This window comes from Carassius auratus, unplaced genomic scaffold, assembly GCF_003368295.1.
Source record: "Carassius auratus strain Wakin unplaced genomic scaffold, ASM336829v1 scaf_tig00216181, whole genome shotgun sequence".
NCBI classification, from domain to species: Eukaryota; Metazoa; Chordata; class Actinopteri; order Cypriniformes; family Cyprinidae; genus Carassius; species Carassius auratus.
Genome location: NW_020528444.1, coordinates 395,399 through 467,487, shown reverse-complemented (window position 1 = coordinate 467,487; position 72,089 = coordinate 395,399). Strand labels below are relative to the sequence as shown.

Here is a 72,089-nt window from a genome sequence, read left to right as displayed (position 1 = left end):
ACTCAGTACTTTTATCTTTCACTGTAATATTTTCAGTCCGTCACACTTGCACTGCTAGCAGAGGCAGCCTTATGCTAATTTCTGCCATGTGAGTTGGAGGACACTGAAAGAAAAAAGGGGATTAGAAGTAAAAGGATGGAAATACTGGGATATGCGGGCCGGTGTTGCAAGTAGACCCAGCTTAAAAGGGTTAGTAACCTTAAAAGGGTTAGTAACATTTGACAGGACAAGCTAAATTCTTGGGTAACCTACTGTGTTTCCGGCTTAGCAATTGGTTGCCTGATTTGGCAATTCCTCAAGCCTTGTCCACATTAATACGTTCCTGTTGAAAATCATATTTTCCCCCTTTTTTGGCCTTACAGACTTTTTAAACGCTTTCCAGAGTAGATAAATTTGAAAATGCTTTTTTCACATTGTAGTAAGGACTGTGGAAACAAAGGCTTTTGAAAATTATGTGCTATTCACTTTCACGTGGTTTCTTAAGATAATCACTTTGCATGCTTTTCATATTACAATCCTAAAAAGACAACAGAAAATGTACTCACATGCTGTAGTTCAGCCTCTTCTCATAAAGCCAAATTTAGATCACAAGGTTTTGTCTAATTTCCATCCACTTTCTAAGTTGCCATTCTTAGCCAAGGTTCTTGAAAAGTCTGTTTTTAACCCAATACAGAGTTTTTTTGGGCCAAAATGTAACTCTTGAAGTGTTTCAGTCAGGTTTGAAAGCCAATCATAGTACAGAATCTGCACTTTTGAGAGTTTTAAATGATATTTTTTTATTTAGTGATACTGGTCATTCTTTTGTCATTTTGTTATTATATCTCACTGCAGCCTTTGACACTATAGATCATGAAGTTTTAATTACACGCCTTAGGAATGTGGTAGGCATCCATGGGATGCTCCAAACTGTTTTAGATAATTTTTGGCAAAAAAAGTTTTTCTGTTAACCTAGGCCAGACCTTCTCTTCATCTGCTCCATTGACTTGTGGAGTTCCACAGGGATCTATACTCGTTCCAATGTTATTTGCCCTATAAATACTACCATTAGGGTCTATCTTTCGCAAGTATGGGATTTATTTTCATTTCTTTGCAGATGACATGGATATTTATCTGCCTGTGAAAATTATTATTATTTTTTTATATGAATTCCCTTAGAGTCTGCTTATGGGAGGTTAAAGCCTGGTTATCAAATAACTTTTAAAACTTAAATTAAAGCAAAACTGAATTTGTGTGGTTTGGAGAACCTGATACAAGTGATCTCTCTAGTCTAGGAGAGTTGTCCTCCTTGTATAAAATGGTGGTTAGAGATCTTGGGGTAATGTTGGATTCCTCCTTAAAGTTTGATAAACAGACAAACTCTGTGGTGAGATGTGCATTTTTTTATTTAAGACTTCTGGCTAAGGTGAAATCATTTGTATCTTGTAATAGGGCTGGACGATTATGGTCTAAAATCAAAACCTTGATTAATTGAACATTTGACCTCAATTACAATGAATGAACTATTATTTTGTGTCTGTTTTTCTTTTTTTTGCCCTCATAGTTCACTGACAAGGTTTGTACTGTAAATATGATTGACTATTAAAGGTGAGACATTTATTCCTATTGAAAGCGCGATCTGACATCATAGCTTTCTATCAACAGTTATTTTATCTATGTTTGTAACATTTCTTACAGATTATTGCTCGGCGTAAGAGATTAATAAAGATCAGATAAAGATAAATTAGCACAGTACCAGTATGAGTGATGTGTGTGTGTATTACTCATACCCTCTATATAATTGTGAAGCTGTGGGTTGTAAATAGCCTAGTTTCTTCAAAAGTAGAAAAATATGATAAATAAGTTTTGAGATTCTAAGCTACTTTAGTGATAAATCACAGGACAGCGCTGACAACTAGTTTCTGCGTTCCTCTGTGCCCGCGATCTTCACAGCTACTGTTTATATGAGTGTTCGTGCCACAGTTCAGCTGTGCGAACTAGGGCTGTCAAAATGGGTTGAAAACTAAATTCGAATTTGCAATTACTTATTATCCAAATTCAAATTATATTCGAATTTAAAATGCATAATAATTTTAAATTTACTTAGAATGAAGAAAAGCTTTTGGCTTCTCTTCTGATGCCACAAAAGGGTACACTGCAAAATATTACTAATGCACGTTTATTCAAAGCATAAGAAAATATGACTGTGAAAAAAAGTGAATAATATTTAAAATAATGTTTATAAACCAAATATAATTAAGTAGCTTAAAGAACCATAAACAAAACAGCACCATGTGTGCATGCATAGTTTAAATCAAAGGGGTGAAAGCCAATAACACAGAGTACATTTTTCATTTAAACATGAGATGCAGTAGGATGGGGAAAACCCACCATAAAGTCTCAAGAAATGTTTTTGAAAAAAATCTGAACCCACCCTAATTTACATGGCTTTCTATACATGGCCTAATGGTTAGAGGGTTGGACTCCCAATCGAAGGGTTGTGGGTTCTAGTCTCTGGCCGGACGGAATTGTGGGTGGGGGGAGTGCATGAACAGCTCTCTCTCTCCACCTTCAATACCACGACTTAGGTGCCCTTGAGCAAGGCATTGAACCCCCAACTGCTCCCCGGGCGCCGCAGCATAAATGATGAACACTGCTCCGGGTGTGTGCTCACAGTGTGTGTGTGTGTGTGTGTGTGTGTTCACTGCTCTGTGTGTGTGCATTTCGGATGGGTTAAATGCAGAGCACAAATTCTGAGTATGGGTCACCATACTTGGCTGAATGTCACTTCACTTCACTTTCACTTCACTTCACTTTTCCGCAATATTTTGAATGAACAGAAGCGCTGCATCTAGTTGCTTCAACTGTATATGTTAACAAAAACATTATAATGCAATGACACGTTTATATTGTCATCGCATCTCATGCGCCACTGATAAAGGCCAAAGTATAATTTGTCCGTCTGCATCTGCACACCGTCCGCATTATGTAATTTTCGTCATCAGTAGGGCTCATGGACCGCCACGCATCCGTCCACGCGATCTCAAAAAGTGCCTGTATGAGGACGGGGTGCATGGCTGTCAACAGCGCATGCACGAGGTGAATGATGACAGAAGTGGTACTGCTCATCGAGCCTGTCCGCCTTCTGAAAGCTGTGCGGATTAAGCTGTGTGAGATGTAACAGAACCAAGTATAGGTCAAGATCAAGGTTTTTTTACTAGGGCTGTCAAATGATTAAAATTTGTAATCAAATTAATCAGAATTTTCAGTGGATTAATCAGGATTAATCACTATTTGCAATTACACCTGAATCCTAACCATTTTTTTTTTCTGAAATGCATACCAAAAGATAAATAACAGGACACAGATACATAATTTTCATGTATTGATTCATCATGTGGTTCTTTTTTTCTGAATTTCAAAAGTTTAACATTTACTTAATCAAATTTACCTGAGCACTATATCAAACCATGCCATTAAACTACAGATAGTGTAAGAGTTTTAGGTGAACCAGTGGTTAAATATAGCCACATATCTATGAAATTATGCATAGAGAAACTTGAAAGCATGAACTCAGAAACACAAACATGCGCCACAATCACATAAGCAGCACTCTGGGCACTCTTGTTTTTGGGAGGTGTTCATTTGCTCTGCCACAATACTTTAGGATCGATATTTTCACGTTCTGAAGGCTTCAAGTGCCAGTAAAACCAAGTAAAAATGCATATTCTTTCCCAAACAGCTGTAATGTTCGCTGCATTGCATGTATGCGTTATGCGCAGTGTGAAACACAGGACGCTATAACAGAAAGAAGTTCCAGCGTATCAACTACCAAAGTCGTCTCTGTTTAACGAGCTTGGCATGAATGTATTTGAAAGTTACTGGGGTAAAACTTTAAGCTTCTTCGCTGTTTTCGTCGCGAGGCTCGCCGCTGTTTTCGCTGAGATCGACTAGACTTTCCTGACCTGAATAATTTGTCACACTGCGCATGCGTGAAATGCGTTAAAAAATTTGACGTAATTAACGACAAACAACTAATTAACGTCGTTAACGCGCTATTTTTGACAGCCCTAGTTTCTATACCATGATACCTGATTGGTTGATGTAATAGTGACGTTAGGTTTAGGGGTGGGGTTGGGTAAGGGGTATCATTTAGATTGCATGATTCAGAAACACCCAGCAGTTTGAAAACACCCACATGGTGATAAACGCCCACTTTTGCTCTGCAGAGAACTAAGTCTCAACAGAACGCGGAGTGTGAAATATACCAGAGGCGGGCCTTAAAGCTGCCTTCTTAAAGGACACCTACAATTCGAATGTAACATTTTTGCATTCGAATGTGGATTTTTTTTCATTCTAGAAATATTCTTAATTCTATTTTTTTTTTGACAGCCCTAGCGCGACCATGGTAACGCGATATAATAATACACATCCGATCATCTAATCGCTTGAATGTCCAAACCATAAAACAAATACAGCTGACAAAGTTTAGTCAAGACCCATCATTGCAAGGCCATCATTATGTGTTGAACCGGTGTTCACCTCCTGTTTTGCTTTTATGCCACTGACTGGACGGGGCAGAGTCATGTGGCTACACACTCGGTAGTATGCTTTTAAGGGGGAAGTATTAACAGAATTTAAAAAACGAAATAACCGATATGGGAAAATTACGTCGGTTAGAGGTTCTGAATTTTGATTTCGATTACTTTTTGATTAATCGTCCAGCCCTATCTTGTAAATATCTGGAGATGTTAATCCATGCTTTTGTGTTCTCAAGACTCAACTAATGTAACTTGCTCTATATTGGCGTCTCCCAAACATTTTTGAGTCGGCTGCAAATAGTACAAAATGCTGCAGCCAAACTTTAGGTTTGAGGCCCCATTTTGACCTCTTTGGGTTGGTTACCCACCCATTTAAGCCAGAGTTGATTTTAATCAGTTTTAATATAAATTTTTGCTTAAAAGAGCCTAAATGGACTAGGTCCATCATATTTATCTGAGCTCCTTCAGGTCTATAAACCACTTAGTCAGGTCTGCATACAAAAGTGCTTTTCTTGTTCTGAGGACGAAATTAAAGAGAAGGGGGGAAAGGGCCTTTGCTGTAGCTGCCCCTAAATTGCTGTAGCTACCCATGGAACAACCAAACACTTCATATCTGCATTTTAGAAGGTTGAGTTTTATGATTTTATGGTTTTGTGTTGTTGTTTTATCATGTGATTTTTCCCTTACTTAAATGCTTTACTAATGTCTGAATAGCACTTTGGTGCAACTCATGTTTTTTACATAGTGGTTTAGAAATAAATGAACTGAACTGACTGAACTTGTTTTAATAGAAATATATAAAATTCAACTGATTAAACTTAAATTATTAATTGCACTTGTATTATCAAGTCCTGTCAACTTTATTCTTAAGACAATTTCACAATTTAAATTAACATAACTTAAAAAAGGAAGTGTTCGTGCAGCCTTAAACTTTTAAATTGAAACAACAATTAAAAAAAAAATGACAGTGTAAACCAGCTGCACTGTGCATTATGGGATGAGGAAGTGTTTGTTGATAGTTTGCACTTTAGCATGGCAGTTCGCGGAAAAACTTGGAGTAGTGAGGAGGTGCAGAGCCTCATAGAAAACTTGGTCTGATGCCAACATATGATGAGCAGCTGGATGTACACCTGGTCGTGAGACTAGGCTGGACGTAAAATCCACTTAGATTATGCACATCCTGGAATTTGCATTTTCTGAACATTCAGTTATCACTTCTCAAACACTCTTTTTGAATTAGGAGTTGACTGAAATACACTAAGTGTTGCTATCTGAGAACTTGGAGTCATGTATTGGTGATATGAAAATTAAAGTGATAATGATGTGACACATAGCCAAGTACACTGTGTTACAAGTCTGACTCTCCATCCATTAGGCCACGGCTGGCCCTATGACTGCTTTAATGATTGCTCTGACCTTGACATATGAAAGTAAATGTATGAAATTAACAGCTGAATCACCAATGTCATTTGTGTCATTTTTAGGATTTATGTTGGTTAGTTCATTATTACTGCAGATGTGAACTGTAATGTTTATGGTCTTTTTTGGCAGGATAAGCGATATCAATCACGAAGCTCGGTTTAAAATATAGCCTACCACATTTTCAACATTGAATACAAAATATATTTTTGTCAAGCATGTAGTAGTTAAGGAAAAAAAAATTACATATGAATTGGGATTATGAAAATAAACTGTCCTTCCAAGCAATATGTCAATCAATCAATCAATCACCTTTATTTATATAGTGCTTTAAACAAAATACATTGCGTCAAAGCACTGAACAACATTCATTAGGAAAACAGTGTCTCAATAATGCAAAATGATAGTTAAAGGCAGTTCATCATTGAATTCAGTTATATCATCTCTGTTCAGTGGAAATAGTGTCTGTTTTTACTTGCAATCAAGTCAATGATATTGCTGTAGATGAAGTGACCCAAATGGTTCAATATAAATACTTGCCAATATTTAATGTCTTTAATTCCATTCATTATTTGTAGCATGCCTGCCACCCAATATAGCAATACATTTGGTGCTTTGTTACTTTCAGAAATAATTTGTTACTTTGTGTCAGAAATAAATGATCAGCTTTCAAATTCTGTGAATTTGATCACAAAATACAAACTATAAACACACACACACATATTTTTTTTGGCACAGAAAGAGAGCAAAACACAGAATGTGTTTGCTAAAGAAATACATCAACTTTGCATTGTGGATCGCTGGATCCAGCCCAAGGTTGTCAGATGTGGTTGCCGCAAGCATTGAATCCACCAGCCGCGCTTTTCTCAAGCCACTCACTCACCCTTTTATTTTCTGTTTATACAAGTGGTATAAGAGTGCAGCATGAGAATTACAAACTATATAAATATGCAGATGATATGGCACTTGTGGCACTTTTATGGAAAGACTGTGTACATCTTGAGAACGAGGAGCAGGTTTTGAAACTAGAAAAATGGTGTGAAGAAAGTACTTTATTGATAAATGTAAGCAAAACCAAAGAGTTGATTTTAAATCATCCAGAGCCTCTAACAGAAATAATGTTATGTGATCAAACTGTTGAAATTTTGAAGACTTTTAAGTATTTAGTAATCATTATAGACTGTAAATTGAACTTCTCTGATAATGTGGCTCTTATTTGTAAGAAAGCAAATCAAAGGCTATTCTTGCTAAGGAAACTGAAAGAATTTTTTGTGAGCAAAGCTGTTGCAAAGAGTTTAAACAGAGGCTTAAAAAACAATAAATTATTTATATTTGAATATATTTCAAAATGTAATTCTTTTATTTTTAAACAGTTCTTATATATGTAAGAGTGTGTTTTATGTTGAATGTGAATGTATCTGCATGATTACCATCTGTTTGAGTGCAAATCAGCCAAAATCAGCTCACTATTACTGTATGATCATGGCTATAAAAGTGAACACATCTACATGAATAGAGAGAGTGGATTATTTACTTTATGGCACATTTGTGTTATTACCATCTGTATAAGTGGCCATCAGCACATCAGCACTTATTTCCATTGTAATTCATTGTAAATCCTGCATTTCTAGCAATCTCAGGATTTTCTTTAATTGGCAAAAAAGGTAGATCTTTTTTTATTTTTCTTATTCAAATTATTCTTATTGTATTTTTCTAGTGCTCAAATAAATCTCTTATATGATGTCTAAGTTTCTGTCTAGTGTTTTATAATTGAAAAAAAAATATGCAGTGGTATGTTTACTGACTAAATAGTTTGTAGAAGCCTTCAATACTATTGGGAAACATATTTTCTTATTTTTCATGATATCTTATTCAGATCTGAAATAGAAACTCATGAGACACATGGCTTTCAACCCATTACTTTTCTAGATTGCTCCAGGACTCATTTCATGTGTTTTTATATCAAATAAAAAATATTTAAGAGTGGCAAAAAAAAAAAAATTCAAGGCACTTCAGTGTCTATAACTTTTAATATTTTTGAGCATTATCAAATCTGGTTGATAAAAAGTAAAGCCCAAAGGGTTTTCTTTCTAAAGACACCAAAATGATGTTTGTAACACACTGAAGTAGGAAACAATAACAATTCTAAGTTAGGTAGAGCACTTTCAGCTGTGAGTCCTGGTGCTAAAGAGCTGGCTGTCTGGTGCAGTCTTAACAACCTGGAGCTGAACACGCTCAAAACAGTGGAGATGATGGTGGACTTCAGGAGAAGCTGAAGCTGCGCTGCTCACATCCGATGTAGACACCGTGTAACATTGGTTTTGCTTTGTTTCACAGAACCAATTGTTGTCTGGGTTGCCTATGTATGTGTGGGGCGGTGCTATCAAAATAGGTGCAAGACCCTTTTGGGGTAGGGGTGTGTTTGTTTTGTTGATTTCAATTATCAACATTGGCTACTGCTTATCCTGCTTTTAAACTTGATGAAATCTGTCACGGGAGTTTGCAGGGAGACTTCAGATATAAAAATGAAAACTTGTTAGTGTGGCAGTATACATTTACTACACAAGGGGTTAAACGGTAGTTAATTAGTAAATTGGAGAAAGCCTTTTTAGGAACGGGATAAAAGTGGTGAACGTGTGCCATCCAGATGTGTGCTTCATCTAAGCGTTTCCGTTGCCTGTGTATTGTGGACGGAGGTAAGTATGGTGTAAGTGCGCTTCCGTTAGTTACCGTTTGTTTCTCATATGTGTCTGTAGGTTTCTCTATTTTTTTTCCTTGACAACTTGGAGCGCATTGTGGTGGGCTGACGGATCAAGCTGCTGTGCGTGCTGAGACTTAAAGACAATCATGCAGTGATTTGCGCCTTGCTGGCTTCTTCAGCTGCCTGTGGTTTTGTACTGCGCGTTTAATCCGATGTTTCTGGACCAAAGCGCGACTGTGTTACGTATTGCGTCATTTGAATATTGTTCTACGCCGGGTTGAACTGTATTCCCTTTTAACCATGATTGATGGTTAGACATCTACTTTTCAGTGAACACTGTTTTTTACTTGTATTGTGTAGTTTATAAATTGTTTTATTATTTAACTGTATGCATGTATTTTCATTTACTTAATTGAGGCCTGTTGCCAGCTTGTAAGAGGTGCTGAGGTTCTTTTGGGACTTGATGTGGCATGCTTTTCTATATTGATGCCGCCTGTTAAGGGTGATGTCCAAATGTCTGTGTCATACTGAAGTACAGGCCCGTTTGTGAGTTGGTATATTACCCAGCTTGTAAGTGGTACATAGTTTCCTTTATAGCCTTGACTGTTTTTATAACGTTACAGCCTGACCGTGTCCAAGTGTATGGAGTATGTGTTTATTGATTTAGTTTGTGTATTCGTCCGGGATTGGGGCAGCAGAAGGATTAGGAGTGGTTTCCTATCACTCTCAGTGGTGGTAGTCTTCACTGATTGCCGTGCTCCATATTGGCTCCATTTTTGAAGAGGAACTGGATGCTGACCCCAATCTGTGTTTTTTGGTAATGTGTATTGTAATTTGTGAATCATTCTATTGTTTGTGATGTATTGTGTGGTTCCTCTGCTTTTGTATTAAATAAATCTTTTGTATAATTTGTCTCATACCTGACCTCACCGATCTGAACCTGTGAGCTTATTCTCATTTAGAGTAATTCCCCTATAATCAAACTTGGGGTGGCGTAGTCGGTCTTATTTGGGCTTTTAAGTTCGTTGCTTAATGAAATCATGATGCGTTGGCTTCACTTATTTTATGTCTTGAACAATTCAGCTCTGTATTAGTAGTTGTAGCTATTGTGGCGTGAACATTGTCTCAGCTATATCTATGACTGCAGGAGAATGTGTCGGGCATAGCTGCGCCTGTTCCTAATTTCAGTTGGTGCAACAGATGCAAATATTTATTTAGAAAGTGGGATGTAGCAAAGTCCAGCATTTTTTTTACGTGTAGCTGGTGCAACTGGCCCCAGAAGAATATATTTTAACATGAATGGCTACTTTCACAGAAATATGCTACCTCATTTTTTAAATGCTAAATTAATATTGCAGCCTGTTCATTATCAAAATAAAATCAAGTTAAATATATATATTTTTTTAATTTTTAAAGATACACTGCTTAATTTAAACATCTTGGCTGCCACCCCTGATAGCAGGCGTCCATCACGGAGACTCTATTTGAAGTCTGCATTTACATCTGCATTTGCTCATCTGCAATACGTCTATAGGATGTTTCCTATCAGATGTCAAATAGATGTTTGGAAGATGTGTTTAAGATGTTTATTATTAAGATGTTTATGGTTTAGAATGTATGTGAAACTGATGCCTGCAAGATGTCTATCAGATGTTTGTACACAGCAGATGCTTTCCAGATGAAGCGATCTTTAATAGACATCTTGCAGTGATCTGGGACTCAATAAGTGCTGTGATGTGAAGGATGATGTTTTACAATGAGAACACAAATGCAGTACATGGCCTATAGTTTACATAATAAATAATATATTAGAATGCAGATATCTTGCAAATATGGAAACATTTGGATTTGTGCCGAATTATAGTTTTAAATTAATTAGTTTAAGATTGACGTTTATATAGTCTAAATACGTTTATATAGTCTAACTTTAGAGGATGTGTTGTGGAGAGAACTAAAATAGCTTATAGCTGTGTTTGTAAACAGATTGCTTTATTTTCCAGTATATTAGTCTCATTATTTCTGAATAATAATAATAAAATGTGACGTACAGCCTACATGACTTATATTTTTTGTCTTAAAATGCAGTTTATACAAGTAGCCTTACATATTTTTTTAACCATGCAGTACACATTTTTAAATATTCTGAATAAGTACTATTTATTATGGCATTGTTTTTCTTCTATTACATTTGGCCAAAGCTAGCTATAAAAGATGATGCTGTGTTGGCTATGACTAGATGCAAGATACCAGAACAAGACTCTCTTTGTGTAGCTGTTCATGCAAGAGACATTTCAGGTCTAGAATAGGATAACCAATTTTTAGTTTTTGCAGGAGCTGCTGCTGCAAAAAAATCTTGTTCTCTATCTTTGGCCGTAGGGAATAAGGTTGTAGGATTAAGTACTGTAATTTTTTTGACATTCAGCATTTTAAGTGAAATGGGGTTGTATCTTAAGCTACATCTGGCAGTGGATGTGAGAGTGTAAGAGAGTGTGTTCATTTGTTTGAGGCTGCCCATGGTCGTATACTTAGACTACACACATCCTGCAATTTGCATTCTCTGAACATTCAGTTATCATTTCTCAAACACTCTTTTAAATTTTCTTGACCAAGGAAGCTCTTACAGCTGAAAAGTAAAAATTGAGCAGTTGGTGGTGCTTCAGTATTATACAACTTACAATACAGAGTGTTCTCTTCTTTGAAAGCAGTTATTTAAGGACAGTTTGCCAACAGGCAGAACATCTTTAGATTATTATTAACATCATTATTCACTCACATTAGGTGCTATTTATACTACACATGGATTCTTTTTAAACTAAATGAAAACGGCAGTATTTCCCATGCCAGATACTATTTACACTAAGTGCAATTAGTGATAGATCCTATTTATTCTGTGTAAAAACAGTGGTGGCCAAAATCCGCACAGACGTGTTAATCTGACCAACAAACGCAAGCAGACCAGAACAATGCCATCTGTTAGCTAGAAACGAAGCAAATAACCCATAACTGTAGCTGTTTTCCATATTTTATTTCTGATAGTGAAGCTCCTTTTCTCCACCAACCCAATAATGAAGAGTAAGCCAGTTGTTGAGAGGTGTGGCCATCGAGTTTCCTATAAAATCACTGATCCTGTGCTGCGAAGATCAGAGATCAGAACCTTCTTCTGAGACTCATCAGCCAACATCACAACCAGCTGCTGACCGACCTGACATCAAGCAGACTTTCCCTCGAGTCTCCAGCTCTCCAGCTTCAGGTCTGTCCAGGTTTGACTAGTTTACAGTATTCTGAAAGACACTGTTTACTAAGGTGCAATCATTTTTTTTTTATACCAGAACAGATAACTGATTTAACTAGATGCCAGTCTAACTATCTTAAACAGTAGTGCACCTAGGTAACAAAACTGACAATTAGAGAAATAAGAAGTCAAAGTAATCATTTATTTCGCTGAACCATGAACTAAAAAAAAAGACCCAACCAAATATTGTCAAATAGTATTTGTTGGGTAGTTTTTACTGGGTAAGTCTCAGTTATATCCTTTTTTTTTTTTCAGTAAAATAAAGTTTTGTATAAGTTCTATTTTAACTATAAAGTCATTATTGATCTATATATCAATTTATTTTATGCAACCCAACATACAGGGATATGATATAAGTCATCTAAAAGAGTGTTGCATAGGTTATTTATTTTATTTGTAAAGCTACTGAATATAAATACCGTATTTTTCTGTCTATAAGTAACTTCCAAAAATATGTCATGATGAGGAAAAAAACATATATAAGTCACACTGGGCTATTAGTCACATTTATTTAGAACCAAGAGAAAACATTACCATCTACAGCCACGAGAGGGCACTCTATGTCTTCAGTGTAGACTACAGGAGAACTGAGCAGCATAGAGCGCCCTCTCGTGGCTGGAGACGGTAATGTTTTCTATTGGTTAATTTAATTTAATTTCTCTTAGTTAATTTCTGACGGTTCATGTCAAATTAATTTTGATAAATAAGTCGCACCTGACTATAAGTCGCAGGACCAGCCAAACTATGAAAAAAAGTGTGACTTATAGTCCGGAAAATACGGTACTCTGGATGCTCAAATGTGTTCTCAGAGATTGAATAAGTTTTAAATGTTTGTTTTTACATTACATTTTTCAATGTGGAAAATATTGTATACATGAAAGATGATGTTTTAGTAACTGCACTCAAAATAAAGGAGGTAGCATGTAGACACAGTTGTGTGGTGTATTTTACAGAATTTCAGTTGATTTAAGTTAATCTGGAAATATTCTCGGTCTTTGAGGGACTGGTTAAAAACTACATTTGCTTTTCCATTCTGGATACTTTGGACCCTCTTCAGTTTGCCTATCACCCCATTAGATCCACTGATGATGCCATCTCTCACATCCTGCACTCTTCTCTTACACACATTGACAGCAATAACAGGAACTATGTAAGTCTGCTATTTATTGACTATAGCTCAGCTTTTAATACTATAGTCCCCATAAAGCTAGCTTCCAAACTCATAGACCTCGGACTGAATTCTTCACTCTGCAACTGGATTCTTGATTTCCTCACCGGCAGACCTCAAGTGGTGAAACTAGGCCAGTACACCTCCAGCTCCATCACCCTGAATGTAGGAGTCCCACAGGGCTGTGTCCTGAGTCCCCTGCTCTTCTCTCTTTACACACATGACTGCGTGTCTTCGCACAGCTCCACATCCATTATCAAATTTGCTGATGACACTGTGGTTCTGGGCCTCATTCACAACAATAATGAGACCGCATACTTGGATGAGATAGAGAGATGTACATCATGATACCAGGACAATTGTCTCTCTATGAATGTGAGTAAATCTAAATAGCTGATCGTGGACTTTAAAAAGAAAGAATCCATTATGGAATAACTTGTGCTCAGAAAACTGTGTCTTGGTAGTAAAACAGCATGGTTTTGTAGCATACAGTGTCACAAACAGAATGAGATAATCCACTAAAAAAAGTGAAAGATAGGTGTAAAGATTGTTTATTTGAATTCTGGTGCTCTCTCGTGATGGCTCGTGACGTGCACTGTAACACCTGTCATCTGATGGAGGCGTAACTTAGCGATATCCTTTTTCTTTTCATTTTTTTCTTTTTCTTTTATTTTTCATACATGTGTGAGTGCGTTTTATGTTGAATGTGCAGTAGTGGGTGTGCATCGGTGTGCAGCAGTGGGTCAGCAGAGTGAAGAGGAGGGGACTCAGCACACATCCTTGGGGGGCTCCAGTGTTTAGTGTGATGGTGCTGGATGTGTTGTTGCCGACCCCTACTGCCTGAGGTCTTCCAGTCAGAAAGTTTACCAGCCAGTTGCATAGCGAAGTGTCGAGCCCCAGCTGGACCAGTTTGTGAAAGAGCTGTTGAGGGATGATTGTATTGAATGCTGAACTGAAATCTATGAACAGCATTCTGACGTATGAGTCTTTTTTCTCTAAATGTGTGAGTGCTGAGTGGATGGCAGTGGCGATGGGATCATCGGTCAAACGGTTGGACCGGTGTGCAAACTGGAAGGGGTCCAGGTATGGGGGGGAGGATGACTTGATGACAAGTTTTATTTATATAGAGCTTTAAACAAAAAAGATTGTGTCAGAGCAACTGAACAACATTATTTAGGAAAACAGTGCATCAATAATGCAAAATGACAGTTAAAGGGAGTTCATCATTGGATTCATTGATGTCATCATCTCAGTTCAGTTTAAATAGTATCTGAGCAATCATTTGCAATCAAGTCAACAATATCCCTGTAAATGAAGTGACCCCAACTAAACAAGCCAGAGGCGACAGCGGACCAAAGGAACCAAAACTCCATCTGTGACAGATAACTGTCACGATAACTGCAATATAGTTATACGGCACTATTGACAAGCAAACCGCAGAGGAAAGATAGCAACCGCAGAAACCGCGGCAACCGCAGTGTTCATTTTTTTTTTTTTTTTTTTATGAGGGTGTGGCCTTATTGTTTTTTCAATTTGTCACTGTGCATTCAATGTTAAATAAATTAATGATACAATATGGTTATGACTGTAATTTTCATAACTGTAATTAATAGCTTTATGGTGCTTCGTTTGTTTTGAATAGGCCGGCTGAAACGATGGGAGGCGCTCAATCTCGTCCCAAAACCTAATGTCACGTCGCCAACTTGGGAACATTTTGGCTTTCAACCCAATGAAAAGGGTGAGCCAGCGAATTTAGATGAGCCGATATACAAAATTTGCTGCAAAAAGGTTCCTGTGATGCGGCAATACATCTAATTTGAGGTCGTCGGGACATTCTAAACGCTTAACGTGAAAAACGCTTAACGTGGTTTAATGTACTAATACAGTGATATTAACAGTCAATTAATCATATTAATAAAGTATACTATCTACAAAAAATCAGATGATCCCTGAATATGAATTCAACGTGTTTAATAACACGTTAAGCCTTTTCCTCCCATAGAAAATCATCATAAGCCTTAACGTATTAATAAACAACTTGCATTCATATTCAGGGCTCATCTGTTTTTTTTTGTTTTTTTTGTTTTTACATCGTATACTTTATTAGTATAATGTTTAGTGAGTTTGGTTTTTAAAAATCACTGTCTTAGTACATTAAGCCACATTAAGCGTTTTCTTATAATGTTTTTTTATGGGAGGGAAAGGCTTAACGTGTTATTAAACGAGTTGCATTCATATTCAGGGCTCATCTTATTTTTTGTTTTTATAGATAGTATACTTTATTAGTATGATTTTTAGTGAGTTTGGTCTGTTAATATCACTGTCTTAGTACATTAAGCCATGTTAAGTGTTTTCACGGTAAGTGTTTAAATTGTCCCCGTCATCCATGTAATACATCATGTTAGAACTCTTTGATTTCTTAAAAAAATGTATTGGAAAACGCATGTTCTTGTTGCTGTTTGGCATTTAACAATAAACAAAAATGTTTTAAAACGTGTCTCTCTGTCAGTTAAAAAAGCAACAATATATGCTACATAACTCAATGATAGAGCTTTGTATGCAGCAAAATCAGGATAAATTAGGTATGTAAAAAATAAAAAAATTAAATGGCGGTAATATCTCATATCGCCACCGTTCCTCGTTCCTTTGGTCCGCTATTGAGCCACCCATAATAACCGCAGGGGAGCACCGGGCATTCATTTATGCTGCAGTGCCCGGAGAGCAGTTGGGGGTTCGATAACTTGCTCAAGGGCACCTAAGTCGTGGTATTGAAGGTGGAGAGAGAACTGTACATGCACTCCCCCCACCCACAATTCCTGCCGGCCCGAGACTCGAACTCACAACCCTTCGATTGGGAGTCCAACTCTCTAACCATTAGGCCATGACTTCCCCTGATAGAAACAGATAGAAACAGACCGGTTATATAAACAGGTGAAAATGATGAAAGTGGAGACAGCTGAGTGCAATTAACAGGTGTTGTGATGAAGGGACAAGGCTTTTTGGGAAATGTAGCGCCTGCAGTGGGAGACTATGGGGATGTGAGACCACTAGTGGACACCCAGGGAAACACAGACTAGACATTGTGACAATTTCAAACTGTAGGATAAACTTGTGCCGCGTTTCCACCGAAATTACCCGGAACATTTTTAGCAGGAACTTTTTTTCCCAGGAACTTCCCCCCCCCCCCAGGCCTGTTGCTTTCTGTGTTTCCACCGCAGTGTAAAGTACCGGGAAGATTAGGCAAATGACTGGTGACATAGGTCTGCGCTCGTTTCTCAATACAAAGTACCGCTGATAAATTTTTTTTTTTTTTTAAAGTACGCTGATTTTGGACGTCCGCGACGACGCAAGTCCGGTAAATCTATAAACAGCAGCATACTTGATAACTTCAGTCTGCTCGTCTTGGCTACTGCAATTTTCCTTACTGTATATTTACAATAAAACGAAATAGTATATCAAATACCACTGCCTCCTTTGGTTTTCATTTAAGCATAATAACAGCTACAGAAATGTACTTAGTTCAGGGATATGTGTATATGCAGCCATTACAATGAAATGAAATATTATACAAATTTGCCTTTTTTATTTTCATTTTAACATATAGATAAATTGAATACAGACCAAAGAAAACCTGTTAGATTTACCCCGCGGCTGAATTATATGTTATGTTTAACCACTAAAGACACATCAGAGCCAGCGGCGCATATCAGAAGGTCTATCCCAGGAGAGGCTGCTCTCTGCGGATACATGAGGACTGAGCTCCCGCTGATCGAGTGGAGCTCACCGTCGCAGAGATCGGCGAAACACATTTTTAAATAGGCGCTGTCTTTATAAATAAACCACAGATTTGAGTTTTAAACAACTACATTCTCGCCTGAAATACTTTTAAAATTACATTTCATGACACAATAACAGTAATATTTTGAAAACGTTGATCTGAATAAATGGTGGTTGAACTCAACCAATGCTGCATGAACTCAACCAATCAGGATGTTTAGTGCTCCAAGCCCCGCCCCCGAAAGTTCCAGAACTTTGAAAAAGTACCACCTCGCCAGCAGGGACTTTCTGAGGGGCATTTTTTTACCCGGAACTTTATTTAGTTCCTGGTTCCTGCGGTGGAAACACACCAAGTACCAGGCCAAAGTGCCTAGTTCCTGGGTAAAGTTCCTGCGGTGGAAACGCGGCTTTAGGCTACAGTGTACTCATCAAAAATTAAAAGAAGACCTTTACACAAAGGATCATATGCATGCTATTTTTATTAAACAGTAAATAAATCTAAGACCTATATATATATATATATATATATATATATATATATATATATATATATATACACGGATAAAAAGCTATGTTCTTGGTTCCACCATTTAGCAATAATTATTATTAACTCAGTTATTATTCTTGATTTTTCAAACTGCTAACACTTTGCATTTTTTAATAATGCCTCATGTGTTACCAAAAATGTAGTATTTTCTGTTTCAGCTGTTAGATCGCGCTGGTGCCTCATGCACATATTCACTGGAAACAGCAGCTGTTCACTTTGGCATATTGCTAATTATGATTTTTTTCATCAATAATGAAACACGCATGAACTACAAAGCCTATGTTACCTCATGAATAATAGTTAAGCATCAAATGGGCAACATCAAGAATATGGAGACGTTTGGATTTCTCCCGGGTGAGAGAATGAGAAAGCCCAACCTTACCTTATGTTTCGCTTTAAATTATTATTATTATTATTTGTTTATAGCTAAGCCTATATTATAACATACTGCAATTATATTTATCCATTATAATTATATATTTTTAATTATTGTTTTGTTTTGATAAATTAATTTATATACATGGCTTATATATATTTTCCTCTCACAAACTTTATTTATTTTTTAGAGTTTAAAAAAAAAACATGCAGCAAATGAAAATTGGTTTTCATCCGTTAAAATTTGGGTTAACATTAATTATAATTCTTATATACTTAGGAACAGAGCCTGGGCATAATCTAGGCTATCCAGGTTATTATTATTTTTTATTTTCATTGCATCACATTCACTTCACGTGCTCTGGCGCAGATCCGCCTCCCACATTGCTCAGCTGTGGACAATGTAAAAATGTTTGATATAAATGTTGCTGCCCCATTTTATACGGGAATTGTTCATAAAAAAAAATTTATATTGTTAACACAAGTTCATTTAGGACATGCACTGTGAAATTTTACCCTTTTTAACTTATAAACTCCTTGAGACTTTAAAGTTAGTTTAATAGTATTTCAATTCAAGTTAAAAAAAGGTTTTAATTGCTTAAATTATTTCTATGAATTTTTTATATGTTATCATAAGTGTTTATTCTTTAAGAAAATAAGGGGAAAAATAAGGTTTGATCCAAATATTTGTTTTGCTTCACCTGTTTATGTAGGGTCATAATAATAATAAAATAATGTCATTAAAATATGCCATCGGCCTGAGTAAATTTGACCATTATAGAATTGTGACTATAAAAGGTTAGTGATTTAGGAGGTGAAAATACTGTGAAATTACAAATGACATTGGATTTTAGAGCATAACAACTGAAGGTCTATGAAACGTTAGCTAATAAAGCATTTTTTTAAACAATGGAACAAAGTTGTGAAATAAAATGAAATGTCATTTCAACCATACAGCATGTGAATAAATAAAATGCATACTTTTCATAATGTTTCTATATTTTCAAAATGCATAACGTTTCTGGTGTTTGGATTTGTACTTCAATATAATGAGCTCCAAGTTTAAGAATAGCCCTAGACTAGTTCTCTCTCTCTGTCTCTCTCTCTCTATCTATTTAACAGCATTAGCTCAATGAAATACGTCTTCCTTCAGACAGACTTAATGTTTTCCTGCCTTGCTACATGTTGGCCTCATGATCAATAAGTTGTATTCGCCTCAATCTGATTTAGTGAAGTCAAACCGCAGACGGTAAAGCTGCGTTAGTTAGCGGAGACCCGCACGCTGTGAGGCGGAGCAGCTGCAGAGGATTCTGCTTGGTCTTAAAGCCTTCCGCAAACACCCACGATCACAAATAACAATGGATTTCATAAAATTATGATTAATTATCAATTGATAATTTGTTATTATCTTTATGGTCTTGTGAAAATAATAATATGGGCTGCAAGAAACTAATGAATAACAAGAATAAGGCTGCTGTGAGTGCAGGAATGTTGCAACTCAGTAACATGAAAACACATCGTTCCTTCAGCCAAAAAAACAGGCCGAGTTCAGTTCAGCTGGAGGGGGTTGGGTTTTTGGGGGGAGGTTATGTATGGATTGTGGGGGTCGAGATAAATGTGTGAATCTCTTGCTCATTCATATGGACAGTGCCTTATGAGGGTTTCAAACTTGCTGAGCATGTTTAGGAATCGTTGTGGTCTGCCCCCACGTAAATTTTTTCTATTTCTGGTCGTTTATTTGTCATTATTCAACTAATCAGACATTTATATTAAATTAACATAATCAAGTCTTAGTATATTACGCGCTCAAGCACATGCATTAAGTTCCCCGCAAAGCACATGCAGAAGTATCCTAATAATTGTGAAAAATTAGACATTTTAATTATTTATTAATAAACAAATGTTTTCTTGTCGGCTGCAAGATGAAATTCACAGTGCTGTCTCTCTCCGACAGAGAAATGCAACATTCACAGATTACACAATGTATTCGTTTTTCAAGTTTTCTGTATTTATATTTTTAATGTATGTGAGACACCACAATTTCATGTAAAATAACTGCATATAACTGCATTACCAGGAAAAAATTAAAAGTCATCAAAGTGATGAGACTGCGCCTCCCTATCATTATTGCGCATTAATATTTTTTGCCCAAACACTTGAATATGAATATTAATTCACATTTTGCATATGCATTACAACACAAGTTATTTTTTACATGCAATTACCCAAAAAAACAAATCATATTTTTAATGAAGATAAAACAATTAAGAATAAATGCTGCACATCCAGCATCACATGCGCCGCGCAAACCTTGCGCATATTTTACACACCTGCATTTAAATGCAGCTGCAATTTTTTTTATATTATATTATATGAAAGCAAGTAGGGCTTGGAGAAAAATCAATTTTATCGATTAACTCAAATTTGTAATTTACATCAGTTTGTTTGAAGGAAAATTGGTTTTCTATTTAGCATCCACCAATGCTCCACTCCGGCTCACGCACTTCTGAGTGGCTCAACCCTCCCCGCGCGTCTGACACAGAGATGTGCTGCCGAGCAGAGTATAAGCGGAGCGGGGTAATTCTGACTGGAGCAAGGAGCTGATCTTTTTAAGAGTCTGAGCACCGTGGTTTCACCAAGAGCACTCCATCACGAGTACAATTCATGCCAACAGCCCTAATATAACTGCATATTCAGCAAGGATTCACGTTAAACATATTTAGCTATGGCTTGATCAGAAGGTTATAATAGTCGAGCTGGATGTTACAGGCTAGTTCTCAAGGAGTTTGTCTGTTTCTTTTACTGATTATTTTCAGGTTAAAGCATGATTTAAACAGATAAAGCACATTCACACACAATCACTTTTGCAATAATGCATTCAAACAAATGTAATTTTACAGTCGGGGCGGACTGACCATCGGGAGCACCGGGACATTTCCCGGTGGCCTGACGGTCATTCTGGCCTGCCGGCTGCCGCTGTGCAGTCGATCAGGCTGACGTGCAATTGGCTGTTATGTAACTGCGAATTAATTGACGGTCTTATGAATCTATGAATCAGGCAATCGCGGAGTGATATTATGAACCCACCACATGACCAAAAATCAGCGAAGCACTGCATAATTGGCTATATCCAGAGGCAGGCTTTATCTTAGAAAATTCCCCAGAGAGGGAAAGGAGGAAAGCCCTGGCCACAGACGCAGCAAGTTGCTGCAAAATCCCAGCCATTTCGCCAGTAAGGGAGCAGGTCGGTCAGAATTACATTTATATTTACTATGGTTCACTGAAAAACCCGAACTGTTCATCTTAGCACACACGGTTCGACACGCGCTGGGACCGCTGTTCAACTTAAATCTGACAAAGCATCTGTAATATGTTTTCAATAAATGACACGTAAAACAAACAGGGTTCAGATATATGTTTCTGTTGATGCATGCGCATTCTGGATTCCCAGACATTACAACAACAGCGATGAAAAAAACCTCGACAAATCATTCCCTCTTGTTCAATACTAATACGAACACTGGATCAGTGTATTCTCTTAAAGTGACAGTCTTTATATTAATCGAACAGCAACAACCGAGAAATCACTCCCTGCTCTTGATTAAAAAGCTTTTTTTTTACTTAAATAAAGAATAATCTTTAATTTATAATTCCAAAATGCAATGCTGTTTTACATTTGATTACTTTAATTTCTGTACCTAAAAACTAATGCAAGACCTACCAAAAAAACCTTAAAGCCAGTTTATTTTATTTGTATCTTTACTCCTTACTGGTATTTAGAATATTCTTAATAATATGATAATATATATTTTTTTGAAAGTATAGTTTTTCCATAAACATAGCATATACAACTATACCGAAACCATGACTCTAAAACCGTTCCACCCTAATATTTAAATAATCATTTGGCAGAAGGAAGCTTTCATTCAAAGCGACTTACAATAGATAAAATCAATTTAAAATAAATATATCTTACAAATGTATATAATGATAGATGTTTTAAAAGAGCATCTTAATGACAAACTAGCACACTGTTTTACATATGAAGATACAGTATTTTTTTAGTGCCAAAATTGACCAGAAACTGATTTTCTATTTCTAGACTACCATATGGATAGTGTACAATGCTTATTTATGTTGAAGGTGATGAAGGAAGCAACAGTAGCACTAGTGCTGTTAGTGCTCCTGCTGTTGAACAAGAGAGGGAGGACAGTTCAGCTTTTGAGTCCGAGCAGGAACCTTCAGATAAAGTTTAAGTTATAATTAAAACTAAACATGCTGGCTATACTCTTAGAAAAATATGTGCTTTTATGATTTATAAGGTCATCAGTAGTAGGACTGTGATCATTGAGACATACAATTGATGGCTGCATAATTAATATAGATTATTGAAAGTGCTTATTTGATATTACAGAGAAACTCAATGTGCAGAGTGAGAGGGGGATTCAGGGAAAGATGATAGAGACAGTGAATGCCTTGATACTTCTTGATACTTGATTTGATTATTTTGCCTGTCCACACTCTAAGGATTAAAGATTTAATGCTTACAACGTTTACACACAATAGCCTAAGCCACTTTGAAACTTTGAACATATTTCAAACATACTGAATTACTTAATCCACAGAGTGAAGGTGAAGCTGGTATCAGTGCGCACGGATTGGAGTGATTATTAAATGCTCTGAGCATGGAGGGGAAGTTGTTACAGCTCACAGACTCTGCTGAGAGTGAGAGAGATGTTTCACCCGACAACAGTGGCAACAGTGTCCGGTGTAGACACAGACAGTGACTGCTCTATTTACAAATAAGTTACATAAGAACAAAAAAACAAAAAACTAAACCATAGGCATAATGAGATGGAATATAGACTTTGCTCTGTCCTCCGTCCATGACACTGACTGACTGCGGAGCTGCCAGTTTTAGTCTGAACAGCTCTTAACACAGAGTGGATGGTTAGATAAATGATGGGCTAGTATTAACAAATAAAATAAAGGTAATAACATACTGTTTTTTATATTTTTTATCATCTTGTCTCAGGTATAATTTTGACTGGTAAATGAATGATAAAAAACTATATTAAAACTTGTTTTGAAAAATGTCTTTGTCACTTTGAATATTCATTTTATAATCTGGAATTTTTAGCCATATGCTATCGCCCAGCCCTAAAAGTGAGTAAAAGAGGACTCCCTTTAAAATCACTTAAGTTATCAATTAATAAAGCTATTTTTTTACATCGTGTGCATTTTGTTGATTATAATGAGTGAACTTGAGTTTAATCGTGAGGACGTTTTATTAATGGTAAATGGACTGCATTTATATAGCGCTTTCAACAGACCACATGGCCATCCAAAGTGCTTTACAAGTTGCCTCACATTCACCCATCCACTCACTCATTCACACACCGACCGCGGTGTCAACCATTCAAGGCGCCATCCAGCTCATCGGGAGCAGCTGGGGTTAGGTGTCTTGCTCAAGGACACCTCGGCACTTGGTCAGGTGGAGCCGGGGATTGAACCACCAACCTTCCGGTTTGTAGACAACCTACATGAACCACTGCCACCCCATTAATGCAGCCATTCTTTAGAGTTTCAAAGATTTAGCTAAATTGTGCAGGTTACAGACAAATGTCTTTTTCCCAGGAAGTTATCTGTCAAACTAAAGGACATGTAATGAATAACAAAAATGCATGTTGTTTTATAAAAGGAATTTTAAAATATAAATGAAAATATAGGCATAACATATGAAAATATTGACATTTTGCATATTAATCCATGTAGCCTACCCCCTAAAATAGGCTACTACTTTTAATGCTCCGATGCAAAGTAAACCACAATTTCTTTTGAATAATATAGCACATTATTCATATAATATAAATAATACTGCACACCTTTTAAAATGTGTCAAATCTAAAATATGGTATAATACCATGTATTTTAGAGAAAATATAAGCACAGGCTCAGGGACAGCTTGACATTTATCCTGCTTGAATTCATTCTAAGAAATGCACATTACTTCCTAATTACCAAACTTTCATTTCTGAATATTAAATATTAAATATATGAAATATTGAAACTATAGTGTTTTTCTTTCATTTTCCCTGACTGAAGCCATCAAATGTAACACATCAGGAGGCAAAACTGATGTCTATTTGCGAAAATGTGCTTTCATGCGCTTGTTTGATAACTTGTAGTTAAAGCTACACTCAGCGGTCAAAAACTGCCAATGCACTTTACAGACGCCGCAGCGGCGGTAAAAGGGGCGTTTTTGATGTCTGCCTACTGTTTGAAGTCCTACAGTCAGTTACAAGAATATTTAATTCAAGTTTATTTATATAGCGCTTTTTAGTTTGCCTTGGGACCAGAGAAGGATCTGGTGTGTCAGCTTGTACAAGGGGCGTGAACGCAGACCCCCCTGGTGATTGATATAAGAGACCACTGATGTGTTGTCGGTGCGCACCAACACATGGTGACCTCTCAGGTCTGGGAGGAAATATTTCAATGCTCGATAGACTGCTAGCATCTCTAGCCAATTGATGTGCCATGTCAGATGGCGACTACTCAACAGACCGCGGGCAGGTTGGCCACTCACGACCGCACCCCAACCGGTGAGAGACGCATCTGTCGCTAGCGTTAGACGGCGACAAAGAGCTCCCAGCAGCGGGCCCTGATTCAAAAACCAAGGTTTCTTCCACATGTCTAAGGCACGAAGGCATCGCCGCGTGACCTTGATAACTGGAAGTGGATTTCCCCTCGGGGAATAACCCTTGGACTTGAGCCACCACTGTAGGGGTCTCATGTTCAGCAGGCCAAAAGGTATCACGTTGCACGCAGCTGCCATCAGCCCTAACAATCTCTGGAATTGTTTGACAGTGAGTGACTGGCCTTCTTTGACTCTCTCGACCGATGTGAGGATCAACTTGATCTGAGTAGGAGACAAACGTGCCTGCATCGTGGTCGAATCCCACACCATGCCTAGATAGGTGGTTCTCTGAACTGGAGAAAGTACACTTTTCTTGGTGTTTAGTCTCAAGCCACGCTCCCCCATGTGTGCGAGAACGACATCTCGATGTCGAACCGCCATCTGCTCTGATTGAGCTAGAATCAACCAATCGTCGATATAATTTAGAATGCGGATGCCCTGCATACGGAGGGATACCAGAGCCGCATCTACACATTTCGTGAACGTGCGGGTGAGAGTGCGAGGCCAAAGGGAAGTACTCGATATTGATAAGCTTTGCCCCCGAAAGCGAACCTCAGAAAATTCCTGTGTTGTGGAAGGATGCGTCTTTGAGATCTATTGTGACAAACCAGTTCTCGGATCTGAACTGAGCTACAACCTGCTTGACAGTGAGCATTTTGAACTTCAGTGGCATAACTGCGATTCAGGTGACATAAGTCTAAGATCGGACGCAACCCCCCATCCTTCTTTGGAACTATGAAATACCGGCTGTAAAGCCCAGATTCCTTGTCTAGAGGAGGGACCACCTCGATTGCCTCCTTCCTTAATAGGGTATTCACTTCTTGTTCCATAACCAGAGCCTGCCGGGGGCCGACTACTGTCGGTGTAATCCCGTTGAACTTTGGCGGTGGATGACCGAACTGAATGCAGTAGCCTTTTTCTATTGTACGCAGGACCCAATGAGATACATTTGGCATTAGTTTCCATGCTGAAATAACTGAGAGCAGCACTCGCTTGAGGCCGCTGCGCCCTGAAACTCTGGCAGGGTTGGCAGACCGACCTCCTGAGGGCACTGAGGTGAGGTGGGCAGCGTTTAATGAGGTGGTAGGGGCTACCCTCTGGAACCTGGCATCAGGATCTTTACGTCGAGGACTTCCGGGCTTCGATAACTGTTCTTAAATTGGGCTAAGCCCTGGAAGTCCCTGACTCAGAGCGTCGCTGAGGCCCTCGGTCCCGTCGTGGGGGAGCACGAGCGGCGACACTCTGTCTCTGTGCTTCCCGGTATGAGGAGCCGGTATGTGGCGTGGTCATCTCCCGCCCAGATGCTCCCTGAGAGCGATGAGGGAGGAAATTCTGGAACGCCGCCGCCTGTTTACGGGCCTCCTGGAACCTGTCGACAACAGTATTGACTGTGTCACCAAACAGGCCAGAAGGCTGAAGTGGGGCATCCAGGAGGCAGACCCTGTCTCGTTCTTTTATCTCTGACAGGGTCAGCCACAAAATGCCTCTCCGCGGCCACTAAAGCTGCCATAGACCGCCCAATTGCGTGAGTTGTCTCTTTAGTGGCGCAGAGGGAAAGATCAGCAGTCTTTCTAAGCTCTTCGAAATCTTCAGACTTAATCCCCTCTCCCTCATCGATATCTCCGAGTAGGTCAGCTTGATAAGCTTGTAGGACTGCCATAGTATGAAGGCAAGCCCCAGCCTGACCTGCTGCCACATAACCTTTGCCCACCAGCGATGATGTAACCCGAAGAGGCTTAGTGGGCAATGTCGGAGCCTTTAGAGACGATGCCGAGCCCGGCGACAGATAGCCCGCAAGCGCCTGTTCGACCCGTGGTATCGCTCTATATACCCGCTCTCCCAGCCCCATCACGTTGCCATAATATAGTCAATCGGGGCCAAAGAGGCGGGTTGACTATGGGTGGTTCCAAGATCTCGAAATTTCATCGTGGAGATCAGGAGAATATGGAAGGCTCCGACGTGGAGGTGGTTGCCTCGGCCGCAGAAAGCGTTCATCTAGTTTGTTTCTCTGCGGCTCAGATTGTTTTTCAGCAGGCCATTCTATTTTTTATTTATCTACTGCGCGCGAAACTACCTCCAAAAGCTCCTCATACTGGGGCGACAGGGGTGGCGAATCCCCAGCAACAGTCTCCACATCGAACTCCTCGGAGGAAGAGAGGTGAAGAGCTGATCCCTCACACTGGGGGGAAGAAACTGACTAGCATGCTTCCGAACCCAGGGTTTGGGCGCCGGATCTGGCAGATGAGGAAGGAGATAAGGACTGACCCATCTCCATTCCCTCTGACAGATCCACCTACGAACCCCACGAGTGAAGTAGCCGTTCTGCCTCGGCAGAAGCAGGGCAAGCACCGCGGGGAATGCTGGTGAAGGCTCCCTCCTCGAAGAGAGCCCTCCGGGATCGAAGCATCCACATTGGCATGCACACACAGATCGCTTGCTGACAGACGCAAAGCTGAAGCCAGCTCCACGACACATGCTTTTATAGCTTCCTGGTCGCTAAGTCACCCACCCGTAACGTCACGCCCTTCCGTTGGAAAGATTGCATATGATATTCAGAGTCGATCTCGTCAGGGACTTTCCCCAAAGCACTCAACACAGCTCGGGTTCCTGAAAAAGAACAGTCATTTCTAGGTTAAGATTGGGACATTGTCTGTGGATTTACATGCTTGGGGAGTAGGAGGGAATGGGGTGAATTAGTTTGTCAAGTCAAGTCACCTTTATTTATATAGCGCTTTAAACAAAATACATTGCGTCAAAGCAACTGAACAACATTCACTAGGAAAACGGTGTGTCAATAATGCAAAATGATAAAGGCAGTTCATCATTGAATTCAGTGATGTCATCTCTGTTCAGTTAAATAGTGTCTGTGTATTTATTTGCAATCAAGTGAAGGATATCGTTGTAGATGAAGTGACCCCAACTAAGCAAGCCAGAGGCGACAGCGGCAAGAAACCGAAACTCCATCGGTGACAGAATGGAGAAAAAAACCTTGGGAGAAACCAGGCTCAGTTGGGGGACCAGTTCTCCTCTGACCAGACGAAACCAGTAGTTCAATTCCAGACTGCAGCAAAGTCAGATTGTGCAGAAGAATCATCTGTTTCCTGTGGTCTTGTCCTGGTGGTCCTCTGAGACAAGGTCTTTACAGGGGATCTGTATCTGGGCTCTAGTTGTCCTGGTCTCCGCTGTCTTTCAGGGCAGTAGAGGTCCTTTCTAGGTGCTGATCCACCATCTGGTCTGGATACGTACTGGATCCGGGTGACTGCAGTGACCCTCTGATCTGGACACAGACTGGATCTGGTGGCTACGGTGACCTCGGAATAAGAAAGAAACAGACAAATATTAGCATAGATGCCATTCCTCTAATGATGTAGCAAGTACATCGTGTGTTATGGGAAGTGTTTCCGGTTCTGGTTTACCTAATTAATGCAGCCTAAAAATACTTTAACGGATTTGGATATTAAAAGCATATTAGTATGTTATGTGTAAGCCAGGTTAAAGAGATGGGTCTTTAATCTAGATTTAAACTGCAAGAGTGTGTCTGCCTCTCAAACAATGTTAGGTAGGTTATTCCAGAGTTTAGGCGCCAAATAGGAAAAGGATCTGCCGCCCGCAGTTGATTTTGATATTCTAGGTATTATCAAATTGCCTGAGTTTTGAAAACGTAGTGTACGTAGAGGATTATAATGTAAAAGGAGCTCATTCAAATATTGAGGTGCAAAACCATTCAGGGCTTTATAAGTAATAAGCAATATTTTAAAATCTATACAATGTTTAATAGTGCAGCAACTAAAATCATCAACCTGTTGTCTTGACACACTTCCCACATCTTTTTTCAAAAGTGTGCTTGACTGCTTAAAAGCAGATCTCTTAGAAGTGGTGAATGCCTCACTTCTTTCTGGGACATTTCCAAACTCCCTAAAAACTGCAGTTGTTAAGCCCCTCCTGAAAAAGACAAATCTTGATAACACAATTTTGAGCAATTTTAGACCAATATCTAATCTTCCTTTTATAGGCAAACTTATAGAAAAGGTAGTTTTTAATCAGCTGAACAAATACTTAAACTCAAATGGATACCTGGACAATTTCCAATCTGGTTTCCGACCGCATCACACCACAGAGACAGCACTCATTAAGATAATAAATGATATTCGCTTAAAATGTGACTCTGGCAAAATATCGGTGCTGGTATTGCTAGATCTCAGTGCTGCGTTTGACACTGTCGATCATAACATACTACTAGAGAGACTGGAAAACTGGGTTGGGCTTTCTGGGATGGTACTCAAATGGTTCAGATCACACTTAGAAGGGAGAGGCTATTATGTGAGTATAGGAGAGCATAGGTCTAAGTGGATGTCCATGACATGCGGAGTCCCACAATGCTCAATTCTTGCACCGCTCTTGTTTAGCCTGTATATGCTTCCACTAAGTCAAATAATGAGAAAGAACCAAATTGCCTACCACAGGTATGCTGATGATACCCAGATTTACCTAGCCTTATCTCCAAATGACTACAGCCCCATTGACTCCCTCTGCCAATGTATTGATGAAATAATAGTTGGATGTGCAAGAACCAAGGGGCAAGGAACTCGACCGGAAGTTGAAGTCGGGTGGGGGCTGCCATCTTTTAGCTGAACTTCACTTGCGTTAGCATTCCCATTGACTCCCATTCATTTTGGCGTCACTTTGACAGCGAATAACTTTACATCTGAGGCGTTTAAAGACTCTGTTTGTCCATTATTTATTTCTAAAGATACACAACAATGTATAAAGGGCTCCATTACCTTCTATGTTACATTATGGCCCCGTATAAACAGTTTTTGTAAAAAATAGGCTAACGATTGCGTCATAACCACTCGGCTCTCTGTCGCATTACCGTACAGACAGGTGGAGAAGCTCGCAGGCAATTAACTTAATATGGCGTAGTGGCGTTACATTTTAAAATACTATACAAAATAATTAATCAGAATACTTACTCCTGCTCACTCACGACAAAGAACTCCCCGCTCAAGCTCGCCGTCTCTGCAAGATTAACGATGGCAGTTTGCACGCACAGCTACTAGAAGATTTACATCTGGCAGACAGGTTGCTGACGTCGTCAAGCATCGTTTGAGTCTGCGCGTCAGAAACGGAAGTGCTAAAAAACGCTAAAACTGGGCTTCATTTGTCTCAATTGAGTTCCAATGGGGTCGCTGTGTCCATTTCCTTTACTGTATATGGCCAGAACTATCTTCAGTTAAATAAGGAAAAAACTGAAGTAATTGCATTTGGAAACAAAGATGAAGTTTTCAAGGTGAATGCATACCTTAACTCTAGGGGTCAAACAACTAAAAATCAAGTCAGGAATCTTGGTGTTATTCTGGAGACAGACCTTGGTTTCATTAGTCATGTCAAAGGAGTAACTAAATCAGCATACTATCATTTAAAAAACATTGCAAGAATTAGATGTTTTGTTTCCAGCCAAGACTTGGAGAAACTAGTTCATGCCTTTATCACCAGCAGGGTGGACTATTGTAATGGGCTCCTCACTGGCCTTCCCAAAAAGACCATTAGACAGCTGCAGCTCATCCAGAACGCTGCTGCCAGGATTTTGACTAGAACCAGAAAATCTGAGCACATCACACCAGTCCTCAGGTCCTTACACTGGCTTCCAGTTACATTTAGGATTGATTTTAAAGTACTTTTACTCGTATATAAGTCATTAAATGACCTAGGACCGAAATATATTGCAGATATGTTCACTGAATATAAACAGACCACTCAGATCACTAGGATCAAGTCAGTTAGAAATACCAAGGGTTCACACAAAACAAGGGGAGTCCTCCTTTAGTTACTATGCTGCCCTCAGTTGGAATCAGCTTCCAGAAGAGATCAGATGTGCTAAAACACTAGTCACATTTAAATCTAGACTCAAAACCCATCTGTTTAGCTGTGCATTCATTGAATGAGCACTGTGCAATGTCCGAACAGATTGCACTATATTTTCACTTTTATCTTTTTTTTAAAATCATTTTCTAACTGTTTTTAAATGTTTTAATCATTTAAAAAGTTTTAAAATTGCTTGTTTTATTTTTGTTATTTTTTTTTCTTTATGATTATTTTACTTTCTTTTATGTAAAGCACTTTGAATTAACATTGTGTACGAAATGTGCTATATAAATAAACTTGCCTTGCCTTGATAGGAAGCCAGTGCAGTGTTGACAGGACCGGGCTAATATGGTCATACTTCCTGGTTCTAGTAAGAACTCTTGCTGCTGCATTTTGGACTAGCTGTAGTTTGTTTACTAAGCGTGCAGAACAACCACCCATTAAAGCATTACAATAATCTAACCTTGAGGTCATAAATGCATGGATTAACATTTGTGCATTTGACATTGAGAGCATAGGCCGTAATTTAGATTTATTTTTGAGATGGAAAAATGCAGTTTTACAAATGCTAGAAACGTGGCTTTCTAAGGAAAGATTGCGATCAAGTAGCACACCTAGGTTCCTAACTGATGACGAAGAATTGACAGAGCAACCATCAAGTCTTAGACAGTGTTCTAGGTTATTACAAGCAGATTTTTTAGCTCCTATAATTAACACCTCTGTATTTTCAGAATTTAGCAGTAAGAAATTACTCGTCATCCAGTTTTTTATATTGACTATGCTTTCCATTAGTTTTTCTAATTGGTGCGTTTCACCGGGCTGCAAAGATATATAGAGCTGAGTATCATCAGCATAACAGTGAAGGCTAACACCATGTTTCCTGATGATATCTCTCATGGGTAACATATAAAGCGTGAAGAGTAGCGGCCCTAGTACTGAGCCTTGAGGTACTCCATACTGCACTTGTGATCAATATGACACATCTTAATTCACTGCTACGAACTGATGGCGGTCATATAAGTATGATTTAAACCATGCTAATGCACTTCTATTGATGCCAACAAAGTTTTCAAGTCGATGCAAAAGAATGTTGTGGTCAAATTTGTCAAACGCAGCACTAAGATCCAATAAAACTAATAGAGAGATACACCCACGATCAGATGATAAGAGCAGATCATTTGTAACTCTAAGGAGAGCTGTCTCAGTACTATGATACGGTCTAAATCCTGACTGGAAATCCTCACATATACCATTTTCTCTAAGAATGAATGTAATTGTGAGGATACCACCTTTATTGTATCTTGGACAGAAATTCGAGATTGGTCTATAATTAACAAGTTCTCTGGGGTCAAGTTATGGTTTTTTTTATGAGAGGCTTAATAACAGGTTTTGGGGACATATCCTAATGACAATGAGGAATTAGTAATAGTCAGAAGAGGATCTATGACTTCTGGAAGCACCTCTTTTAGGAGCTTAGATGGTATGGGGTCTAACATACGTTTTGTTGATTTAGATGATTTAACAAGTTTATACAATTTTTCCTCTCCTACAGTAGAGAATGAGTGGAACTGTTCCTCAGGGGGTCTATAGTGCACTGACTGATGGGATACTGTAGTTGACGGCTGAATGTTTGCAATTTAATCTCTAATAGTATTGATTTTAGAAGTAAAGTAGTTCATAAAGTCATTACTGCTGTGTAGTTGGGAAATGTCAACATTTGTTCAGGCTTTATTTTTCGTTAATTTAGCCACTGTATTAAATAAATACCTGGGGTTATGTTTGTTTTCTTCTAAAAGAGAAGAAAAGTAATCAGATCTAGCAGTTTTTAATTCCTTTCTGTAGGGTAGGTTACTTTCCTGCCAAGCAATACAAAATACCTCTAGTTTTGTTTTCCTCCAGCTGCGCTCCATTTTTCGGGCTGCTCTCTTTAGGGTGCGAGTATGCTCATTATACCATGGTGTCAAACTTTTTTGCTTAACCTTCCTTAAGCGTGAAGGAGCAACTTTATTTAAAGTGCTAAAAAAGAGAGAGTTCATAGTTTCTGTTACATCATCACAAGTTGCTCTGAGGTTTCAACATCAATTGCATGTGACAGTATTAAATCTAGAGTATTATTTCGACAATGAGTAGGTCCTGAAACTTGTTGTCTAAAACCTAAAGAGTTCAGAATGTCTATAAATGGCACTTCTGTTACATTTAGATTTAGATTTAACACTTTTAGATTTAACATTTAGATTAAGATTTAGCATTTAGATTTAACATTTAGATTTAACATTTAGATTTTCCATTTAGATTTTCCATTTAGATTTAAATTTAAAATGTAGATTTAACATTTAACATTTAGGTGTAACATTTAATATTTAGATTTAACTATTTTAAATATCTCTAAGTTGACAAATATTGTTGTAAATGTGCTAAAAGGTGACCATCAAAAATTCATACTAGTTTTTTAAACATTGTTTGAAGTTAAATGTGACAAAATGTTGCTGTTATTTTCAGCGTGAGCTGCTTTACAAATGGCGCCCCATAATTTTTTTCTAAGTGTTATAGCTATATGAAAGATATGTTTAGATCTTAATTATGGTTTTTGGTGAGTTTAGACTCTTTTTAATCTGTAGAATTTTCTGCAATTAGTGACAAGTTGTTTTCTATCATATATGCATGTTTCATGAAGTTATAAGTGGAAAGGCTACATTACAGCTATCATCGATTTTTTTGGCTAAACTACATGCTCTCCGCGCAGTTTTATGTGCGTTATATAGTCATGAGGAAAATCTTTCTTACAGATAATGACAGATTTGACAGATGGTTTTTGGCTCTATTTAATCAAGAGAATCTGCTCTAAATAATTGTGCATAATTTTCCACTGATCATGTTGTATGAAGTTACAAGTAAAACAGTGACATCAATATATTATTTTATGGGTCTAGGATTGATTTCTTGTACAAAACTCTCTCCAGTTTATTCAAAGCCCCAAACAAAAGACCTTTTAGATGACATATGACACGTGAGTATCTGAGCTGTATGATATTTTTGACATACAAGAGTACATGGCACAATTTTTTTTAATATTATTTATCAGCAGATACCTCAGCACTGTCTTGGAGTTGATCAAAATGCTACATGCGCAGTAAAGCTCAGACTCTAAGCTTTCAAATGATATCCTTCTTTTTTTCTTAAGTCAGTGGTTTGAAAAATAGGCTGAATAAGCTGATCTTTAGCATGTTAAATGTTGTTTGCCTAGTCTATGAATGGTACACCCCACTAAGCTCACAGAAGTGGTTTGACCCAAGTCCTCAGAAGCCAATGACATTGACCCATTCAAGCTTCACGTGCATTTAACATGTATTTCACGTGTATTTGATGCATATTTAACACATCGAATACACGTATTGAAGGTGCTGATTTTTGACACATAAACGAGACATATTTAATGCATTAAATATGTGTTGATTTTCGCGTGAAATACGTGTTTAACATGTTGTTGACGCATAAAAAATTAAGTTTTTGGCCCCTTTGGCTTTCCAAAGCTGCTCTCCTCTAACCACCAATGCATCGAAGGCTTGCATATTCTTGCTATAATAATCTCTGCAACTCAAACATTGTGTTAATTTAACCCATCGCAAGGCTGGAGTAATATTAAAACACCACTGGGGTGAATTGTTTCTTTTAGAGTGTATTACTAATAATAATAATAAACCTGCTTGTGTTTGTCATGTTGTGTGTTTTCAGTGATGGCGTCTCCTGTTGGCCTCACATTCCTGCTGTTGGTGTCGCCTGCCGTCCTCATCTCCACAGCGATCAGCCCTGCGTCTGCCAGACAGAACCAGCTGCAGAAAAGGTCTCCAGAGGACTTAAAGAAAATCAAAGAAGGGTTTACTGCACTGGGCAAGTTTGCTCACGGCAGAATCGACACTATTACTTCAGTAGGCTGCCCTTTTCTGGAAATCATTCCAGTTTATGGGCCACTGATAAGTGGCCTTGTCAAATTTACAGCAGCAGAAATAAAAGGATACAGTGATATGGACCTTCTCATGGGTGAATTTGAAAAACTTAATGCTAAGCTTGACCGATATCATGCAGAGCAGAAGTGGAACAGCTGGGCAAGTGGTGTCTACCACAAGCCAGAGCTGGATATTGACGTAGCGTGGAAAACTTACACAACTCTGTTGAAGAGTCTTAGGGAGGCCAAAGATGATGAAGAAATGGAGAGACTTAAGAAGGAATTTGAGAAAGCCTATAAAAAGTATGAGTCTGCCACTAAGACATTACACAGTTTGCTGATTAAGAAAGGAGTGAGCTTCACACATCCTCTCGGAGATTTACTGGCTGAACATGTTAACTGTCATGAAAAGAATATCAGAGAATACACCGTGTTGATTTATAAACTCATCTACAAAGCCAATACGATGAATGAATTCTACTACAAACTCAAGAACACAGAGTCTGATGCTAAGGCTGAGGAGATGGCTAAAATTGCATATGACGCAGCGTCAGTGATGTTCCAAGTCCACATGCAGTGCATTAAAAACAGCATGGACTACGTTAAAAAGGATATTACAAAACTCATTGACCAAAAGAAAGCTCGTTCAGAACTAGCAAAAGAAGTCTGGTCATTTCTGGTGAAGGCGTATGACAGGTACGACTGGATGGTTGTTGCCTTCATAAGCAAGAAATCTCAACATCAAAAAGTTAAGTTTCTGAACAGTCACGTCTTGTCAGGATTTACTCCGGTGGAAGAAGGCATCGTTACTGTGGCTGTAGCCAGACAGGTGAAAGGGACTCATGATAAGGCAGCTTTAGTCAAACAAGCCATTGGTAGATGTATTAACGAGGATGTCCTGTGTTACAAAGTAGCAAAGAAACTCACTGAATGTAATGAACTTGTGGAAGGTAAGCCAGTATCTCAGACTTACACAGCAGTGCACGCCTATTTAAGAGATGCTCACGACAGCCAGGATGCACAGAAAGAACAAGAGGAAGACTATGACGCCAACGCTGCTCCCGAAGAAAGTCCAGATAAGTACATTTATAGAGGGAAGTGTAAGAAGTTTCCACTTCTGAAAGGAAAGTTTGTAGTTTTGATTAAAAGTGATGAAGAAATCATGACAAAAGATCCCTGCTCCAAGCTGGACTGTGGTGAGAAAGAAAAGAGAGGCAGCTGTGTTGGTATGAAAGACATGTTCCTGGCCGTGTGTGAGTGTAATAAGCCATACTATGGCCAGAATTGTGAGGAGAGCTTAGATGACTACAAGAAGAACTTAATGGCAAAGACAGCAGTGTTAGACAGAAAGCATCGTTTGGTTGGTTCTGGCTAAAGATGCATCAGCAAATTTCATGAAATGAAACGATTTGGAAAGGTCGCATTTATCTAAATATAATATTAGTTTTAGAGTTCAGATCCATTACATGAGACTTTTTTTGTGATGATGGAGATAAGCTGTAATGCAAGCTGCTAAGTAAAGCGAGCGTCTGCCCACATACAGGAGGGACTTATTTATTTTATTACGGTCAAATGAAAAAAAAACTTGATCCCATTCTGTGCAGCATTTTAACTAAAGAAAAAAAGTTTAGGAAATCTTAAAATGTTGCGATCACCTCCTGTCTGTCAATGTGATCAGAGTTTAAACCACATGCTTTTCCTGCTTCAAGCTTCTGTCCTGATTCTGTAAGCTGGTAAAATGAATTAAAAAAAATTGTTTTCTTGCCATTGGGGATGTGTTTTTATTTGCAAAGTTTTTTTAAAAAATGCAATAATATTCAGTATATAAAGTTATGTAGTATGTAAAAATGACTGCCTTATTCGGTACTTTGACAGTGTAGAGTAAAAACACAATTTGTGAGAACTTGTATCTTTCAATACTTGTTTTTCTTAAATTTCCTTGATTAAATCATGAAGTCATTCATTTTAAGGCTTGGTTTAAAACAAAAAAAAATCAAAAAAAGAAGAATAAACAAATAACTGGACAGAGGTCATAGGCTGTGTTTGTCATCACAAGTAACGTCTTGGTTACGTATGTAACCCTCGTTCCCTGAAGGAGGGAACGGAGACGTTACGAATCACCTTTGAGTGGTACAAAACGAGCCAATGGTACACAAAGTACCTTGGTCTGCGGAATTTGCATCGCAAGCTCCGCCCCGCAGAGCGGGCATATAAGGAGCAACGCGAGCAACTCGCATTCAAGTCTTCGCTGAGGAGCCGAGCCAGTGACCCGGCCGTTCAGCGGAACAGCGATGTGGCAAGGGGACGTAACGTCTCCGTTCCCTCCTTCAGGGAACGAGGGTTACATACGTAACCAAGACGTTCCCTTTCAGTCGGTCACATTCAACGTTACGTATGGGGTCCCTTACAAAACGCCACATGGCTGTCTTCCAGCGACCCGTGTGAGTGATAGCACCCTGTCGTGAGGCCAGCACGAGTGAGGGCCTATAGCTCGCACAGAATACACTGTGTAGCATATTCCAGCTGGACCCCAGCTAGCAGGCTGCCTGCCCGTGGGAGGACTTACAGGACTTACCAAGGTGGTGATACATAAGAACTCTGAGGTACCCAGGCCGCAGGGTGGAAGTTTCAACGATAGAGGTGGCAAGGGGCTTGCCAAGGGAAAGACACATGCTACGGAGAGACTTACTGTGGACATACACACGTGGGATTACCCAGAAGGGGAACCACGACACATGGAGGCCCCTAGTCCCACACATGGCTGACCAAGGGGCATGTACGCAAGTGTTGGACATCAACAGTGCTGGAGGAACCCAGGGTTCTGACTGAGGAACTCACCTGAGGGGAATAGCGCACGCATCCAGTCTGCGGAGTGGAATGGCGCAGCAAGCAGATTGACACCGAGCAGGTCCTTACTGGCCCGAAGGGGTGAGTACCCGGGAGGACATGGGCTCTACACGGAGATTATAAAATCTCGCGAATGTGTTAGGTGTCGCCCAGCCCGCAGCTCTACAGATGTCTGCTAGCGAGGCGCCATGCGCCAGCACCCAGGAGGAAGCTACGCTCCTAGTTGAGTGAGCTTTTACCCCTAGGGGGCATGGCAAGTCTCGAGCATGATAAGCCAGGACAATAACATCCACTATCCAGTGGGATAACCTCTGCTTGGAGACAGCCTTTCCCTTCTGCTGGCCTCCGTAACAGACAAAGAGCTGGTCTGAGGTCCTAAGGCACCGAGTTCTGTCCACGTAGGTGCGGAGCGCACATACTGGACAGAGCAGCGCCAGGGCTGGGTCTGCCTCCTCCAGGGGCAGCGCTTGCAAGTTCACCACCTGATCCCTAAAAGGAGTGGTGGGAACTTTGGGCACGTACCCAGGCCGGGGTCTCAAGATAACGTGAGAGTTAGCCGGCCCGAACTCCAGGCACGCTTCGTCAACTGAAAATGCCTGCAGGTCCCCGACCCTCTTCACCGAAGCCAAAGCCATAAGGAGCGCAGTTTTCAAAGATATAAACTTTAGCTCTACTGAGAGCAAGGGTTCGAAGGGTTCGAAAATACATCAAAACAGCATGTATTTTCATTGTAATTCATTGTAAATGCTGAATTTCTAGAAATCATCTTTAATTGGCATACAAAGTTAAATCTTTTTTATTTTTCGTATTTTTCTTACTCAAATTATTCTTATTTTTAAATTATTCGTATTCTTCTAGTGCTCAAATAAATCACTAATATGATGTCTAAGTTTCTGTCTAGTGTTTTATAATTGAAAAAATGTGCAGTGGTATGTTTAATGACTAAAATAGTTTGTAGAACCCTTCAATACAGTTGGTTAATTTTTTTGATGGTGTGTGTGTGTGTGGGGGGGGGGGGGGTGGACTAGACATAGTCTCCAAAAATGGTTGCAGGAATCTCATTTTTCATGGTGTCTTCTTCAGATTTGAAATAGAAACTCATGGGACATGTGACTTTCAACCCCCTTTTCTAGATTGCTCCAGGACTGATTTCATGTATTTATATAAATAAATTCTGTGTGGTAAATTTCAAGGCACTTCAGTGTCTATAACTTTTAATATTTTTGAGCATTATCAACTCTGGTTGATAAAAAGTAAAGCCCACGTGGTCTTCTTTCCAAAGACACCAAAGTTATGTGTGTAACACACTGAAGTAAGGAACGGTTACAATTTTAAGTTAGGTAGGGCACTTTCAGCTGTGAGTCCCATATTGGGGGGTCAGGTTAAAAGGTTAACCAATTTCCCCAATAAGAGGATAGTGCTCTCTTTAAATCATCGAAAGCTTGAAATGAATTTCTTCCATACAAACAGTATCAGAATCTTTAACTTGGCTTTTCAACAAGTCATAGAGAGGCTGAGTAATTGAAGCATATACTTCAATCCAAGGTCTACAGTAACCTGCTGTTCCTAAAAATGATGAATGACTGTTTTAATGGTAGTAGGTGGAAGTATAGCTTTGGCTGAAGCAGCTCAATCCTGTGTAATAGATCTATTTCCTGCACCAATTGTTTGACCCAGAAAAGTGACTTGGTTTTTGGCAATTCGAGCTTTGTGAAAGCTGCATTTGCATCCTCTTTTCCGCAAATAGTCCAACAATGCTGCCTATTCAGTTTGATGTACCTTGTGATCTGTAGAGCCCATCAAAATATCATCTACATACTGAATCATAGTGGACAGTTTGACTGGACATTATAGGTCACACAAATCATGTCTCACAGCCTGATGGTATAAAGTTGGGGAATTCTGAAATCCCTTGGCCAAAAGTGTCCACTGATATTGTTGGGCTGTCAGAGTATGCAAGGGTATGGAAATAATCAGTTAGACATATCGATTACAGAAAAAAACTTTACAACCTAATGGTAAGCCATTACAAATTGTAGATGGATCTGCCACTGGGGGGTGATTTTATCAATATATTTATTGGCTACTCTGTAGTCTATGGTGAGTCTGCATGTCACATTAGGTTTCTTGATGGGCCATATGTGTGAGTTACAGGGACTGTTTGTTTTTAACCCTTTCGAGTCGATTAACGCATATATGCGTTTTGAGTCATTTTTCTCCTGATAACCCCGAAAAGAACTTAAATTACACTCTCAGTTTTAATCGTACGGATAAGGGCAATACATCAATCGAATCTGTAAAGGGTCTACTTTTTTTTCGGATACAGACATAATAACAACAAAACTTTGTGCACTTATAAAATAAAGATAACAAACAAGGTGCACTGTCTGCAGCCTTTGTCTGCGCTGCTCTTCATTTACAAACACGTCATTAAAATGAACTGTAACTCCGTGAATACTCAACGAAGAGACATGAGAGAGATATCTATAGAAAGCTTGACATGTCTTATTTTAGACTAAACAAGTGCCGCCGAAAACAGATATTCTCCCTTCATTATATCTAATGTGACCACACCCCCGCGCTGAACGCGCTATTCAGATTCAAACAGAAGCGCGCCACTTGAATACTCCAATAACAGAAGAAAAAGCAGCGAGACTGTTCAAGTTTTTTTATTTTACTGTTTGCTTCGCAATGAGAGGAATAAGACATAAATCACCCCAAAAAGATGTGATGTGGTTGAGGATTTGAGAAATGGATTTCTTCAGAAAAAAAGAATGAAGCACTTTATTCAGCAGAGATCATAAACGTGAGTAAGTCTCTTTTTATTTATTTATATACTTTTTATTTATTTTATAGACTTTTTCCAAATACTTTTTCCAAACTATAATTCCTGACTAAATGTATAATCAAGTGAAACATTATGAAGTTTCAATAACAATATACAATACTATACCATTCAAAAGCTTGATGTAAATAATATAAATGTGACAAATAGAGATAACTCTAACAAATGTAAAAACAATGCAGTTCTTTCAATTTATTCCCCCTAAAAAACCTGAAAAATATTCTCAGCTCTTTTCAACATTAATAATAATAATAATAATGATGATGATGATAATAAATGGGGTTTTTTTTTGGTAGAAAATAAGATTGTTGAAAGGATTTCTGAAGGATTGTGTGACTGGAGTAAGGATGCCTAAAAATTTGTTTGAAAGTCAGCTCTGATTGTTTCTAATAAACGGTTTAACTGCTCCCCCAAGTGGATATTAAATCATGTTGTGGGATAATTAAATATATTCTTAATAAACTACAAACATAAAATTATATACTTTTATTTTATTCTCACATTCTTTCTTGTAACTCCTCCCTCTCAATGACACAGCTGACTGAGGGCTCATTATGCAGCTCATTATGCAGCTCATTATGCAGGCCTTTGTCTTTTCAGGTGTAAATCACAATGATATTCATGATAGTTGATGCCTACTCGCATATGACTTTTACCAACAAAAACTGTCATAGAAAATTTAAATCAATATATTGTTTTCTGTGAGTGAGTAAACAAGATGATTTTCACATAATTTAGGAAGAAAAATTCTAGGCTACAAGCTCCAGTTCTCAACAGTCCCGGGAAACAATGTTATGTATGTGTTTTATGGCCTTATTCAAATGTTTTAACATTTTTAGTTTTTCATTAACCATGCATAATATTTTTTTTTTCTCAAAAACACAATCATGTACATACATGCATTTCACATTATTATAGCCCAGTTTGTGCTGATTACAGTGAGACTAGACTTTACCCATTTAGATATTTATAAGAAACTGAAAAAAGCACAAATGTCAGGGCATGACAAAATTTCTCCAGGCACCAAAAATACCCTTAGACTCCAGAGGGTTAAATAGCACTCCTTGCTTCAACAATAGGTTTTATCCCCTGTATAGCTTCCTTACTGATAGGATATTGCTTGGTAACAGGAGGTGGAGTTCCTGTCAATTTGACTGGTTCTACACCTGTCAAAAACCCAAAATCATCCTTGTCTTTAGCCCAAATTGGATGATTCTGTAAGAAAGCATATTCAGGAGTTAATACGTTATTGTTAGAAACTTGTGCTGAGGAAATTTTAATGCTAGCAGATTCTGAGGATGTCTAAAGTTAGATGTACTTGTCTGAGTAGATCCATGCCTAGAATTGCACTGGTATTTAATGGAGCACATAGTAATTTTGTAGTCAGAGTCTTTTGGCCTCATTGTATCAATTTGAATAAAAAGGGGCTATTTATGGCTGATCGGAAATGACATGTCACAAAGATGAAAAGGAAATTGGTCAGCGGCAAAGGGCAATCAATTTAATCATATAGTGAACAACCTGGAGGTGAGCATCTGGTCACACAATGTAGACGCACAGTATGCACGCTCATAATGGAAGTGACACGGTCGCAACGCGCACGTGGTGTGATGCGCTCATTTTTTCCAGGCGCGTCCGCACCACATCGAGTTAAAAACATCTCAACTATTCAGAATGCCACAAGCGCACCGCGGGTCATGTGACAAGAACTAACCATCAGCTTCATCCTTTCCTTGACAACATTGAAAGCTCAGCCATAGCTGTATATGGATAGCCATTTTAAAATAAATTTAGTAGTAGAGCTGCTGCAAGCGATTCTTAGAGCTGCAAATCCATTTATCCATTGCTCAAATTTCTGTGTGTTCATGGAGAGAGTGGGTCATGGTTACTTAGCAATGACAGACGCCTCAGGAGTTCAACTGCCTGAGCGTTTTGGAAAGAAGGAGAAAGCTACGCGCCTAGCGTTTTACACACATTTTTAGGTGCAATATTTGAACGGCCCCTTAGCATCTTTTTAGTTGAGCTACTGCATAAAAGCGATCACGCTGACATTCGGGAAAGCAACACTCTTGTTATAGTTAAACATTACTTAACGATCATGACAAATATGAAAAACAATACAGGGCATTTTTGCCTCATATCTTGAATTATATTGTAACCTGATAGCCTTCATCCGACACTGAAAAACACTAACAATGTTTTTTTACAAAAAAGGTCACAAAATCTCAGTTCGCACATCATTAAGACAACAGTTAGGATATAAGTACACAATAAATATTGCACACTCCTTGTTCATTTACTTTCTCCATACAAAGCTATCCAGTGCGTTCAGTGTAATTTAATATTAGCCACAAGTTATGATTAAACTTACATGTTGGCGTTGAAATAATAATACCTTTTTTCCATCTCTCCTTAAATAGCCTGTCTGTCATTCCAGGCCAAATGTCTTCTTTTGGACATGTTTAAAATCACAAGAAAATTGCCACACAAGCATCAGTTACAACGCAGCTTTCATCATATCCTCATGCTGCATATTGGACACCTCTGTGGGCCGTATGTTTGACACACCTGCTCTAAGCCTTCACTCAAGTTGACTTTTGGCCACCATAGAAACCTTAAAAGGTCATTATCTTCTACAGGAACCTTTACCTGATAGAACATAGACTCAATGTCAGCCATTAGTAGTAGTAGCAGAAGCCCTTTATTTTCACTAGTCACATGTACCAGAACAGGAAGACAAGGAATAGAGGAAGAAATACAGCATACCATTACAAAAAAACCAACACCCATACTATGCTCCTTTTTGGAATACAGTATGGGAACATGAAAAAACACATGCACCATAAACACGACTATGTTTAAAGCCACACACTCAGCATATAATACACTTCTAACAATCTCTACTAATATGGTACAGGAATTCAAGGAATGTTCTTCGCCACAACATAATTAAAAGGTGTCAGGTTCTGAGAGACGCAAGACTCCAAAAAATGATTAATTAGAATAGCATGAAGTATTGTGAAATACTATATATATTTTCTTAAGCGCTCCTCTTCCACAGTGTGCTTCTGTTGCAGTATTTGCTGACTAGCTAATAAAGCCGCCATTTCAGCTTCATCTTGAAGAGGAGCAGATGATGTAGATGATCTACAAGAGCGTGAACCAGAAGAAGAGCTCCTTTAACCTGATTTTTTACTGTATACATTTGAGATACTATCAGTTGGCTTGATGTCATCCGCAAAGTCATCACAAGGCAATGCATTACATTCCTTACTTTGATTCAGAATCCTTTGTGGATTTGCACAATCAGAGGATGTAACAGTGTCAGGATATGCACGGGAGACAAAGGTAGGTGAATTCAGTACATAGTGTTTATTAGTGATTCAAGTGCTCGGTGAATACATCGTGTTTTCAAGTGCGGGCAGTACGATGAACACGGGACTGGATCATAGGCAGGTGAGTACGTTTGATTCAGGAGTGTCACAGCCACAGTCACAGTCCAGGATGCCGAGGTCACACCTCTACTATATAACACACTCCAAACTCTGCATGTCCGATTGACCTCAATTGATCCGAACATAAGCAGTGCTATTTATATATATACTCGCTGACAATTGGCAAAGGACCATCTACATTGGACAAAGGATTCACCATTTGTGCTTGGTGTATAATGCCAATAACCGCTGACGTTGACAATATTGGTCTGATAAAATAGCTCACTCTCACACTAGCTCCGCTTTTGTTCGCACTGATTCAATGCGCTCTAGCTTGAAGATTTTGTATAGAAGCATGACGTTTTTTGATGAAATTTGACACCCTATTTGACAAAATTGGCCGTTTTATTCAGTTCAGCATCTTGTCAAGAAAACTCGACCGTAAAACCAAGAGGGTTAAGCGAGAATTGCCTGCATGGTACACTAATTCTTGTGAGATTTGGACGTGCGTATACTTAAGTTGCGTTCCAATATGCCTACTCATCTACTATTTAGTAGGAGTACCTGAAGAAAGAAGTATGCTAGAAACCTAAGTATTCATCAATCAATCAATCAATCACCTTTATTTATATAGTGCTTTAAACAAAATACATTGCGCCAAAGCACTGAACAACATTCATTTGGAAAACAGTGTCTCAATAATGCAAAATGATAGTTAAAGGCAGTTCATCATTGAATTCAGTTATGTCATCTCTGTTCAGTTGAAATAGTGTCTGTTTTAATTTGCAATCAAGTCAATGATATCGCTGTAGATGAAGTGACCCCAACTAAGCAAGCCAGAGGCGACAGCGGCAAGGAACCGAAACTCCATCGGTGACAGAATGGAGAAAAAAACCTTGGGAGAAACCAGGCTCAGTTGGGGGGCCAGTTCTCCTCTGACCAGACGAAACCAGTAGTTAAATTCCAGACTGCAGCAAAGTCAGATTGTGCAGAAGAATCATCTGTTTCCTGTGGTCTTGTCCTGGTGGTCCTCTGAGACAAGGTCTTTACAGGGGATCTGTATCTGGGGCTCTAGTTGTCCTGGTCTCCACTGTCTTTCAGGGCAGTAGAGGTCCTTTCTAGGTGCTGATCCACCATCTGGTCTGGATACGTACTGGATCCGGGTGACTGCAGTGACCCTCTGATCTGGACACAGACTGGATCTGGTGGCCACGGTGACCTCGGAACAAGAGAGAAACAGACAAATATTAGCGTAGATGCCATTCTTCTAATGATGTAGAAAGTACGGTGTTATGTGAAGTGTTCCGGTTCCAGTTTACCTAATTAATGCAGCCTAAAAATCCTTTAACGGATTTGGATATTAAAAGCATATTAGTATGTTATGTGTATGCCAGGTTAAAGAGATGGGTCTTTAATCTAGATTTAAACTGCAAGAGTGTGTCTGCCTCCCGAACAATGTTAGGTAGGTTATTCCAGAGTTTATGCGCCAAATAGGAAAAGGATCTGCCGCCCGCAGTTGATTTTGATATTCTAGGTATTATCAAATTGCCTGAGTTTTGAGAACGTAGCGGACGTAGAGGAGTATAATGTAAAAGGAGCTCATTCAAATACTGAGGTGCTAAACCATTCAGGGCTTTATAAGTAATAAACAATATTTTAAAATCTATATGATGTTTGATAGGGAGCCAGTGCAGTGTGGACAGGACCGGGCTAATATGGTCATACTTCCTGGTTCTAGTAAGAACTCTTGCTGCTGCATTTTGGACTAGCTGTAGTTTGTTTACCAAGCGTGCAGAACAACCACCCAATAAAGCATTACAATAGTCTAACCTTGAAGTCATAAATGCATGGATTAACATTTCTGCATTTGACATTGAGAGCATAGGCCGTAATTTAGATATATTTTTGAGATGGAAAAATGCAGTTTTACAAATGCTAGAAACGTGGCTTTCTAAGGAAAGATTGCGATCAAGTAGCACACCTAGGTTCCTAACTGATGACGAAGAATTGACCGAGCAACCATCAAGTCTTAGACAGTGTTCTAGGTTATTACAAGTAGAGTTTTTAGGCCCTATGATTAACACCTCTGTTTTTTCAGAGTTTAGCAGTAAGAAATTACTCGTCATCCAATTTTTTATATCGACTATGCATTCCATTAGTTTTTCAAATTGGTGTGTTTCACCGGGCTGCGAGGAAATATAGAGCTGCGTATCATCAGCATAACAGTGAAAGCTAACACCATGTTTCCTGATGATATCTCCCAAGGGTAACATATAAAGCGTGAAGAGTAGCGGCCCTAGAACTGAGCCTTGAGGTACTCCATACTGCACTTGTGATCGATATGATACATCTTCATTCACTGCTACGAACTGATGGCGGTCATATAAGTACGATTTAAACCATGCTAATGCACTTCCACTGATGCCAACAAAGTGTTCAAGTCTATGCAAAAGAATGTTGTGGTCAATTGTGTCAAAAGCAGCACTAAGATCCAATAAAACTAATAGAGAGATACACCCACGATCAGATGATAAGAGCAGATCATTTGTAACTCTAAGGAGAGCAGTCTCAGTACTATGATACGGTCTAAATCCTGACTGGAAATCCTCACATATACCATTTTTCTCTAAGAAGGAATATAATTGTGAGGATACCACCTTTTCTAGTATCTTGGACAGAAAAGGGAGATTCGAGATTGGTCTATAATTAACTAGTTCTCTGGGGTCAAGTTGTGGCTTTTTTATGAGAGGCTTAATAACAGCCAGTTTGAAGGTTTTGGGGACATATCCTAATGACAATGAGGAATTAATAATAGTCAGAAGAGGATCTATGACTTCTGGAAGCACCTCTTTTAAGAGCTTAGATGGTATAGGGTCTAACATACATGTTGTAAGTTTAGATTCATGAAAGAGTAGGTGAGAAATCGCTGGATGTCCTACTGTTTCAGTACAGATTCTGAAGTGCTCATTGATAAGACTCTTTTCTATCCCAGAAGCCCACACGAGAGGATACGTCATCATCAAATGTGATGGAGAATAGTGACGAGGGTGTTTCCAAATGTGAGTATAAGAAACAAAAAACACTGTTCCTGGGTCAAATCACATTTGTCCAGCTACTGTAAAGTAAACTGTTTAAGACACTAATAGTGTACAATATTTGTGGTTTTGCTGTAAAAACTTGTTTTATTATATAGTATAGCTAACAGCAGATCTCCTGTAAGCACACGTATGTCTCCAAAATGGACTTACAGAAACCATATACATTTTAAAGACAATTAGTAAATGTCTACCGTATTTAACATGTGACAGAAAAATTTATGACAACTATAACAGATGAGCACATTACAGCAAGAAGCAGAAATCTGAATGAGTTGAATGGTTTAAAAAGTCTTAAAAAGATGTGTAAATTATTCTGATTTGTGATGGTGCAACCAGAACGACAGTCTCTCTTGCACCGTGCAGCGGCTCTATTGTAGTGCAGGCGAGAAACACTTATGTGAACCTGTTTTGACAGAGTGAAAAGAGAGAAGACGAGATACAGCCAAATCATATGCTGTTTTCACAGGACTGTGTGGATTCATTTATATATATTTATATTATTATGGCTGGTTAATCGTACATCAAATTTAGAGACATTAGTCTGAAAACATGATTTAAAGTCATTATTATGCAAAGACTAACAGATCAAACAGAGATTACAAAAACTAGGTTTAGCAAGAAATATTTTGCTTGATCAAAATTATTACTACTCTTTTGGACCATGTGAGTAAATGATGACAAGAGTTGTCAGTTTTGGTTGGATGAACTATAACTTAAAAAAATGTATGTTCTTAATTTTTATTATTATTACTATAATTATTTCTTTAATGAAATGATACTCTAAGTAATAAACTAAAACTGCCAGTAGGTGGTGGAATAGGATGTCTTAATGATTAAGTAATCGAGTCATTTATTCATTCATTTGGTTGATTCATTCAGGAGTGAAGTAAATGGTTCTTTATGAATGGTTCGTTGAATCATTAGGCTTATTCGACTTGAAGTGGGTCATCACCATAAGACCGATCGGTGTGTGTGACATCAAGAAAATTCTCATCAAAACCAACTTCCTTTAACTCGTACAGTAAAACTGTGTGGTCTACTCTGTAGGTCCAACATAACCATTCCACAGAATTTACCATTGTCAACCGCTTTCCTTATTTTATCAGTCCTATATAATATACAAGTCTCAGCTGAATGTAACTTCCTAAAACCAGACTGTAAATCATATAAAATATTGTTTTTACTAATATATATTCTTATTTGGCCATAGACAACTCTTTCCAATATCTTAGACATTGCACCCAAAACAGAGACATGCCTGTAATTAGCCATATTTAACGTATAAGACTTCTTATATAGTAGTATAACTGTAGCACTCTTAAATTTCTTAGGGATTATTTCTTGTTCAACTGATAAATTTAAGATATATGATACATATGGAGCAATTACTCTAGCGGAGTCCCTGAACATTTTGCAGGAATATTAACAATCCCGGAAACTTTATTTGTTTTTATTTCATTTAAACATTTAAAAACCTCACTTTATTTGTTCATAATGTATTTCAATCTATGTGACTTATGTATGGGATAGCAACAGCGTCTCGTAAGCAATGCAGGTGCTTTGTAGTTAGATGAAAAAGTCTTCATTTTCTACCGACATCAGAGCCACTGTGGACTTACAGAAAATAAGCATGAATACCATACAAATATGGGTAACACTTTATAATAACTGCATGCTATTAATCATTAGTTAAGCATTAGGAAACAGTTAATTCATTATTTATAAAGCATTAATAGACATTTATAAGCAGTTTATAAATACAGATATAAATGCTTTATACCTAATTTAAAAGCATATCTATAATGCATTTAATAATTGTTTTTTCCTACTTTATTAATGATCAATTTATAATTTCTAAATTAAATATAGCATTATTTACACACCAGTTATTAGGAAGTGGTCAGTGGTTCATAAGATCACTTAGAAATTGTAAGTAAATGATTAATAAGCTATTTAAATGTGCATTCATACATCTTTTTATTCAGACATATAGTAATAGTTACTTATAGTGTTAATAAATGGTTTATTAACATTTATTTCTACTGTAATTCAGGGTTAATTCAGGTAGATATAAAACATGTAGTTGTTAGTTAACTATTTTTGTGAGCTCATCTAAAGTGAGGACTATTTATGCCTTGTAAAGCTTTTACAAATGAGATTTAAAGGCTGTTAATATTTCTATGTTCTGTATCACTGTGTGGTGTTTGTTTCTGTTTTTTGTTTAGAAGATAACTGAGCCTTTAAATATCCTTTATAAATGCTTTACAAGGCATAACTAGTCCTCACTTTAGATAAGCTCACATAAATAGTTAACTGACCACTACTAAATGCTTTATAACTACATGAATTTACTACATTTCTTGTGATCTTATGAATCTCTGGCAACTCCTAAATAACTGGTTTGTAAATAATGCTATACTTCATTGAGAAATGATAAATTGATAATGAATAAAGTATGAAATTACACATTATAGATATGCTTTTAAATCAAGAATAAAGCATTTATATCTGTATTTATAAACTGATTATTACTGTCTATTAATGCTTTATAAATTATGAATTATCTGTTTACTAATGCTTAATTAATGATTTATAGTGTGCAGTTATTATAAAGTGTTACCCAAATGGAAAACGCTGCCACAGGGTCATTATAAAATTAAATAAAATTACAATACTTTATTCATCACAGGCTATGTGAACTGTTGGACCTTATCTTTGATAAAGTTGTTCTGGAGCTGATCCCACATGTGGAAGAGGTGCTGAAGATTTCCATACGTGAGGATCTCTCAGCCCAGGTGGAGAACCAGACTTTAGAAGTGAACTAATCTACACCTAATCAGGAATGAGGCGGCAAGATTAGTCTTTAACAAGTCGAAAAGAGTGCACATCACACCTCTGTTCATCAATTCACACTGGAACAGTTGCTTGCATTAAATTCAAGGCATTGATGTTTGCCTACAAAACCACCACTGGCTCTGCACCCATTTACCTAAATTCATAACTTCAGACTGCCCTCTCAGTGTCAGTTTTCCTGGAGGTGCAGGAGGAGGTCATGAAAGTGGTGGAGGGCTGGGCACCTGTGCAACATGTGTGCAGCCCTGAGCTCATGGACAGGACCTTGATTACAGTGGCACATCAACTGCCTTGAGATACTGTTAGTCCTGCGCCCTTTCATCCGTTGCTTCAGGCCTGGATACATTTACAATGGCTGATACAGGACCGTAACTATACCATCATATATGTCATCTGGCGGTTCCTGTGAGTGACACTCAAGACCTTTCACAGAGTTACACATGATGTAGAAGGAGCACCCCATGGAAGTGGCGGAAATGTGATGTGGGACTTTGCTTGCAGTTAGACAGGAACTGCTTCAGAGAGCACCACATTTAAATGACTGGATTGAAGGATCCAAAAATGACTGGAGAATTTCAAGTTTTTTTTTTTTTGTCTAATTAAATTATATTTACTATAACACCAGACACAATAATGTTCAAAAACTGTAATTCCCTGCAAACCAATAATTTTCTGAAACAAAATGACCCCCTGCACTTGAAGATACCACATTGTGTTAAACAAATCATAAAGAACTAATTGAGTGAAAACTTTCATATTTATGTCATTTCACAATTATGCCATGATTAATAACACACTATTCATCAGCATTCCATGGGAACAAGTCACCGCTTTAGTTAAGGGACCACAAACATAATGAAGTCATGAGAAACTAATGTTTAGTTGATGATGGCTACAATCTTAAGGTCTGTCTCTTTACCTACTATGAAGAAGAAATGAACATGCTTGATAACTCGTATCATTTTTAATGAAAAACATTAGTTCTCACATCAATTGATAAGACTGTTCTAGCCATGAGGTAATGTGGATTTTTTAAATATTCCTTTAATAATTAGAAAAAAAAGTCTTGCATGCGTGAAATAATGCTTTTTTAAAATCTTGTACCATAAACATAGCTTTATCCACCATTTATAGAAAATACCTTGTTTTTTGCTAACAAAGAAAACATGATCATGTGTAATTGATCATAAATCATGATGTACTCACCTTACTTATTGTCTCAATTAAGGTGTTGTTCATCCATGTCATGAATGAAAGATTATGAGCCCATGTTAGTTCCCGATAATTCATTACATATTCATGTATAATTCAGACATTAATTCATGGTCATTTGTGTACCCTTACCGTAAAGTGTTACCCTATTGAAAAAAAAAAAAAAAAAAAATCAGTTTTATTCTAGCTTTAAGCATTCCTTTTTTTTTTTAAATCAACACTTGAATGTTATTAAAGAGCAGGTCATATGGATATTTTAAAGTGTCCTAATATTGTATTGGGAGTTAAATGCATCTAAGGTCAGAAAACATTGTACTTTTCTCAGAAAATATTTGCTAAGTTCAGAGCAAACCCCTCCCCCTTCCATAAGCGTGCTCTGCTCTGATTGGTCAGCTGGACCAGGCCGTTGTGATTGGCACAGAGAGGAGTCCTTGAGCCAGTTGGTCAGCTTTACCATTGACAAAGCACTTTTACATAAAACAATAATATAGAGCTCCAATCCGTTCGTATAATGACATAAAAAGATGCTGTGTATTACCTTTTAATCAGAACGCAGTACAGTTATATCAGGCACAGCAGCCTGACCTAATCTCTCCCGTATTAGCCCTATAACTGTCCCTGCAGCAAAATAAACAGCAGTTTCACAATGATTATAAAGTCTGTGTACTACACTACATTCTTTATGATTAAATGAATTAGACGCACTCAGTTGCTTCAGGTCTAATCCACTGAACGCACTTGACTTGACAGTGTGTGTGCTACATCCTTTTACAATCGCAAGATCATAAAACACCGCATTCTGCCAGCAACGTAATGATGCACTTAACCTATAGAGACCTCGGTTTGTAACTACACTCTGATTACTATTTAAAAAATTATTATGCTTTAGATCATTCAGTAACAAAAAAAGTTATCAAATTACTGTAACAGACTACTGCCCAACACTACACATAACTTATCAATCGCGCTTACAGGTTGTGATTCGGAGAGCTTGTTAGTCCAAATTAAGAAGATTAAAAGCCAACGAAGATAACAGCCAAGATTAGACATTCAGTCCTTGGTAATATGACACACACACAACAAAAGGTTTGAATAGTATTTCTGTGGAGAGACACAGCGTCTTCTTAAACATTATGCTAACACACTAACTAGCAGGAGTGTTTGTGGGCAGGTGAGAATGTTGGCATTTCGCAGGCAGGTTTATGCAATATCTTTATTTATCATGCATGTTTCTGATTAACAATTTTGCAGATTATTGCAGGATTTCAATTGTGAACATTTTAGTCGCACATGGTTTTCATGTATATGACCGTACTAGCACACACACATATGAATGCCTTCTCTCCCGTGTGGATCCTTTACATGTTAGTCATTTTCCACACATTTGAATGGTTTCTCTCTTTTGTGTATTCTCAGGTGAATCTTAAGAGTTCCTTTTTGTGTGAAGCTCTTCCCACACAGTTTGCAGGTATACGGCCTCTTTCCAGTGTGAAGCCTCATGTGATTGCTGATGCTATTTTTATAACGAAACCTCTTTCCACACTGTTCACATGCGAACAACTTCTCTCCATTGTGATTTTTCATGTGGTGATTAAGGGTTTTTTTGTGTCTGAAACTCTTTCCACACAGAGAGCAAACATAAGGTTTCTCTCCCGTGTGAACTTTCATGTGGACTTCAAGGCTTTGTTTATCAGTGAAACTTTTTCCACACTTTCGGCAGGTGAAAGATTTCTCTTGAATGTGAATTTTCATGTGGTAATTAAAGGTGTTTTTATGTGCAAAACACTTTACACATTGGGTGCAAATGTATGGTTTCTCTCCAGTGTGAGTTCTCATGTGGACTTTAAGGTTTCCATTTTGAGTGAAACTCTTTCCACACTCTTGGCAGGTGAAAGATCTCTCTCTAGTGTGAACTTTCATGTGATTCCTGAGGTTTAGTTCGGCTGTGAAGCTCTTTCCACACTCATGGCAGGTGAACGGCTTCTCTCCAGTGTGAACCATCATGTGATTCCTAAAGTTAAGTTTGGTTGTGAAGCTCTTTCCACACTGTTGGCAGGAGAACCGCTTCTCTCCAGTGTGAACTCTCATGTGGAGTACAAGGTTTTTTTTTTTACTAAAACACTTTCCACACTGAGAGCAAGTGAATGAATCATTTGATTTGGTCATCTGAACTCTTTTTTCTGAGATCTTCTTAGTGGATTTTCCCTTAGTCGTGAAATCATGATGATTATTGTCTTCCTTCTCATTCGGTTTCTGACTGTCCTCTTTCAGCACTTGAATGAAAAAAAGGCAAATACAAGTTTGACTTCACAAAGTGACAGACATCAAAGCAACATAAATCAATAAAAACAACAACATGTTAGATACTACACACACTAAGCTACTAAAATAAGAGTTTTCTCAGAATCCATCATTATTCTGAACATTTCACCTTTAAAACAAGTCCACAAAAAAATAAAAAAATAAAACTGTAGTCTAAGAAAGCTGACAGTTATCAAACCCATTATCACATGACCCAGGAGAAAAGACAAATCCCAAATTTAATAATAAAAAAAAGGTGTCCTCCTCTCAACTATGTTCAGTGTTGAAGAGAAAGTGAAGTGAAGTGACATTCAGCCAAGTATGGTGACCCATACTCAGAATTTGTGCTCTGCATTTAACCCATCCGAAATGCACACACACAGAGCAGTGAACACACACACACACACACCCACTGTGAGCACACACCCGGAGCAGTGTTCATCATTTATGCTGCGGCGCCCGGGGAGCAGTTGGGGGTTCGATGCCTTGCTCAAGGACACCTAAGTCGTGGTATTGAAGGTGGAGAGAGAACTGTACATGCACTCCCCCCACCCACAATTCCTGCCGGCCCGAGACTAGAACTCACAACCCTTCGATTGGGAGTCCAACCCTCTTACCATTAGGCCTCGACTTCCCCTAACAGTAAACAGTATTGCAGTCAGGAATTATGCCAATTCATAGTACAGAAACCTTCCTTACCATGTTCCTCACTATAGTTATCTTTCTTTTAGTGCTATTAGATCAATCAACAACATAGACCACAACATTCTCTTGCATAGCATAAACAATATATGATTAAACATGGATAAGATCCTATCTGCCAGACTGCCATTACATGTATGTGAATAGACGTCTCAAACACAAGTATGGTGTACCACAGGGCTCTGTATTAAGTCCTCTGATTTTTTCTGCTTCACTTGTTTATGTTGGACATTATCATTAGATTTTGCAGTTATGACAATGATTATTCAGTTTCATATTTTCTCACAACCTGACAAAACATCAGAGGGTTTGATGATGAATGACGGAATAGCTAGTAATATTTTCTATAAAATTGTAAAAACAAAAGATATTAAAGGAATAATATAATTTGTAGGTGAACTATCCCTTAAATAAAAAAAAAAAAAAATACATAAGGTGCTAGAACTCAATTTGGATACTGTTATGACATTTTCTACATATAAGAACCCAGGTGTTGTGTTGACAGCTGCAATTTGACGGTTTGCCATATGTAAAAAGCAAAGTGAAATGCTTCCCAGAACCAGGAAGTGACAGGCCACTAGAGGACTCCATGAGAACCACATGGTTAAAACTGTTAAGTTATCTACGAGAAACACACAGTGGCGTTTCGTTACTGAATGATTCAGCTTACAAATAATTTGAAACCACTGCTCACTTATTAAGACTTGCATTTTTTTTAAATTCAATTGCATTTATGGTTTTAGTTTTTAGTAATTCATTTAAAAATACTCAAGATATTACTTACACAATTGTACCTGCTGTGTAAATGCCACTCATGACCAGCAACATACAATGGGCCTAATTTATAAAACACAGATTGTTGTTCATAATGCTGTTCTAATGTACATTTTTGGAATCCTTTAATGTTTTCATATTTTCAAAATGTTGGTACACAAAAAATTACAACTGCCATTAATCATGTGTAAATGGTATGTAAAACACCTGAAAATTTATTTTACTGTTTTTTGGCAAACTGGTAACTTCTTTTTGATAACACTATATGTACCATAATATTTCATGAGTTTGTTTGCCCATATGCTATGCAATATTTAGGCTACTGATGTGAAAATTAATTTGCTTGCTGTTAGGGACTTCAACTCTAGCTCTGATTAACTACTGCTTGGAAAACAAGTGTAAATGGCAAGATATTTAAATTCTGTTGATGGGGTTGAGGAGATGGAGGAATACTAAAACAATGGATGCCAGAGCAAGATGAGCTCTGATTCTGTGTGTGGGGATGATTCCAATCACATCACACAAATAGCAACAATCACATGCTGCTCTGCAAGCCCAGTGTTAGAGCACTAAAGAGGGCCCTAACGGACTTGAACATTATCTTGCCCTGAGCTTAGCTGAGGGCTTGAGAAACTACTTCCCACAAGGGAGGTTAGACAGATAGACTTCGCTCCTGCACAGATCTCACTGATAGATATGCCGCTTGACCAAACCCATGAAGAGGCCATTCCCCTTGTGGAGTGGGCTCTCACACCAATAAGGCATTCCAATCCTTCAGATGCATAAGCCAAACCTATTGCATTAATAATCCATCAAGACAGTCTCTGCTTTGTATGTTGCAGACCCTTCTGGCAGCCTCCAAAGCAAATAAACAGACTGCCTGAACATTCCACATAGACTCTCTGAGCCCTAACAGAGCATGTCTGCAGCAGGGAGAGTCAATAGGGGTATTACTTACGCTCTAAAAGGAATAGAGAGCACTTTAGGAACATAACAGTGTCTTGGTTTCAAAATTATCTTGCAGTCTTTAAGCCCAAACTCAAGACATGAAGCGCTGACTGACAGCACTTGCAAGTCACCCACTCACTTAACCGATGCCAAAGCAAAGAAAAGGGCCATTTTAAGTGAGAAGGGCTGCACGTGTAAAAAGACATGTAAAAAGACAGTATATATAATTTTTAATCAGTAATTATGTCCCCACTGGATGCAACAAATGGCTCATTCAAGATGCTGTTCAACAATGAATACGGACCCATTGAGTGCGCCGTTTGTCTAGGCTGTGCCCATGCAGAGGCTGCAATGGCTGATGGCTTGTGCTCTTTCTGTGAGAGTTTGAGCCTCTCTCACCTACACTCGCAGGTTGTCTTGTTTCATTAATTCGCCTTGCTTGGCCCTGTTTCATTAATTCATAAAGCCTCTCACCTCACATTACATGGCCTCGGTAGCCATTCTGGGAATATTGAGATGAGTTTTAGAAACAATTCAACTAGGCTACTTGATGCTGTTCGCTCACAGACCACCAAATCTCTGTTCCAGACAACAAAGCTATTGTTCTCTGGCAAGAGGTGCTGTGGAAATAGTGCCTCCAGCGAACAGTGAGTCAGGCTTTTTCAGCCTCTGTTTCCTCGTTCCAAAGTGAGAGGGTGGGCTTAGACCCATTCTAGATCTCAAACATCTGAAAAGCTCCCTTATACGCTGGTTGTTCAAGATGATGACGGTCCAAAAAATTATTGCGCATACCGTGTTTTTCGAACACAAGTATAAGGCTACAGGAGCACTGAGCAGCATAGAGCGCCCTCTCGCCACTGAAGACGGTAATGTTTTCTCTTGGTTCATTTCTCTTGGTTCATGTCAAATTAATTTTGATAAATAAGTCCCACCTGACTATAATTCACAGGACCAGCCAGACTATTAAAAAAAGTGCAACTTATAGTCTGGAAAATACGGTATTTGCCCCAAGGATTGGTTTTTTACTTTCAGATTCACATAGCTCACGGTCATAGAGATTTGCCCATGGTCCATGAGATTTGAGTTCCAGAGAGTGGCCTATCAGTATGCAGTCCTTCCGTTTGGACTGTCCCTGGCCATGCGCACTTTTACAAAGTGCATAGGCAGATGGGAATCCGCGTATTGAACTACCTTGACCATTGGCTTATTCTAGCCAGATCAGAATGGGAACTGATTGCACAAATAACTGCTACTCAGTCATTTAGAGTCCCGCGGATTGGTTATCAATCCACACAAGAGCCAGTTGTTGCCAATATGACGGACCGATTCCTTCTTATGCAGGTTGGTTCATCACCTCCTTCTTTGGGTACAAAAGTAACTCCTCTCGCTTTGGGTGGATCGTCGCCGATCTCTGACCGCAAAGGGGTTATGCCTCTCAACAAAAACCCACAACTTGACCCCAAAGAACTAGTTAATTATAGACCAATCTCGAATCTCCCTTTTCTGTCCGAGATACTAGAAAAGGTAGTATCCTCAGAAATATATTCCTCCTTAGAGAAAAATGGTATCTGTGAGGATTTCCAGTCAGGATTTAGACCGTATCATAGTACTGAAACTGCTCTCCTTAGAGTTACAAATGATCTGCTCTTATCATCTGATCAAGGGTGTATCTCTCTATTAGTTTTATTGGATCTTAGTGCTGCGTTTGACACAAGTGACCACAACATTCTTTTGCATAGACGTGAACACTTTGTTGCCATAAATTGAAGTTCATTAGCATGGTTTAAATCGTACTTATATGACCGCCATTAATACATAGCAGTGAATGAAGATGTATCATATTGATCACAAGTGCAGTATGGAGTACCTCAAGGCTCAGTACTAGGGCCGCTAATCTTCATGCTTTATATGTTACCCTTGGGAAATATCATCAGGAAACATGGTGTTAGCTTTCACTGTTATGCTGATGATACTCAGCTCTATATTTCTTCACGGCCCAGTGAAACACACCAATTTAAAAAAGTATTGGAATGCATAGTCGATATGAAAAACTGGATGATTAGTCATTTCTTACTGCTAAATTTAGGAAAAACAGAGGTGTTAATTATAGGACCTAAAAACTCTGCATGTATTAACATAACACTAAGACTTTATGGGTGCTCTGTTAATTGTTCGTCATCAGCTAGGTGTGCTATTTGATAGCAATCTTTCCTTAGAAAGTCACATTTCTAACATTTGTAAAACTGCATTTTTCCATCTCAAAAATAGATCTAAATTTTGGCCTATGCTCTCAAAGACCCATCTCTTTAACCTGGCTTACACATAACATACTAATATGCTTTTAATATCCAAATCCGTTAAAAGGATTTTTTGGCTGCATTAATTAAACCGGATAAAGTAAACCGGAACCAGGAACACTTCCCATAACACCCGATGTACTTGCTACATCATTAGAGGAATGGCATCTATGCTAATATTAGTCTGTTTCTCTCTTATTCCGAGGTCACCGTAGCCAACAGATCCAGTCTGTGTCCAGATCAGAGGGTCACTGCAGTCACCCGGATCCAGTACGTATCCAGACCAGATGGTGGATCAGCACCTAGAAAGGACCTCTACTGCCCTGAAAGACAGCGGAGACCAGGACAACTAGAGCCCAGATACAGATCCCCTGTAAAGACCTTGTCTCAGAGGACCACCAGGACAAGACCACAGGAAACAGATGATTCTTCTGCACAATCTGACTTTGCTGCAGTCTGGAACTGAACTACTGGTTTCGTCTGGTCAGAGGAGAACTGACCCCAACTGAGCCTGGTTTCTCCCAAGGTTTTTTCTCCATTCTGTCACCGATGGAGTTTCGGTTCCTTGCCGCTGTCGCCTCTGGCTTGCTTAGTTGGGGTCACTTCATCTACAGCGATATCGTTGACTTGATTGCAAATAAATGCACAGAAACTATTTCAACTGAACAGAGATGACATCACTGAATTCAATGATGAACCGCCTTTAACTGTGATTTTGCATTATTGACACACTGTTTTCGTAATGAATGTTGTTCAGTTGCTTTGACGCATTGTATTTAGTTTAAAGTGCTATATAAATAAAGGTGACTTGACTCTACTTGATAAATGAGTCACAGGGAAGATCTCCGCTGAGTTCATAGCTGTCTTAGATTTATACAGAATTAAATGCCACCTACCAGCCAATCAGAAATAAGAATTTTTTTCTCAGGTTCCTATAGACCCCTTAATAACCTACGTCACTGTGACATCACCGCTCTAGCTGGAAGCAAAACATAAGGCAGAACTCATTGCAGATGCACTAAAAGTTTTAAGTTTTGTCTTTAAAATGTCTTCTTGTTGTGTTTTTGACTGCCAGAATAGAAGGAACAGCACTTTTGTTTCAAAATCCCGGCAGACATTCCTTCACAGAAATCAAGAATACAATTGTGGTTGAATGCAAAAGGGCGTACAGACTGGACTGAGATGATCATAAATAATGCTTGTGTTTGCAGTGCACACTTCATATCAGGTAAAATATTCTATGCATATGACCTGGTGTGTTGGTTTTATCTAGTCAATCAGCAAGTTTCTGTTTTATAGGTGAAAAGTTGACAACCTTCAGCGCACTATAGTTTAAATGTTAAACAAACACACAGCGATAAATGTGTGTCATCCTTTGATTGGTCTCTTAAAATAATACACATTGCTAATCATAGTTAGCCCAGTGCTAGGTTACATTAGAAAATTAGCCTTGACAAAATTCCCCAAACCACCCAAAAGTACTTCATATGGCTATATGGCATACGGGTCAGGTAGCCTGCTTCCATCCGAAAGAGTTAATTTACAAAAATAGCTGTCACGGTCCCGCAGACTCAGGGACTGTACATATTCGGACAGGTGCTAACCTTCTTCTGCATCCATGTTTAATGAATCCCTCCAAAAAACGTGCTAGCATACGCATGTCAACATTGCGTCCGCGCCTCTTTTTGCCTCCAGCTAAGCCCCGCGCACCCGGAGACGTTGCAATGTTTACAAACTTTTAAGGGGTCTATATTTATGTTCAGAAAGAACATATACATTACCATTAAAGTTAAATTACTGAAGTATTTCCCCTCTCTACGTTTAAGGCTCTGAATATTGTTAGCTTCCTTGTGCATCGTACAAAAACATTATAAAAATGTTTCGATGAAAACAAAAGTTTTTACCTGTTTGTGTCTCAGTCTCTTCATATTTCAGACTGAATACTTCTTCAATCTTCACTTCTCTCTCTTCATTAACTGACTCCATCTTCGTTGGTTTCTCAGTATCTTCAAGTTTGACTGTGAATGTTTCTTCAATCTTCATGTCCTCAGTCTCCTCTTTAATAAACTCCATCTTTGTAATAGTGTCTGTCTCAGTCTCTTCATGTTTGACTCTGAATATTTCTCCAGTCTTCACTTCTTCTCTCTCCTCTTTAACTGACACCATCTCTGTTTGTTCCTCAGTATCTTCATGTTTGACTCTGAATGTGTCTTCAATCTTCACGTCTTCTCTCTCCTCTTTAACTGACACCATCTCTGTTTGTTCCTCAGTCTCTTCATGTTTGACTCTGAATGTGTCTTCAATCTTCACGTCTTCACTCTCCTCTTTAACTGACACCATCGCTGTTTGTTCCTCAGTCTCTTCATGTTTGACTCTGAATGTGTCTTCAATCTTCACGTCTTCTCTCTCCTCTTTAATAAACTCCATCTTGATAATGATGTGTCTCAGTCTCTTCAGCGGGAGTTCCTCTGTGTTTAAGATCAGAATAATTAGCAGTCAGAAAGATAAACCCAATCTAAATCTCTGGGTGTGTCTCAATCAGCTCTAGTTCAGTAGTCAGCACACTAGTAAGGGAGTCAGTCAGAGTGAGAGTTAAGGACCTTAAATCACATGATTTGCTAATAAACACTTACAAACGAATGCTACAAATTGATAACAGAATGCAAGTCAAACCAGTTTATATTGAGATAATTTCACTCCTTTGACAGTGTTTGGTTCTCAGTTGAGTTTGAGCTGTTTTTCTCCTCACTAGTGCCTATTATACAATCACCTAAAGGATTATTAGGAACACCTGTTCAATTTCTGATTAATGCAATTATCTAATCAACCAATCACATGGAAGTTGCTTCAGTGCATTTAGGGGTGTGGTCCTGGTCAAGACAAAAAAAGAGGCTACAATTTGCACGAGCTCACCAAAATTGGACAGTTGAAGACTGGAGAAATGTTGAATAGTCTGATGAGTCTGGATTTCTGTTGAGACATTCAGATGGTAGAGTCAGAATTTGGCGTAAACAGAATGAGAACATGGATCCATCATGCCTTGTTACCACTGTGCAGGCTGCTGCTGGTGGTGTAATGGTGCGGGGGATGTTTTTCTTTGCACACTTTAGGACCCTTAGTGCCAATTAAGCATTGTTTAAATGCCACGGCCTACCTGAGCATTGTTTCTGACCATGTCCATCCCTTTATGATCACCATGTCCCCATCCTCTGATGGCTACTTCCAGCAGGATAATGCACCATGTCACAAAGCTCGAATCATCTCAGACTGGTTTCTTGAACATGACAATGAGTTCACTTTACTAAAATGGCCCCCACAGTCACCAGATCTCAACCCAGTAGAGCATCTTTGGGATGTGGTGGAACGGGAGCTTCGTGCCCTGGATGTGCATCCCACAAATCTCCATCAACTGCGAGATGCTATCCTATCAATATGGGCCAACATTTCTAAAGAAAGCTTTCATCACCTTGTTGAATTAATGCCACGTAGAATAAAAGCAGTTCTGAAGGCGAAAGAGGGTCAAACACAGTATTAGTATGGTGTTCCTAATAATCCTTTAGGTGAGTGTACAAGTGCCTTATATTTGTTTATTACACGGCTCTGTGGAATACTTGATTCTGATTGGTCGGTTGTGACATTCTGAGCTACGTTATCCCTGGATAACAACCTGTAAATGTAAATAACACAGGCTCATCTGGGTAACAGCAGTCGGCGCTGTACTTTGGATTGAACTATTTTTTTTCTTGGTGGAAGCTGTGCATTTGTTTAGCCAATGAAATATTAAAACTTGATTCAAAATGGTGTACAATTGCAAGATAACTAACAAACTGGTAAGGTTTCTTAATTATTTTATTGCCTTAATTATTTTGTGGTGAAATGTTGTGTAATATGTGGTTTGCCTGCACCGTTTCCCTTACATTTTGTTTGAATATGCCACTTGCCGCTGTCTTCACAGAAGCTTTGCGTTCAAATATTTCAACTCAATATTATGAGTCTAATTACAGGGCTCCAAACTGCGACTAAAACGGTCGCATATGCGACCATAATTATTAAAATGCGACTGAAGTTTTTGCTGAGGTCGCCACTGGCGACTAGGCCTATACGTATTTACATATTATCTCTTAAAAAATAGCATGTAGTGCCTTTTTTTCCTGATTGTTTTGCATCCACATCGTTTATGTTCGCGCATTGAGTGAATGCGCATTGAAGTTTTAGTGGGAAAAGGAGTTTTAAACAGTCCTCATCTGCCGCAGCAGCGCTGACACACACCTGATAAACGCGCGAGAGAGAGAAATGATGGAGACTTGAAGAGAAAGTGCAGAAAACAGCATTTATTTCGTTCATAACTTGTTCATAAGCTGTAATCTGTGTGGATATTGGCAATGTCGTTAACAGTTGTTGTTTATAATCATAAGGCTTCTTCTTAGATCTTAGTGCATGCTGTGTTCTGTTAATGCATGCACTTCATTATTTGAAGTGCACTTGCCGTCCAGTAATCGCGTTGTGCTTTGTTACTTTTTAATTTACAAAGTATCAGCTTTAAAATTATTCCAAATTCATAACAAAATTCAAACAATAAATACAGTTTTGGCGCTCTTTAAGGGGCCGTTCAGATATCGCGACTAAAACGCGTAGAAAACGCTAGGCGCGCCGCTTTCTGATTTCCAAAGCGCTCAGGCAGAAGCGTTCCTGAAGCGTCTGCCTTTGCTAAGCAACCATGAGCTGCTCTCTCCATGAAGACGCGGAAATTTCAGCAAAGGATAAATGGATTTGCAGCACTAAAAATCGCTTGCAGCAGCTGTTACTAAATTTATTTAAAAATGCTATCCATATACAGCTATGATCAGCTGTTCCTTCATCTTGGCTGAGCTTTCAACGTTGGTACTGGAAAGGATGAAGCTGATTGGTTGGTTCTTGTCACATGACCTGCGGTGCGCTTGCGGGATTCTGAAAAGTTTAGATTTTTTAACTCGTGAGTAGTGCCTCAGTTCAAGCAGCGCGTGAACCTATCATACCTTGCTCTTTGCTACTAGAGTACATAATGAACATGAATTAACATCAAAAGGTAGGCTATTTTATAAGAGATTATGCAGCATAACACTTTCAAACTGCGGAAAACGTGTAAAGCTTGTTAACATTGCTACGTAATATTAACCTCAGTAGCTTTTCGGTGTCCATCATCAGTCAGCTAGAAAGATAACTATAAAGAGGAGCATTTTGCTATATTTATGAGCTATTACGTTTTTATTTAACCTGTTGTCTACATGATTCAACTCCTCCTATAAAATGTAATTTTACTAATTAAGAAAAACTGACTGAAAGTGTGAAAGACATGCACTCTTAAAAATAAAGGAGCTTAAAAGGTTCTTCACAGAACAATTTTGGTTCCTCAAAAGAACCATTCAGTCAAAGGCTCTTTGAAGAACAATCTCTTTCTGATCTTTTCATAATCTGTTATTGTCTTCAAATGTTAAAGGTTCTTTATGAAACCATTTAGACAGGAAAAAAAGGTTCTTCTATGATATCATGAAGCACCTTTATTTTTAAGAGAGTATGACAACATTTACAAGATGCATTGAGGAGGACCCCAAACTATACTCAGGGGCCAAGTGATGCTTATGGGCCATGATATTGGGACAGATTATGTGTAATAAACAACGCATGACTGTATATTTCAAGTTGGAAAAGACATTTAGCTCCCACTTTAAGTGAACCTTCATTCCCAGGTTATCTACAAGATGGATTAAAATGCTGATAAAGTCAAGAAAAGATTAGACATAAACACGTCAGTATTATTAAAAAGTTAAAATGTAAAATAAATAATTTAAATAAAACACATAAAACATGTTTATTCTGTGGCACCTAAAAAAATAATTTGGCGCCTAAGTTTTTTTCTCATAGGAGCCAATGGCTCCTAAGTCGATTTTTTTGTTTGGAGCCCTGAATTATTAATGTGGCAAGTAGCCGTGTAATAATCGTGATAATGTACATCTAGCCGGTTGTTCTCGCATAGCATTTTACAATATTTTCACCATGATACTTATTCTAAAATCTACAGGTATATGTTAAATATTATCATCATTAACAACAATCATTTTGCTGCTTTATTAAGCTGAAACAATTCCTATTGGTTGTTTTACTTAATTGCTTTGATCATGATTGGTTAATCTGCTGTCATTCAGGAAACTGGACAATGAATCGGTTCACTCCTTTCTACATTCTTCGTCTTTCTGTGAGCGAGGCGGCTGACTGTGAGCTGCTGCTTATAACTGACCGCTCGGTCGGTCCCGAATTATTTCATATTTGCCTGAACATTTTTTATTTATTTTGAGCGAATTTGAGTCGTGACATGTCAATGGAGAACAAAAGCTGTGAACATAAGAAGGGTCAGGTGTTCTGCGAGGTCCTGAAAACATCCTGTCAAAATGAGGTAAGAAAATCGCTATCTTTATCTTTATTATCTTTGAAAATAGCAAAGTATTACCAGAGTTTACAGATGGGTAGCATAAAGGACATGTAACCTGCAGAAGATAAATAGATACCCGTGTGTGTATTTTGTGTTGCTTTATCACAGATGATCAACTTAGATGCTCATCTGTTGTTGTGTTCCAGGTAAATTATGTGAATGTCTGTCTTTTAGAGATTTTTCCACATTTTCCTGATATGAATCCCATGCTTTAGGTGTGTTATATGTTTTTATTCTTATAATAGTTTCAAAGTGTTTTCTGAAATATATACTGGTTTTATGTGCAGTAGGAATGGCTGAAAAACTAAATTGGAGTTTTGTACACCAATATGATCAATATTTGTATTCTATTCAAATGTAATAATAATTTCAGCTAGTGGGGAAAGAGGCTTTGGTCTTCTCTCCTGAGGCCAGAAGAGCGCATCGAGCTAACTACTGATGTGGACGATGTGGGTAAGAAAATCAGCTCTTTGTATTTTTGGGCCGATTTGTGATCTCAGATATACAGCGGGGAAAATAAGTATTTAACACATCAGCATTTTTATCAGGGTTTCTCCCTCAATACTGACAGATCTCAGGTGATCTCCTGGCTGTCTATGCCATTTTGCACCTTGTTATCTTTATGGTGCAACTTAATATTTAATAACAAATTTGTAATATTTAATACTTAATATAAAAGTTTGAGAACCAATGGTTTAAAGAAATGGTATAAAATGAAATCCTGCTTTTTAAGAACTTTTCAGTAAATCATTTCTTCTTTCCCCTTGTAGAGTAATCAAGGATCCAGCTTGTTCTTGAAACATTGGTAAGAAATTGTTCATCTGCTACATTGCACTGTCACTTCTGCTAGAGATCGTGATATAGCTTGTGATTTGACTTGTTTTACTACACTGTATTGCTAGTGTTCTGATTAAAATGGAGTAACTGGGCGATCTGAAAACACTGCTTGTGAATAATTTGTGAATATTGTAAACTTGCATCTGAATACATTTAATAAAGGTATAATGAATAGTGTCTTGTTTCCAACCTCACTGTTACTGAACTGTAAAATGAAAATATTGTGTGAGGGGGCATTTACTATTCCCTGCCAAAATATGCCAAATCATTTTATAAAAAACCTTTAAATATTATTGTATTTATGTTGATATTCAACATGTTTTTAAGAATACATCCATACACAAATACTGCAGGATAAAGTTTGGGATTATATTCATCTGTTTTATACAGTATGTTTCCAAATTAAAACTGCTGTTTTATAATTTTGAGCATGTGGTAGTTTATTAAAGTTGATGGTAAAGCCATTGCTTAATGCTGCCAGTCATTATATTGTTAGCCTTTCTCATGTAAATGCAAACTCGGCTCTAATTGATCGCACAGTTGTGTATTTACCCCGGGTGAAAGGTAGGACGGTCAATCTATGTCACAATATCAACGTTGATCCCATTTGGAAAATCGAAAGGTCCTTCCTTCCCCGGTCCCTGACGTTGTTTCAATGTTGAAATGCCGGCTGGGACGTGATATCACCCCTTACATAAAATTGACTGAATTCGCGCTGTCCAGATATCAACACTTCAGAGGATTCAAAACACGGACCTTTCTCCAGCTGAACCACAGCCGCGGGAGCGCGCGGGACTATGACGTCACGACGTCCCACCAAAATAAAAGCTTTCTTCGCGCGCGCCGTAAAGGAAGCAATTATATTTATAATATAACGTTTACTAATATATTGTCATAATTTCACAATGAACCTCCAAATGAATGTAGAAACAAAATAAACATGGTATAATGACATCCCTTTACAAAGTCTCATTATTAACAAATATCAATACTGCTGAACTCTATGAAATACATCTTCCTCCCAAATTTAGCCATTAATTATAGCCATTCAACATGACAGTATAATTATTTATCTGAATGTGTGTTATTTAACTGAAAAATACTATAAAAATATAAATTGTATAGGGATAAACTATATATATTAATCTTTATTCAAGCAACAAAAGTTAACTGCGAAACAATGAACTGACCCCACTGTTGTTGGGTTAATAACTTAGTACTCAGAAGCCAGATTGTTAACTGTATTTATTGAATGAACCAGATCTGTGCGATATGAAAAATGTATTTGATCAATTTTGTGATTTTGATTTTAATCACAATTGTGACACACATCGATATGCTTTACAGTCATAAATGCATTCAGGATGAATTTGAAACATATTTCCAAAAGAAAACCAATTATTGCTTTATCTAAAAGTTTTAACATCTTTAGAACAGACATAAGTCAAAATAATCACTATAGTAAAGATGTAACAACATTTATAGACTTATGAATATGTGTGTGTGTATATATATATATATATATATATATATATATATATATAGGCAAAAAATCTTATGACAAAAAATATAAATAAATAAATCCCGTGTCCAGGGACTTTTTTTCTTTTTTCCCATGCTGTGTTCATAGAGCTCATTAATTATAGCAGTGCCTCAGGTGTTGAAATAGATTTGTTATACATTATACAGGTTCACACATACCCCGATTGCAGGGTGTATACTGTATGTGTAAGCGTGTGCAGCGAGAACGCATTAATGTGACGCGAGAGAGAACATTAAAATAATGCACGAGTGCAAATCTCTCTGTTCACAGGCAGGTTTCCTTTGCTCTGTCACAAAACCAGTCGTGTTTGCTCAGATACACGCTGTTCTGTGGAGAGTGTGTGCGCACTTAAAACTTGTCTCCTCTCTTAAACTGTGTCCTGTGCACTCACAACTCTCTCTTATGCTCATGTGCTACATATTAATTATTCTCACACGTTTTTATTTCTAGTCTTATACCACATGCAGTGTGAACGCTCTGATCCGTCATCATGGGCTCAGAATAAAGGCACATCACAGACGATAGCTGTGTCCCAAAGTTTAGTGTGCACACTTCGAAGGCCACGGACTTCGAACACCAGGTCTGAAGGCGTTTCTCAATGACAAGGAAACTTCTTTGGCAGGACTGGTCCTTCCGAGTCACTTCCTTCAGAGGCTAGGCTCCTCTTTAGCATACGAAGAACACGTAAAGGAACAGGCTAGCAAGTGCACGTCCTTGCGTCATTACGTCAGTGAAAAGCTCTGTTTGAATAACACTGTGAACGGTATAATGGTGTAATATTATTGTTAAATTACTTTGAACAACTTAACTAGTTATTTATAAAAGAAATGCCAGTGACGCAACCAATTGTTAAATGACAGGTCCGGTTCAGTTAGCCATCAATAACGTAATTTGTATTTGTATAATTTACAATATCAGTATGGTAGTATTTTGTACTGGCATTTAAACGTTAAACTTTACTTATATTTACTACAGTCATAACAGCTGTTTTTTAATGTAAATAAAAACCATTAACGCTCCGACTACGCTAACGTTCGACATTTTTGAATTTCTGAACAAGATAGCAAAGCTGCGCGCATAGGATTGTGGGTGATTTGAGAGCACGAAGACCACGAAGGCTACACATATGCATCCTTTCCTGTGTATGGGATATTCTTCGAACGAAGGACTCAGTCCTTGGTGGAAATTCTGAGGATCCTCAACATTAGAACAGTCCTTCGACGGATGTAGCATCCTCGAAATACTGGCTTCCGAGAAATGCCTTCAGAAGTGCACGAAGGGCCCTATGAAGTGCGTGTGATGCTTCGCCTTCGCAGGATTTCCTAATTCCGCCACCAGCTGTTCCCGATTAGCGCTCTGTCACATAGCAGCGGTGCGAGAGGAGAGCTGACATCCTGGCACATTTATAAAAGTTTTGGAGCCAGTATTGTTAATATTTGTTTTTATGTTCTAATGGAGGAGATGGGGGGAATGTTTCACCCACGGCAGCGCCGGGTGATGTATCTCAGGCTTAGACGAGACCGAGGACCGTGTTTGCTGTGTTCTTGCCAAATAACAACTTTAAATGAATGTATTACGTTTGAACGGACTTGAATAATGTAATGATACATATGAAAACACACACACACACACACACACACACATAGTAACGGTTCAAATGCTGACTGATATCTCACTAAGGTGCGCTTTTAAAATAGTTTATTGTCTTGACCATGGTGAACTTATTTAGAAAGAAAAATATGAATAAAAGTGAAGTTAATTCAGCCAGCGCTCATATCTTTATTTACATCCTGTTTTCAGTTTAAGTCCAAAGTAGTCGATTTTCGAGTTCACGTGCGTGATCATAAGTAACTAAACATATACTAAACAAAAACTTCATTTTCATTCATATTTTTCACATCTACTGCAGTCAGATTCACTCGTGTTCACTCTGAAGGAATCACTCACATTGGCTGTGCACTTAAAATGACACATCAAGGATGTTAAAAGGCTAAAAGCCGGTTTAAACATTGCCCCATTGAAGTCAACAGGGTGCAGATTTTAAAAAGAGGATAACAAGTGTAGGCAACATTGATTTTTGTTGTTGTTCTCTGTATTGACAGCACTCCAAGTTTACAAAAAAATTAGCTCAATGTTAAAATTGACCGGAGTTCTCCTTTAACACAAAATCTGATTATGTTGCCATCCATTCAAAATCCACAAGTTTGCGCAGCAGAGAACAAACTTGCTGATTGATGCCTCCCTGCTTCTTCCTGGATTTAGATCCTGTATCAGGGTTGATTCCCAGGAAGCACCTAAGACCACAAAAAACAAAACAAAACATTTCAAAGTCTTGAGAGACTCACTATTTTTGTTATATATTTGAAAATACAGTCTAACATTAGAATATATTTTACACTGATTATTTTTCAATAATCCATTTAGTTTTTCTAATTTGTTATTTGGGATTATTAAACTTCAAAGAAAGACAGTTTAAAGACATGCAATTGCACGTTTGAAAGTGAAAACTGTTGCACATCCACCAGGTTTGAGTTCATTCATGACTCGTGGTTTCAGAGCAGTTTGTAGTAATGTGCAGTACTCAAAGAAATGGTTAACTTAAAAATTTAAATTTGCTGATAATTTATATTTTTATTTTGGATTGTCATTCCATCATTGCCTTTTTTTATAATTTTTATAATTATCACCGGGGGGAAGTCGTGGCCTAATGGTTAGAGAGTCGGTCTCCCAATCGAAAGGTTGTGAGTTCTAGTCTCGGGCCGGCAGGAATTGTGGGTGGGGGGAGTGCATGTACAGTTCTCTCTCCACCTTCAATACCACGACTTAGGTGCCCTTGAGCAAGGCATCGAACCCCCAACTGTTCCCCGGGCGCCGCAGCATAAATGATGAACACTGCTCCGGGTGTGTGCTCACAGTGTGTGTGTGTGTGTGTGTGTGTGTGTGTGTGTTCACTGCTCTGTGTGTGTGTGCACTTCGGATGGGTTAAATGCAGAGCACAAATTCTGAGTATGGGTCACCATACTTGGCTGAATGTCACTTCACTTTTTAAATTAAAAAATTTGGGGTGAACTGTTCCTTTAAAAAGTGAAGTGACATTCAGCCAAGTATGGTGACCCATACTCAGAATTTGTGCTCTGCATTTAACCCATCCGAAATGCACACACACAGACAGGGCTGGACTGGGACAAAAAATCAGCCCTGGACTTCATCCAGACCGGCCCACTGTTCATGTAAACATGTGCGCGCACACACACACACACACACACACACTACACGTCTATACATACATTAATCTGGATGTAAAATTACTGATTAGAATGTATTACTATCAAAACCAAGAAAAAAATATTAAAATAATAAACAAAGAAAATGCTAATGATTTTATCAGGCTTTATTTTAAATATCTAAAGGTCTTAATTGATGTGCTTCTTATTAATCTAATAGTGCAGCAACATAACACTTGTGTTTTTTTTTTATATATATATATATTAATTTACACATATTACCTCTGACCTGTTGGCTGCTTATAGTAGGCTTGTATTAAAGGTGCTGTAGGGAACTTTTGTAAAAATATATTTTTTACATATTTATTAAACCTGTCATTATGTCCTGACAGTAGAATATGAGACAGATAATCAGTGAAAAAAATCAAGCTCCTCCCAGTGTCCTATTGCCATTTGCAGAAAGTCATGCGCTCCCGGTATAAAACAACCAATCAGAGCTGAAGTCCGTAACTTTGTTTGTGTTCAAAATGTAGAAAAATGTATATAATAAGCGAGTACACCATGAATCCATTTTCCAAACCGTGTTTTTGGCTTGTCCTGGATCACTAGGGTGCACCTATAATAAGTGTTTATATTCGGACTATTTTAGATTGCTTCGGGGGTACTGCGGCGGAGTAACCCAGTACCTTTGTGATTCTTCATAGACATAAACAGAGAGAAGTAGTTCCAGCTACGATGTTCTTGCGCAAGACACAAGCAGTTCTGATTATTAACAGCTAGAGCGTCAAAAGTTCCCTACTGCAGCTTTAAGACGATGATCTACAGTAAATGTGATTTATAAAGACCACTGCTCTACAATAAAATAAAAGAGTAATTAAGACAAAGAACGTTGTGTAGTGATTTATTTTACAATTTTCTAAACATGATCAAAGGCCTTTAAAAATCCTTGAAGTAGACTGGCTTCTATATTCAAATGCAGAGCTCAATGCTAGGGTTCAAAACTGTACTTGCCCTGCCAAATATAAATACATAAAAATAAAATTGCTATTGTTTTCTTTGTAAATAAGCTGCAATCTCATTTCACAATTCCAATTTCAATACCACAATAAACACTAACTATTAGGTTCAAACATTAATGAAGACAAGGTAACAGTCAGTAATAAAATAAGAAAAAAATATAATAAATAGCACCGTTTTCAGGTACAGATATTGCATATCCAAATATAAAATACTTCACTTAACACACACATATACATATAAATACATACAGTATCCTTGTTAAAGCTGTTATTCAAGAGCAGTGAGTTATTTCTCTTTGTCTTATGTTCACAATGACACAGACCGACAGTAGGTAAAGATTTTTTTCTCAATTGATTACAAATTGATAAAATATATCTGCCATAAATACTGTAAATATACAGAGACAAAGAGCATCAGCTTTTATTATTAAATGTTAAAAATAATTAAATATAATGCAGTTTTTAATAACAATTATCTAATGACAGGTGAAAATATAATAAATATGTACTATAGTGTGCACATATTTAGCAAAATACTCAATTATTTTGGCTATTTTTCTCAACTAACCTGCTCTTTAAATGGCTTTCTTGAGGTAAATGTAACGTTCTGTGATAATTGTTCTCCTGCTGTTTTGACTGATGACTGATTGATCGATATTATTTATGAGGCATATATACATTTCGGTAAGATATACTGTATCTTTAAATAGAAAGTAACAGATGATCGGTTTACTTGAAGTGAGGCGCTAAAGCGATCTGTCATGTCACATTTTCTAGCGCCAAAACGGTATTGTCTGAATTTTGTCATAAAATGGACAGAACCTGAGAGCTGAGAATTGTAAATGTAATTTATATAGATCAGTGAGTGGTGAGATATTACAGCAGGAATATCATAACTTTTTGAAGCAAAACAATGCAGTAGCCTACATGTATCATTACACTTCTGTCTCACCTCAGCAGTCAAGTCCCGCCCTGCTGACGTCTTCACGTAAGTCTTTTGCCTTCCAGCAAATAATTTATTTATCTTGACACATTTGGTGGCATCTGCCTCAAGTGCTTGTCGTTTTCTCTCTCTCTCAACGTTCGGCCCCTCCATTACGCTTAGATATTTTATTATTTAACATATTGAATTTCGTTGCAGTTGTAATGGGCCGCTTTTCAAGGCTAGAACTTGATTCTGATTGGCCAATGAGCAGTGAACACGTCACGTCTCGCAGCTCGCATCAGCATCATGCGCACGCGTCGTTTTATCTGTTCTTTATACTGCTTTTTGTAATGTTTTAAATAAATTATTGTGACTAACGTAAAAAAAAAAAAAAAAAGCATCATGCAGCTCCACGAGAGAGACACATAAGGTCGGAATTGGACTATACAACAATATAATTACG

At 38.2% G+C, this 72,089-nt stretch overlaps 1 protein-coding gene across 1 annotated transcript; it reads right to left on the bottom strand.

The window, feature by feature from the left end:
• Positions 1–51,770: 51,770 nt before the first annotated feature.
• LOC113097303 (gastrula zinc finger protein XlCGF8.2DB) lies at positions 51,771–59,829 on the bottom strand. Its single transcript, XM_026262544.1, has 3 exons — positions 59,517–59,829; positions 51,955–52,863; positions 51,771–51,911 (listed from the first exon to the last, which is right to left on the bottom strand). The coding sequence occupies exons 1-2, from the start codon at positions 59,776–59,778 to the stop codon at positions 51,956–51,958; spliced, it is 1,170 nt and encodes a 389-aa protein (XP_026118329.1). The 5' UTR covers positions 59,779–59,829; the 3' UTR covers positions 51,771–51,911; position 51,955.
• Positions 59,830–72,089: the final 12,260 nt, after the last annotated feature.

Excerpts from the sequence above, each read along its gene's own strand:
- LOC113097303 (XM_026262544.1), bottom strand. The coding sequence starts at position 59,778 with ATGGTGTCAGTTAAAGAGGAGAGAGAAGAAGTGAAGACTGGAGAAATA. Across the intron at positions 52,864-59,516 it reads AGAGACTGAGACACAAACAG|TGCTGAAAGAGGACAGTCAG; the intron begins GTAAAAACTTTT and ends TTTTCATTCAAG.